Below are 71,249 nucleotides of genomic sequence, written 5' to 3' on the forward strand. Positions count from 1 at the left end.
GGAAGTAGATGCTGCGCATTCCCAGCTGGGAGAATACCCGCTGAAAAATCCAACCAAGAAGGCCTTTAGTGAGAATATATGTCACTTGCTCACTTGATGGAACATGTTAGAGGCAAATAAGGTGGCTATCAATTTTCTGGTGTACGAAGTGCCTTTGGAGGCAGATATGATTTGTATGATCATGTTGGATTGGGTTGTGTCCCATATCAATGGCCTACTTTCTATCACAACCAATCATAGTTGCTGACTGTTGTGATATATGTAGGTCTTCAAGAATGCCTTGAATTCATAATACTTCACAACCACCCTTCAAAAGAGCTAAAAACTTGGCTTTTGCACTATATAGCGACACATCAAGAAGCTTCTCACTATACCAAGCAATGAGGCTTCCAAGAAAGAAAGTACAGTATCCAGTAGTAGAGTGACTATCAACTGCAGAACCACCGTGATTGGAGTTGATATATGCTTCCAAGACTGGTTCTCCACCATGCCGAAAGAGTAGGCCATGGCCTGCCATCCCTTTCAAGTATGCTAACAACTTGTAGGCTGCCTGCATATGGGCCTCCCTCGGACTGTGCATGAATTGACTTTGGATGTTGATGGTGAAGGCAACATCAGGCTAAATGATGTCGGACGTCGTCCGGTCGACACCGAATATGATGGTTCGGTCCTGGTAAGAGATGATGGTATCGGACGTCTACAGTGTCGTCGTCCGACGGATGAAATCCTAACTGGTTATGTGACTATGATGCTCTATATGCCCTACGTGTCGTACGTGCAGGCTCCGACTCGAGGGAGGCGCCGAGCTCCAAGCTTGGACGGGGTCGCCGGGTGACAGCGACGGTGGCCTCTCGAACCTCGTCAAAGAGACGAAGGCGTCTACGGCCGAATGGAATCTATCCGTAGGGCTCGCACGTAACGGACATACTCGTTCGTACCGGTAAGATACTCAGTTGATCGTAGTCCTCTCAATTCGTCCTCTCTCACCTACCTAGCCCGAGCGCGGTGGAGTCAAGATGACGATACACTGCAAGTGGTAAATAAACGAGCGACGGGAGAGGACGGTGTACCTCGTCGCTGGTGGCTCGTAGTGCAGTGTCGTCGACGGTCAGCAGCGATTCGGAGCGGGTGGGGCGGAGAGTTGCCGGAGAGATCACGGCGGCTCGACAAGCGGAGTAGCGCTGGAGCCCTTCATAAAGGTTGGCGGAAGACTCGTTGAGGACGTCCTGCGCTCGGGGTGACGACCTCTTTGGGGTGGTGAAGAATGGTGCCCCAAGGCGTCGTTCGTCGAGATGTCGAAGGTTGCAACGATTGCCGGGGCGCAGGGCGCGGTGGAGGAGCCCAGTGATGGCACCTAGTGAGGTGGCGGCATGGGGCAACGACGTGCTTGGTGGCTGCGTTTGCTGCTACGGCTGCTCCGATGGCTGCGATAGTGCTCAGCGCTTGCGGTAAGCTGGGGCGGCTGCGGCTGCTCCAGTGATTATGTCCGGTCCGTCGGCTCTAGCAGCACCCGCTGGTCGCAGCGGCGCCCGCGGCTGGTGGCGGCCCCCGCGGTTAGCAGCGGCGCCCGCGGCTGGGGGGGCGCTTGCTGGTCTCGACGGCGCTTGCGACTGCGGCTTGCGGTGGCGCCCAAGGCTGGGGCGGCGCCCGTGGGTCTTTGGCAGCCCAGCAGCGGCGTAGAAGCAGCGCGCCCACGGCGGCGGCCATCTAGGGATCCAAATGGAGCCCTAGAACGGGCACGCGGGCGGGACGGAACGGGCGCGAACCCGTCCCCATTCCGCTCCGCCCATTCTCTCTCCTCTTTCTTTTTCTTTTTTTCTTCCTTTCCTCCCTTTTTTTGTATTTTCTAAAGGTGAGACCAAGCTTGAACGAGAAACTCTCTGAAAATTAAACCTGGACTTAGGTTTAGGGAGCCCATCTCCTCCCTTATATAGGGTGGGAAAATAGGCCCCTAAATGGGCCATAAAGGGTCCTTTTGGGGAGCCCTTATAAATGGGCTCCCCCTTACAAGCAAAGAGGAAACTAAAAAAGATCAAGGGGGGGGGGGATTAGGGGGAAATAGGAAGAGAAACGGGGAACGGGCAAGGGGAGAGGGGGTCAAAGGAACGCCCCTCCCCCTTGATGGTAAACGGCGGACGAACGACATGTCGTGGATGTGACTACACGCGACGAAAACATAATGACGAGAACGAGAAAGAGACAAACATGTAGAAAAATGATGAAAACAAATGATAAGCGAGCGTCTATCACCCGATCTTCAACATCGAGGGGGGGGCGACACGGATGACGTCATCGATGAACTTCGATGGCGCGCACCATCACCAAGTATGATTCAAGCATATCAGCTTCCCAATCAGCCACCGATATCATTCTTAATCAACAAGTCAAACATCTTCACACAAGCCCAATTTAACATTCTGATCAATGGGCACACTTGATGGTTTACAGTCTGCCATCCCTGTCTCTTTCAAAATATCAAGAATATATTTCCATTGTGAGAGGAAGATACTGTCGGAAAGTAGGCATCTTCAATTCCCAAGAAATATCGCCGTAGTCCAAGGTCCTTGATATCAAACTGTTGACACAGCTTCTGGCTTAGATCCTGGCTATCCACATCATCTCCGTTAATGACAATATCATCCACATATACAAGAAGAATTAAAATCCTCACTTTGATAGTATCAAACCATGACCTTGGAGAACTTACCAAAACATGCACGACTACTTCATCCCATACAAAGATTTCTTTAACCTACAGATGCACCCCTTGGGACACTCGGAGCAATATCCTGGCGGAGGCTGTATATATATTTCTTTGCCAAGATCACCATGTAGGAATGCATTTTTAACATCAAAATGATGCAGTTTCCAATTGAAAGTGACCACTGCGCCAACCAATATACGAGATGTATTAAATTTTTTCACTAGAGCGAAGGTTTTTTCATAACCCTCACGTAGGTCTGAGCATATCCTTTGGCTACTACCCAAGCCTTGTACGGTTCAACTTATTTGTTCACCTCGTATTTCACAATGTATACCCACCGACATCCCGCTAGCATTTGCCTCTGGGTAAGGGCACTACCTCCCAAATGTCATTCTTTGACAATGCCTCCATTGCAACATTCATGGCTTGATGCCACTCATCATTTTGTTCTGCTTCAGTGAATGTTTGAGGAATTGTGACACTATTGACACCAGCAAGACAAGCTTGGTATGCCTGATTCAACTGTTGGTAGGTCACATAGTTGGCTAGTGGATACCGTGATTTTTGACTTCATGCTCGCTGTCTTTTACGGAGGGCAATAGGTCACTCCACATCCACATCAGAATCATCCTGCATTGCCCCATCAAAGTCTAGATCTACTGCATGTTCATTAGGTACCCCCTCCCCCCCAGAGGGATCCGATGAAGTAGGAGGAAAAGCTTTCTCATCTAGTTGGACCCCCATTCTTGCTTATAGAGGATCTTCAACAGAAATATCATAATCACTCATCAAAGGAATAGAGAATAATGGTTCACTACATTGATAGCTGATGCATCATAATTAGAATTCTTGTGTAACCAATATACGGAGGTTTCAGAGACATTAGAATAGCTTTATGCCTCACTAAAGGAAACATCAAGGGACACAAATAGCCGCCGAGTGGGCAGATGATGGCCACATGGCCTTTTGTGTAGAAGAACAGCCCAAAAATAGACACCTCAGTGCCTAAGGACTTAAGTTGTCTATTGCATTATGCAAATGTACATACACAATGCATCCAAAGGCCAGTCTAGAGCTGTACTGAAGAAAAGAAACGACCCATGAGGTCAAGAGAACTTTGATATTTTAGCCCTTTAGCTGGAAGACGATTAATAAGATGGACATATGTTGCCAATGCCTCTCCTGACATATATTTTGGCACAAACTGATGTAGTAGAAGAGCTCAAGTGATCTCTATCGCATGACCAATCTTTTGCTCTGACAGCCTATCCTACAAGGGTGTATAAACGTATGATGCCTCATGTATTACACCTTGACTCATGTAGAATGCTGACATATGGTCATTAAAGTAATCTCTTGTGTTGTCCAGCCTGAAAACCTTCACTTGAGTGTTGAATTGGGTTTGAACCATTATGCAAAAACTTTTAACCTCTATTACTTCTGACTTCTGCTTTAGTAAGTAGGCCCAAGTAAAATGAGTGCAATCATCCACAAAACTATAAACCACCATGCTCCCTTTAGGGACGCTGTAGGACTTGGACCCCACATCAATGTGCAATCTCTGAAAAGGCTCTAAACACTTTTCACTTTTATGCTTAAATGATGTTCGAAGATGTTTAAGAGTTGATATGCACCACACACAAACTTCGTAATGTTACAACTCTTAGAGAAATTAGGAAACATGTGTCCCAACACTTCAAGCGACGGATGTCCCAAATGGAAATGACAAAGTTTGAATTGTTGTAGGGGAGACATGATGGCTTCACTTTATTCCGGTTGGTCTAAACAGTCATTCTCACAGATGATCATCCTCAAAGTAAAGAAGACCATCTTGCTCCTCAAAGCATCCAATCCTTCCATTAAACTTTGGATCCCGTACAAAACAACCATCAAACCCCAATGTTAGGATGAAAGGAGTATCTTTAACATAGTGGTGCAAGGAAAATAGTTTTGCTTTGATTTTAGGGACATGCTGGACATTTTTCAATACACCCAGTCCTTTGATAAGGACTATACCAATACCAATCACTGGTAGTGGTTCCCCCCTTGCAATGAGCACTTCCTGGAAACTGGATTGGGGAAGATAGGTAGAAAATTTGGATTAATGGGGAGTCATATGACTTGACTCCCTAGAGTCCAAAAATCCACTCTAACGGTGTAAAAGAAGTAGAAGACCCAAGGAGTGCAGTAGTCTTACCAATATGGGCCATGGACGTACTTGGAGCAGCATTCTTTAGTTTCTCAAGTTCTTCTCTACGACGGAAGAAGTCTGTAAATGACACCTCAATCTCGATGGGTGATTCAGATGCTTTCCCCCCATCCGACTTCGATGTTGCATGTGCCTGAATGAGCTTCTTTGGCCTCCCATAGCTATATCAACATTTCTCCTTCTTATGTCCTCATTTGACGCAATGCAAGCAGGCCCAGACTTTCTAGGGCTGCCAACTCTTCCCCCTCTAACCCCTGTTATCAACTTTCTCTATCGGTGGGTGTTTCTATGATGTTTTTGTAATGGCCATGCCAACTCCAGAATTCGGTAGAGGAATCATTTTGATGCATGGGACATTCTTCCTCCAGCACACGTTGAACTGGCCGTCCCCCATACTACACAAATTTTCCCTATTAAACATTTGGCTTTTGAGAGCATCAAATGCCAAATTCAATCTCTTGAGGAACAATAGAGACGATCCTTCTTCGTATGTTGTTGACAAGGGCAGTTCTCTAGTGTTGCACCTATGTAATAGTCAAGTTCCTCGTAGAGTTCTGATGCATATGTATTAATAGTACGCTCACCTTGTTTGATTTGGGTGATGAAAATTGAGAGGTCATAGATGATGGATATTATGTGATTGTCAAGCCAATCACACTACCATGTTTATTTAAGTTCATTGAATAAAATATTTGTGTTCATTATTATTCCGTGTGATATTTATAATGAAGTCCATGAATACGTGCAATGACTTAGTGAATTATGATGAGATCATAATACAGTGATCACTAGTCTTTAAACATGTATTCTAAATATTCTTATTCAATGGATAATCGAGACGGAGATCGAATATCCAAATAGAATAACACTAGCTGATCCTACTTATACGATAAGTATAGCTGATCTTGTAGCTATTAGTGTGGCGACACTAAGGACAAATAGTGGGTGCTCCTTGGAGAAAGAGTTCATTGAATTGATCCGTACAAATCCTTGAATGGTATTATACCTAAACATCAATCAGGTTGATTCAAGTCACGGTTGTATAAATGATCCACTGACCTGAGACACCAAGGACATCTCAGAGTGGATGACTATGTTTTGACTATGACTTACGAGCCTCTAATCATGGGATTCAAATAAGTTATAGATCGGATGTAGTAAGAAGCTTACGGAGATGATTGAGTGGTCAAGATAGGATCATCCGCCCTCGTTATAAGAGGATATTGACTAGAGAAAGATGATGCAGAAAAATCCCTGGCCAGGGTAGTGAGGATATTGGAGAAGGCGTTCTCCAATGATCCCCCTTATGCATAAGTACTAATCGAACGACGGATTAGGATTTGACGATAAACCATACCCCAAGTCGTTCAAGAGTCTTATGCGGATAATGGATTATACATTTACACTATTCGATAATGGTAAAGGTTCCATGGGAGAGTTCAAGACTACTCGGTATCTTCTACAGCACGAGGTGTAGCTTGGCATCCCACTGACTGAAAATTTAACCTATTGATTGGGTTAAATCTATCCTTATTTAATTAATCTATATGTTGATATAATTAATTCATAAGTTTAGTCAATAAATGTTATTAGGCCATTAAAGTTATAAACTAGAACGATACATGGGCCTAGAGGGTCACACGCACAAGGTCATAAGGGCATTGGTTCATATATTTTACTTTGGAGGGTTTTTTGAGAAAAACCTTAAGTGAAATATAAAGAGGGAAAGGGGTCTCATTTTAAGCACCTATGCAAGCCTAATTTGAGAGCCTCTCCCCTTCTCCACTCTCTTCTCCACTCATCCAAGGAAGAGTGTCTTCATGGTGAGTAGATCTTCAAGATTTTCAAGAAGAGTTGAAGAAGCAGATGTGGAGATCCAAGCGCCGAGTGATCGCGTGGATACTTCTAGAGGCCGGATGCATGAATGGTTTCAAAACAATCTCAGAGCGACAAAGTCAAGGGTGGAACGAGTTCCCCAAAAGGTACCTTCAATTTTTGTTTTAAAGGTCGATTGATAATCAATCGATTACGCTTCCACATCCATTGAAACGTGTTTTCCATGGACGAACCAAGGCACCGAACAGAGCAATAGATACTCCGTTCATTGTTTTGCTCTAGGGAACCCTTGTGGACCTTTCCTCAGACCTTCATGGTGGTAAGAAGGAGATATTTGTTGAGATACTCATATTGGATGGAGCCCAAAACCATGATAAAAAAATAGAGTAAAAAACTTTGCATTATTGATAATTTGCTTCAAATGGGTTCATCTCCCTGTTGAGGTCATGTGTAAAACACTTGCCATCAAGAATCATCTCAACGTATTTACTCCATTGGAGTAAATTGAACCTTGTGTATTTCACTCCTTCAAGGACCTGCGGAATGACCAATTGTTGAGGAGTCACCTCCATTTTTGTCTATGAAGAATCTTGAGGTCCCTTTCCTTTTTGAATTTTTGGAATATAAGATGCAGATCCCACCTTGTTCATAAACAAAGGCAGTAACAGACTTCTTCAATGATCTGCATAACCCCTGCCTTTAATCTAAGATACTAGCAACACAACCATGACCTGAGAATTTCAGAACTCCTAAACATCCACAAGCACCACTTTTCCTGGAAGTTTCAGAACTCCCACACCTCCAAGCACTCGACATACAAAAAAGGGGATTTAATAGACTCCTGCAGCAGATCAGGACTGTTCCTCGGTGGATTGACGCTTTGATACAATGGGAAACACTGATGAACCCTAATCCTAGGGTTAGGAGGAACAACTTGTAGAAGAAGAAGCTCAAGAAGATAAAGAAACAAGAATATCTACTGTCATTTGATAGAGTTGTGCCCTAGGGTTAAGTAACCTGGGCTATAACATCAAAGATGGGTCTAGGCCATCGTGGACCCGATAGCCTAGATCCATTTACTTATGTCTGATAAGGACATAACATAAGATAAGGGATTCCAGTCTATCGTAGAACCGATAGCCTAGATCCGTGTCCTTATGTCTAATAAGGACATAACCCAATAACAAAGGTCCAATATACAATATATCATCTGAAGTGACTAAGAAGTGCTGGATGGCACTTTGTAATGAACTTTATTCTCTTTTAAGTTAATGTTTTACATTTTCAAGTCTCGAGTAGAATAAAAAAAATAATTTTTTTTTAAGGGGCTCAAAGCCACAAGCAGGGGAGCCAAGCACAGATAGTGCTCAAGCCAGTTGCGAGTTGGCCACCGCAGCACACTCAATCCTGCCAGTGAACAGTGCCATGCAAGGAGTCGCATATGGAGACCTTTAAAATGACATTTGTATCGAAGCACATATTTCTAATTCTTTAGATGGGGAATTATCAATAATAGTCTTATTAACTTTTGCACCGCCGCGTGCCTGCGCCCGCTGTCGTCACACGGCTGTCGCGCGCCCATGCAATTGCTGAATGCTCGTGCCGGTGCCATCGCTCACCCACCGCCACTAATTGCCCGCACTCGTTGTGTAGTGCCCTTTCACCCTTCCGCGAGATGCCGCCCCTATAGCAAACATGTGCCCCACGCGAACCCACAATGTTGTGCGAGCCTACACCACCGCACCACTGCAAACGTTGCCACTCACGCTCTGAGCTTTGATGTTGATGCCACTCACCAACGTTGTGACTAGCTGTCGACGTCCCTCTGCATTGCACCACCCTGACATGTGTTGCCGCACCACCGTGCCACGCCATCTATGCTCGCCTCGTCATTGTGCGTACATGTTGTCTAATGCAACCGCCACGCATGTCGTGTTGTTGCAGCCGCTGCCCGTGCACCTCCTACCAAGATTGTTGTAGCCGCTTGAATGTTGCCCACACCAGTTGATGATGGGTGTCATCAATGATGTCGTCCGGTCGGGTATCGAGACGATGCTCAAATACCTAGATGATGTCGGATGTCATCAGTGACGTCGCGCGATGTAACTACGTAATGCGATGAACCCTATACGGATCTACGTGCAGACTGCGAGTCGTGGGGTTTGCCGAACTCCGAGCTCTAGGATGGGCAACTGGTGATGGTGAGGGTGACCTTCTGACCCTTGTCAAAGTGAAGATGGCGACTACGGCGTCAAGCGGAAAAAAATTGTTGGCGCTCGCACGTAATGTACTGGCTCGGCCCGTACCTAGGGAATCACTCGAGACATACTTTTCATGATATAATCTCTCACCTAAACTAACCCGAGCACGGTAGAGTGCAGCCGAGAATATGGTGAAAGAAGTAATATAACAGACGAACATGGGGATCGACGTACCTTGCTAGCAATGTCGATCATCGTCAGAGTCTTCGTCGGTGCAAAGGGGTTAGTGCGGGCATGTCGGTGGACGCGTGTTGAAGGCGAGCACGGCATTGCTCAATTGGGTGGCGATGGAGCGCGCTGGAGTAGTAGCCGGAGGAAGAAGTGATGACGAGGAGAGGGACATGCGACAGCTCAATGGCTCGAGCGAACGATCGAGTCTCGCGGCATGGCCCTTTGTGGGATCAACGCGGTGGAATCAAATGGCAGATGCGAGCGATCGCAGGCGGTACAAAGGTGGAGCGCATGTCAATAATGTTGTAGGTGGGGTGGAGCAGCACGATGGCATCGAGGGAGTGATGACGCTATGAGTAGAGGAGGCGCACACAAGCAGACCAACCTTGTCGTGGGATCCGCGTGGGACCTCGACTGGCGATAATCGATTTGGCATCCATGCCGTATGCGACTAACACAGTTAGCAACGGCAGTCTACGGTGCTTGTCAGATATGATGAGTCGCCTCTTGATCATTGGTGCAATCCCTTGGTCGGCGGCAGCGGAGAAGCTAACGGCGAGTTCACGACCGGACAATGGACAAGCAACAGGTTAAGGCCATATTGTCCAGAATTTTCTAGGGGGGGGTGGGGCATAGCCGTAGACCTGAGAGACCGACTGATCGCCCGCGCACGTTGCAGGTCGTCGGTTGACTAGGGGACGTCGCAGGAAGCAAACGAGATCCAAACGAGCAGCGAACCGTTGTCTACCCGGTGGCTGGTCAGTGTTGCAACTTCTGCGGAAGCTGTTGGTAGTGCAATGCACACAATGGATTCTGTCTTGTGGTGGTGGCAAGGATGTAGATGCGGGAAAAGGGCAGACCGATGGAGTAGGTCCACCCGATGGTAGGTCAGTGCTGTAACTTATGCAGAAGCTGGAGGTCGAGCAGCATGCACGACGGACTCTGTCATGCAGTGGGTTGACAAGTCCGTAGACGTGGGGGAAAGGGCAGTACGATGGAGCAAGTCCACTTGCCCAAACCTCTAGTCTCCCTTGTGGCTTCTTTCCTCTTCTTCCCTCTCTATCCTTTCCGTCTTCTTCTCCATCTTCCTCTTCTCCTCCTCCTTTTCTTTACGATGAGACCAGATGGTAAAAATACACTTCAACAACAAAATTCTGGTCTAACAAACCTAGGGCGCCCCCTTATCCCCCTTATATAGGGGGTCAAGATGGGCCCCTAGGAAACCAAAGATAAAAAGATGAAAGTCCAAGGAAGCAAAAGACGAGAAAACATACAATAACACGACAAACAAAACGACAAATGATGACAAACTTGACTCGTTAATCATCGACACAATGATGACGTGAATGATGAGACATACGAAGAAACAAAAACGATGAAACAAACACATGAATGGGATTAAAAACTAACCGAAGGAGCATGGGCATGATTTCACCCTGGGTAAATAAACTCAGGCATCTTCACTATCGCCTTGGCGTGCCGATTGGGCTGAATGTGAAGCGACAGGGGAATTGATGATGGTGCTGGCGTCTGTGACGATGTCTCCGAGGGAGTGGGCTGGCGCACTCCATCACTAGTTGTGTAGTCCTCAATGTCGCACACATTTACCTATGTGCCTCATGCACTGTCGCCGCCTGCTCTGTCCCTATCCACGTCATCGGTGGGTCGCACGCCATCCCGAGCTACCATTGTCGCGATGAATGGGTCATACATAGTCTAGTACGCTCACGCTTCTCCCTAATTACACATTCCATTATGCCTTTTAGTAGCTCCTAAGTGCGTCTGCACCGCTTGGGTTAGGTTAGAGGTAGGTCGAATAATCGTTCTAAGTGATTGGATTTTTGTCGGTACATAATTAGTTGAACATGTCTAGGGTGTATACACTAGCGGCAATAGTCGTGCTCACACCGTCGAGCTCCAATCCAACGTTTTGGTCATTGGGAGCCTCGTGGCATTCTCATGTGTCTCGTGCCGTGACTTTGTGATCATCAATGTCCTTCGAAGACCTGATTGTACTTCACATGGATTTTCTCGATACCTTACCACTGCCATCCACCTACATTACTCACCCAATTGTCCCTGGAATGGACGATCGATCATGTCCTTTCGTTTCGCATCGTAGAGATATTAATGCTTAGTATATATATAAAAAACTTTGGACCTTCCACATTATACTAATATTGACTAGTCAAGGTCAAATTAAAAAAGTGAAAATACAAAATATGCAGTTGATAAATCAGAATTTGGCTTAAATAAGTCATTTTGAGGCTCTGATTCATCCAACAATATTAATAAAAAATTTCTTAGAATTGTGTAAGGGTTAAACGCACAAGGACCAATTAATGAGAGAGTAAATTGAATTTTAAATATATTTCAAAATAATTATTTTGGTGATTTATATTTTTTATGAATTTTAAATATTTTTTAAATAGGAAAATCAATTAAATAAATGAAATTGAGTCAAAACTATTTTACATAAATAAAATACATATTTATTTTGTTTTAGATAAGTTCTAATAATTAAATGTGATTTTTAAGGAATTTTGGGGGAATTATTAGGGCAAGAAATAAGATTTAACATTAAATAAAATCTTCGGCCCAATTTGAGGGCAGCGGCGCTCTATTGGGTGTGTAATAAACTGAAAATACTGTAACTTTTGCTACAAGAGGAACTTTTTAGTGTCTTTTGATGTGTTGGAAAGCTCAAAGTCTTTTCTTTCCTCTTTGACACGGCTTGGGGTTTGCTAGCTAAAGTCGGATCAGCATCTAAAGGTGGTAGAGTTATAAGGCCTTGGGGTGGTAAACTATTCTTAGATAAGGAGGGCACCTCATATGGCATAAGCCAGAAAGCTTCTTAGAGATGTAATTAAGCTCATTATATGAGAGGGGGCTGGATAATAAATTATCCAAGCAGGGGAGGAAGGGAGGGTTGGGCCTTCCCCCTATTTTTTAGTCAGCTCATTCCAAGGAGGCTTCGCCGATTGAGAACTCCTCAGCTCAGTCCAAGGAGGCTTCGCCGATTGAGAACTCCTTAGCTCAGTCCAAGGAGGCTTCGCCGATTGAGAACTCCTTAGCTCAGTCCAAGGAGGCTTTGCCGATTGAGAAAACCTGAGCCAAAAGGCAATGGAGGCTTCGCCGATTGCGAACACCTTAGAGGCTTCGCCGATTGAGAACACCTAGAGGCATCGCCGATTGAGATCACCTCAGGCTTTAGAGGCTTCGCCGATTGAGAACACCTCATTTACTCGTGGTTAAGCAAAACCCTTATTTTTACAAGGGCAAGTTTCTACATAATAAACCTATAACAATTTTATATATTAAAACAAACACATGAACGTGTCATTTTTTACAATTAATCGCATCAACCTCCGAGCGATCAACAAAAGAGGAAGCTATCGCTATGCACTCCGAGCAATTAACAAATGCGGAGGGATTCACTGTCCGAGAGAAAGTATTCACAATATTTTTAGAACGTTGTGTTGTAAGGGATATTCATTCATAGGAATAGGGCTGAGAAAGGAGTTGATTGACTTGAAGTTGCAAAGAAAGTGCATGACATTAAATCAAAATAGAAAGAATTTTAGAAGGGCATATTCGTTTATCCAACATTAAACATTCAAGAGATCACACAAACCTTGTAATCACTTTCCCCAAGGGCCAAGTGGTGCTCTTTCTACAAGAATCTTGATCATCCTTGAACCCTCTCTCCCACACTATTGTAAAACAAGAATGGATCAAACAAATCTGTTGCACTAGGCCTCCAAGAACAAGTTGGGAGAATAAATCCAAGACAAGTTACAAATAGAGGGGATGCGAGAATAAAAAGAAGTGATCTAACTCTTCCATCCATTTGATTTAATCCTAAGGGATTGGAGGGCTATGATATCTTGATTTCCAACCAGGACCCTAGTGCCTTCCTTCACAGTTTGTAAAACAGGCTTTCAAATTCAAATTGTGGGTTGGTTCCACAATTCTTGGCCCTGGTTGACCTGGTCTTTTAATAGGTTTGAAAAAGAGTCTAGAATGGGCTTCTTGTGTATTGAGCCTCCTTTTATTATATATTAGATGGCTTAGGTTTCTAATTTCCTCCCATTTCTATCTCAACTTCACCATAGTATTTTCCTGTTATTCAAATAAAACTCCAACAAGATGTGAGAAATCCAATTGATTCTAAGGAGTCAAGTGGGGTAAGTATCAAAAGTTAATAAAATATAGAAAAATAGAGCTTAGGAAAAAACATCATAAATTTATCATTTTATCCTTAAATGGTGAATAATGCAAGTGGAAACCTAAAAATATATGGTAAAGGAGAAGTATAAAAGCATAATATATATTGATCTAATTTGATGTTATTAAATGTACACTTTCATTGCAAAGTAATCTATAAATTACATCTTTGAAAATAAAAGCTCATGTGATATGCTGCTTTCTATCATGGACTTTCCATGTTCAATCATAGCACCACATCTAATGTAGCATTGCTTAGGTCTCACCTCACAGTTAAAATAAGAATAGACATGTGTCATGATTAAAGATACTGAATGTATGAACAAAATCTTGAAAACAAGTCTTTGATAAGTTAAGTGAGACCCATTATTAAGATCATTTTTAATTGATATAATAATTTACAGAGAGACACATGGTGGCAGAGTGATACAATTTTGTATATTTTCTTGGAGAAGGACATGAAAACCAGGATCTTAGGAGGGAGAGAGAGAGAGAGAGGAAGGTACTTTAGGCTTTCTTGAAGAGACAATATAATACCAAGATGTTTGGAGAGCGAAGATACACAATCAATAAGAGAGACTAGAAAACATTTTTTTTAATGAAGGACCTTAGTTTGGTTTTCCACCTTAATTTGGGAGAGCCCATGGCTCACATTTGTCAAGATCAATCTTCGTGATATTGACTATGAAAAATCATGCACAGTTGAGAATTTTTGTGGCATGGTGGAATTTCACAGGGTCCTCATCCATTGAACTGTGTAAGGAACTCCAGACAAATCCCGCCCATTAGAAGTGAAGGAACAAAATTTATGAGGTAGACATACATAATGCGAAGCAGGGTTAGGATAAATAAAGTGAGACCATCCAAAAGGAACGAGAGGAGACATCTACTAAAATGGATGAGTGGGAAATAGGAGCAGTCGAATGGGGTGGGGAGTAGAAGCAGTGAGCAGGGAGGGGGAGCAAGAATAAGGGATGGGGAGTGGCCTAACAAGGGCAGGAAACAAATGAGCGGGGTGCTAACAAGGATAAAGAAAAAACCCTAAAAAAGGACATGACGACACTAACGATGGCAAGGAGAGAGATATCTTTAAATTAAATCAATGGCTAGGAAGCGTCTAACTTCTAGCTTTATATCTAGTAACCCTAAGGTCGATCGAGCTAAATTTTGAGAGTAGCTTTGCCTTTCTCTATTTTATCCATCCACATGTTGGATCTATAAGTTAAACCCCAGATATTTTTAAAAAACATCATAAACCCTCTTCCTCGTAGGGAGGCAGACTGAAAGGGTTTTATTGGAGTCTCGAGTGCTTAGAGAGGGTCAAAAGAGGGGTAGGAGGCTGATATACATCAGAGAAATGCCTTGACGCTGGCAGAACGTTGGAATCTAAGGTTAGTCTCGTGCCTTACATTGATCCGTCTTCAACATATTCGATTTGGTACATCATATCCAATTCATCATCACTATCACCATCATCCATTCCCCTCCATCATCATCTACTACTTACATCACATATCATTAACGCCATCACAATCTCTTTCCATGTTTTCTTCTCTATTTACCTAATAAACCCTAAACCAGTCTCTTCCTCTATGCCATTACTCATCACATCCACCACCTTCATCACTACATCTCATGTCATCGCCTCTTCACATCTTCCTCTATCTCATCCCCTCATTTTTACTCGTTTCGTTCACATTCCACTATCTACCACTCGTGGTAATATTTGTCTTGTTCTTATGAAACATTTCTTATCTCCATCTCTTCTCACTGTCTTCTCTACCTCTTATCCTATACGTACCCTTATCGTCCTCTTAACATCATCATATCGAGAAAATTATTACTCTAAGATCTGTTCTCTGTGGAGATGACTCATACGCATCCACTATATGATAAATTCATGTAAGTGTTTGTTATAAATTTTATTGATTAAAATAAAATAAAAAATGAGATATCTTAGCCTGCAATCATTTTGACCATTTGGTAAACAAAAAATTAGGGTTGAATATGTCATTTATGGCTTCTGGTTTATGCAACAATATTTGAAATTTCCTTAATAACATAGAGAGAGAGAGAGTAAGAGTCCAATCCATAAAGGGCGGGTATTGAAAAGTGAACTTTTACTCTATATATTCAGGATTTAGTATTTATCATTAAGAATTAAATATATTTAATTAAATCATAATAGTTACATAAATTAAATATACTTATAAACTAGTTTTGTTTGACTTAATTTATCCAAAATTTATAGAATAATTTTAGGATTTTATGGATTTTCTAGTGATAAATAATGATTAATTCTAATTAAAGCACCTTAAAATTAGAGAGTAATTATAATACATTTAACTTGAGCTTCAGTAGCACTGGTAGATGGGGAATCATGGCGACCGTACGCTGTACTTCAAGTGTGAGCAAAATTCTTTTATTGTAATGGATTGTGGTTTATGATTTCATAAAACATTACCTTTCCAAGGATTGTATTATTGATTTCTTGATTATTTGAATGAGTATCTTCAAGCCGTTCAGATATTTGGCCTCTAGACTTATTCATATGATATACTCTTCTTTCTATCAAATCTACCAATGTAAATCATTCAAGGTAGATTAAAAGAATAACGAGGTTGGCCACCAAATTGAATTGCATGGGTATCAATTGAGGGAGTCTGCTTCTATTTATATTTAGTAGAAAAAAGTCATAAAAGTCCTTGAGAAATTTCCATAAATGTCCTTGAGAAAATTTCATAGAAGTCTTTGTATATGGGAACATTTAATAAAAGTCACAAACTTAAAGTATCCATCAACATCCAAAAGATCCAAAAAATTTATTGAGGATATAGATAAATTTATTGAAGATTGATTTAACATAATCAGTTGGTTCAGTTGCGAGTCCATGAGGGTTCCTTAGAATATACAAAGGAGTATGTGAATACTCTCATGGAACCTTTACATTCATCATCCGTACGAGACTCTCAATGACAATCACTTTGAGTCAAATTTATCAAGGCAGACCATCCCATCTCAACTACGTAATCACCTCGTGGACTTGTTACAGTATATGACCTAAGACGGTTTGGGATCCCTTGATTAGAAGCTCATAGGTCATAGTCAAAACACAATAGTCCATGCATAAGGATTCCTTATAAATGTGACAATAACCCCTCAAACAAAAAGTGAGAAGAACCAACCTTATTGACAATAGGTTTAATACCATTTAGGGATTCAAAAAAAAAATAGTAAACTCTCTCTACCCTATCTATCATTAATCTCTCTACACTAATGACTCAAAATATGCCATGATCATCATATGAGTGGGACTAGACATTGCTACTCTTTTTAGATATTTCAATGTCCTTCACAAGTATATTCTGAATCGGAATATTTGGAACACATATTCGAATACTAATGATCACCATATTATGACCTCATGTCGATTATTATGAATATTATTGTATCAACGAATATGTAATGAGATGCAGAATGTGCAATTGGCTTGCATGCCTCATACATTTCCAACAGGCTTGTCCCGAGTCAATTCCTCCTTCCTATGCTCGACCTCTTCTCTGATCATTCCCATTCTTCTATCCATCCAATAAACTCTTACACACAACTCCCTCTTGACCCCGTCCTATCTTTTTTGAATCTATATCTATATGATTCAATGCATCTAAGACAATGCAACTTGTGGATAGTTATCGCGATGTGCAATGATAAAAGGCATTAGTGTGCTAATCTTGTATCTATATGATTCAATTTTTGGAGAGTGAGCAATAAGAGGTTGGTCCCACTGGATGGGTTATTTCTATGTTTTGGCATGGGTGTGCCAAATCTGCATAAAAATCATCCGTGTTATAATCATCAGTAGTTAAAACAAAATTTCAAGAATCATGTTAACACCATAAAATACTGGTTGACAGCTTAGTGAGATATTTTCTTAAACAACTGTACTCACTTTCCTTATCGTGATACTTTTTAAACCAAACGGGGTTCTCAACAGAATCTGCACGAGACCTTAGAAATTACACCCTTCTCCACAAAGGTTTTAGTTCTTCAACCTGGAAAGTTTAAGCCGCTCACCTCCTAAAACACAGCGATAATATTTGAGCCAAGTTGTCTACACAGTAAATCGGAATCTCACAGTTTCCACGTCGTTATCGATCATTCCTCGGACTGCTACCATTTCCCAGGTTTAGTTCCCTCAAAACTCTGGAGCACAGACGCAACAAAGTAGAGAGGAGAAGAGGAGAATTCCTCCAAAGACTTTGAGAAACGATGCAGACATGATTTATAAGCCGAGTACAAGCATATTTACAGAAGCTCCGCCGGCGGCGGCGATCAGGAGGCGCAAGAAGCAGCTCGCGGCGGCGCCGCCGCGAAGACGGCCTCCAAGTCCGGCGGCTGAAAGAAGCCTCTCTTCGGCGACTCTCTTCTCTTCGCGCTCGTCGCTGGCCTCTTCCTCGGCGGCGGCGGCGGGCAAACTCTCACTTCTGGTATTCTGTTCTCCTCCCTCTTCGGCGTCTCCCACCCTTCCTCTTCTCCACACCATCCTTCCATCTCTCTCTCTTCTCTCATCTCTCTCTCTACCCCTCTCTCTATCTCTCTCTATCTCTATCTCTATCTATATATCCATCTTTCTATATCTTCTTCTGCACTGTTTATCTCGGATAGATGGCTGTAATATCTTCCTGGAGAAGGCAGTGGAAGTCCCAGTTATATCTTGTTTCTGATGGTAGGATAGTCCACGTGTCGATAGGAGAAGGCAGATGGCGCCACGTGTAAAAAAAGGGGAGAAGTACAGGCTAAATCTAAGGGGCAACTGACCACCCTAGATATAGCCTGACGTGGACTTTGCTATGTGGTAGAAAATGAGAAGGGGGTCCTATTTTTTATTTGTTTTATTACGTTGAATATTTTCTGGAACCCAATATAAATAACATTTTTCAGACATTTGGCAGCATTCAAAAAATCTGGTTTTTTTCTCTTGGAAGGGTTTATCTAGAAAAATGTTTTCCACTATATGTGGACCTAATCTTTCTATTAGATCTCTTTTTGTTAGTACTTACCATCATTTTTTTCGCTGAATTAAAAAGGCTTGTGTACTCATTTTTCTACAGAAGACTCTGGAACGGAGAATGAAGTTCACTGAAAACTATGTTCTACAAAAAATGCACAAGCCATAATCTGTATTTCAAGCTCCATTTTAAAGATCTGAAAGTGGAGTCATTTCGATTGATTACGCGAAAATTTTACAAGATTCTGACGATTTATAAGAGCCCAAATAGCCAAAATCTTTGTTTGGATGGACTATAAGTCTCTTTCGAGCAGAGGATTTGAAGAAAGAGTTGATGGGTCTGCTACTCTGTTGATTCGGCGGAGCGCAATTGGTTTGGGTTTGCTTGGAGTGATGGTCGGGTGGAGACGAGGGTATTGATCACATTCAAACGAAAGGTTAGTCCACAACGAACTAACAATCGGGGGCGCTCGTTAGGTAAGTCTATCTCGTCCCCTGTGGATGCGTGAATTGTTGGTTTTCTGGCTCAGAAACTTGTGCTTCCAGCTTGTAGACATCAAAGAATTAATAGAAAGGTCTTGGATGTGGGGTCAAACATGATTATCCCTCGATTTTTCTATCAATTTGTATTTAATTTTCCTTCGTCCCTCTTTCTGCAGCCGTTTTTTGGGGTGGTTATGGGAGCAAGTCCGTCGGTTTTCATTAGGTCAAATTTGAGTTGGAAATTGTTAAGTTGCGGTTAAACATCATCTGCACTGTGATGTCCCTTCAATTTTCATCAATAATGATCTGCCTTTTGCTCGATTAGCTCCGGTAATTTTTCTGAATTATCGCGTTTTTCTCATTAGGTCAACTTTTTCCTCTTGCAGAATTCTTTATTTGGTGAAAAATGGGAGATATCATAGATTTGAGCGGAGATGGAGGTGTGTTGAAGCAGATTTTAAGAAGAGCAAAACCTGATGCTGCCCGCCCTTCGGACAGCCTTCCTCTTGTTGATGGTCTGTGCGATTTTTTATGATTCCACCCATTCTTTTATTCTGAAGGTTTGGTTTATGCCTTGTTTCTGTGCATGTATGATTTGACAACGTTACCCACCACCTTTTACAAATGCGAGAATTGAAGAAAATTCTTTCAGAGAAACAGAACGCAGAATGGATTTTTGGTTCGAGTGGGATATCGTTCAAAAGGATAATGGTCTTCTCATGAAATCAAACACCCTTGAAATGAGATAGAGAACTCCTACTTATGAACGATAATACAAATTATCCTTTTTTGAAAATTTTGAACAGATAAGAATAAATTTCTTGGTTTTTTTGTCATCCTGAACAGTTCATTATGAAGGGACTCTGGCAGAAAGTGGCGAAGTATTTGATACAACAAATGAGGACAACACTGTGTTCTCCTTTGAGGTTGGGCAGGGCTCTGTGATCAAAGCCTGGGATATTGCCCTGAAAACCATGATGGTGCACTGCAATTCTTCTGAACTAAAACTTTCATCTCAGCTTTCAATTTTTTTGATAAAAACTGTTGAGATGGATTTTTTAAAACTTTTTCAAGGTCGGCGAAGTGGCAAAAATCACCTGCAAGGCTGAGTACGCCTATGGAAGTGCGGGTTCTCCACCAGATATCCCTCCAAAGTAACTTCCTTTTCTTCTCACAAAGGGTTCCATGCTTTGTTACAATGGCCAAACCATGTCAACTTTATTTTTGTCATTTGCCACTAGGAAAGTTTACCTTTTTATAGATGTAACCCTCCCCTATGAAGGGCAGACAAGGCAAAGTCAACAAGAGAGGCCTTGGAAAGGGGCTGATTGGGCGCACGTTTGGTATTGTTGTTACGATTCCAGTGGAGATCTAATGAAAATCAAGAAAAAGATGAAGATAGGAGGACGAAGGAAGCGAGAAGAAGATGATGAGAAATTAGAATGGCCTAGGCCTAAATAACTTCCAAATGGAAGTTCTTGCCCGCATGACGGCAGGGCACAGCTACCTGTGCTAAGAAACCACAAAATGATCATTCATCAAAAGGTGTGTATACTGACCTAACAAGGGGATATTATAAACCTTAGATTTTCAAGAATCGGTTATTTTTTCTCCCAAGACTCAGTCGTAGAGTGAGCCTTGTGGACTGGGTCTTCCGGGATGAGTCCTTATCAGGACTTGAACAATTGGTATCCGTCAAAGTTAAACATCGTCATTGATGTTGATGATGACATTGACATTGGCACTTCTGGGGGTAGTTAATGATGATGGGTTGCCACGGACAGTTGACCTTGAAGAGTCTAGATTCTCAAAAAAAGTAATTAATTTAAAGTTACAGTATTTATGAACTAGTCAATTGCCCATCAAGTCAACATCAATCGCCATAGTTGATGAGGACAATTACAGAATTTTTCGGGACTGTGGACAGTTGGTGTCGACTTTGACTTTGACGCTCGTAGACATGGATGAATGATTGTCAAATTGTCAACATAATCGGTCAGCATCGATGGGACGGGCCAAACCTTGAGAGAGGATGATTTGACCCTGTAGCCCCCTCTGTTCCTCTATAAATTCTTCTTATTTTCTCCGTCTATCAATTCTTTTGTTCCCTATCTTCCCCTCAAAATCCTTTCCTCAATTATAGACAACTACATGAAGGTCTCTATCTTTATCCCCTTTGCTTTTGTTCCTCAATAATTTGGGGGATCTGATTCTGTACGCAGTGCAACTCTCGTCTTTGAAGTAGAGCTGGTGGCATGCAGACCAAGGAAGGGCTCTACCCTCAGCAGCGCTTCTAATGAGAAGGCAAGATTAGAGTGAGTAATTCAACCCTGAAGACACAATTAGGTCGAGTGTTTTCTTAGGCATTGTTGAAAATTCTTTTTTTTTTTTTACTTTAAATTAAATTTTCTTGAGCTTTTACCAGAGAATTGAAGAAAGAGAGAGATATGGCTGCCTTGAAGAAAGAAGAGGAGAAGAAGAAGAGAGAGGAGGCAAAGGCTGCAGCTGCTGCCAGAGTCCAGGCGAAGCTTGATGCCAAGAAGAATCAAGGAAAGGGCAAAGCTAAAGGTAAGTAGGTCGCATCCAATCTCTAGAAAACAGCTGAACGCTGATTTTGTCACCCTAAAATGGATTTTGTGAAATAAAGAATTATCAGAACATTGTTTTCTTGGGGAAATTTCATGTTCGGTACTTTCGGAAGTTTTTTAGTAGTGTACTATCCATTTTGACTTCACAGTAACACATTCAAGAACCAAATAACATATGTTTACTAAAAAGCTCACTTTTCATATCAACAGGTTCATTCATTTTACAAAAGTCAATACTCGTACACTTTTCTCTACGTAAAGATACATTGGGATGATACGAACTACTTTGCATGATTGTATTTATGTATAACTTGAATATGAAACTCGCTTTATTAATTTTAAAACAATCAGTCCATGTAGCGGGTATTTCTTTGTGAATTGGTCATTGTGATTACAATTATTTTTAAATGCAGACATTACATATCAATTGTTGAAATTTCTTCCAAATACATTATTATACATTTAAAAATAAAACTTAAGAAAATACCGAAATTTTATTTTAATCGGATCGGTCAAGTGTTGAAACAATCGAGTCCACTACGACTGCACATAATAATATCTCTCATCTTTTGCAATTTTAATGTAAAATTTTATTTCATCTCCAATTATGTTGTGTACCGTTATGGCAAGTTTTCTGAACTGCTTTGAGGCCTCTCTAAAACCAACATCCCAAAAATGTTTTGGCATTGTAAGGAGTGATAGCATGAATTTCAGTAGCTACGTACACGTGCTTGGTACTTTTAATGCATGCCATCGTTAGTTTCCTCGCATTAATGAATTATCCATACTTCAATACGGACTAAAATCTTTGAATTTGTTGAATTCGTAAGGCTTCATTGATAATTGACCCACATCTGTCGGCAGGAATTATCTCACTTACCAATTTGAGTTGATCACCTATTTCTTGTTAGGATTTGAACTTTAAACCTGAATGGAAGATAGCTCATCTCTATTCTTGCACTTTGGGGTTTTAATCAGCAAGGCTATGGAAGGGTTGATCTTTTGCCACAACACGCGGACGAATTAAGCAAGCTGTAAAGATAGACTTCATTTGTAGTATAACTGCACAAAGAAGGAAGAAAAAAACTTTTAATTTGTCGCCTCATAAATTTAGTTCTCGCGCGAGATGTCTCCTTATGGTTATTGTGTTCCATTCAATATATCACGTGCATTTAAAACGCACTTGAAAAGTTCAAATTAACGTATAAAGTGACCGTAAAAATGAAATAAATTTATTTGGCCCAGGTATCAAGTCAAATTCCTTCATTTGTCTCAGTTAACTGTCCCCCGCCATGCATGTCGAATTTTACACATTGATTGGCAGACTCTGTACTCAGAAGTAACTGTAACATACATTCCAAAAAAAATCCCATCATAAAATCATTATAACACACGTGCTGTGCTACTTGTCAAATTATAAATGGCCTAATGCTGATGCATGGTCAGTGCACACACAGCTTCGTCCCAGAAGTGGGACGGGACGAGAATGTCTTGGACGGGACGATTTTGGGATGGGATGATTTGGACTAACCTCTATAAATTGGGCCGTAAGACTATCTTCCCCTCCTGAATTATCTTGCAGTATATTATGAATAAAATGATAGTAGCAAATAGCATTCCTTATTAATTACAGATGAAATGGCCATCGGATGAAACTGGATAATCCCTTGGACAAAGTCACCAAGCGAGTGGAAATCCTTTGATAAAGACACTTAATGGTGATGTTTGAAGGAAAAACTAAAACTTCACATCACACCGTCAGACGTGGGATAGACCAGCGGTATTGATTCTTACATAGGCCAGCGACGGACTTAACCGCTCCACGTGGCAAGCCGCGGCGGGCGTCCCATCTCTCTCATCACATACTCAGAGAGAGAAAATAGGGGGGAGAGAGAAGAGAGAGGGGAGAGTTACAAGAGAGAGAGAGCAGATGGAGAGGAGAGAGAGACGAGCAGAGAGAGAAAATAAGAGAGAGAAAAGAAGAGAGAGAGGAATGAGAAGAAAGAAGAGAGGAGAGAGAGAAGAGAGAAATGATAAGGAAGAAGAGAGATGAGAGAGAAGAGAAGAAAAAAGAGAGAGAAGAGAGAAATGAGAGAGAAATGAGAAGAAAGAAGAGAGAAGTGAGAGGGAAGAGAGAGGAAAGAGAAATGAGAAGAAAGAAGAGAGGAGATAGAAGAGAGAGAAAAGAGAAATGAGAAGAAAGAAGAGAGGAGATAGAAGAGAGAGAAAAGAGAGAAGAGACAAGGAAGAGAGAAGAAATAGAAGAGAGAAGGAAGAGAGTGAAGAGAGAAGAACGAGAAGGAAGAGAGTGAGTAAAGACAAGATGATTGTTTGGATCGAATGTTTGAGTATGATCCGATTCGATCACGTTGTTCGAACCGGATCGAATGTTTGAATCCAACGGCACCAGCGGCCAGCAGCGGCGCCCAGCAGCGGCCAGCGGCCGCCAGCGGTCTCCAGAGAGAAAGTCGCTGGCGGTCGCCGGCGCCGCTGGCGATTTGTTCGAACAAATGGCAATCGAACACGAACATACCAAATTGTTCGTTCGAATCTTTCGATCGAACACGAACAAAGGCTCTGTTCGATCGAAAGATTCGAAAAGACTGTTCGATCCCCGATGCCTACAAGAGAGAAGAAAGAAGATAGAAGAGAGAGAGAAGAAAGAAGAGAGAAGAGAGGGAAAAAAGAGAGGAGGACGAAGAGAGAGAAGAAAGAAGAGAGGGAGACGAGAGAGAAGAAAGAAGAGAGAAGAGAAGGAAAAAAGCCAGGAGAAAGAAGAGAGAGAAGAAAGAAGAGAAGAGAGGGAAAAAAGCCAGGAGAAAGAAGATAGAGAAGAAAGAAGAGAGAAGAGAGGGAAAAAGAGAGGAGAAAGAAGAGAGAGAAGAGAAGAGATAAGAGAGGGAGAAGAGAGAGAAGAGAGAAGAGAGAGACGAGAAGAGACAAGAGAGGGAGATAAGGAGAGGTAGGGGAAGCTTCGCTATCAAGTATCAAAGCAAAGGAGCGAGACGATAAAACGCTACTACACCACTCAACCGCATTTATTAAGAGGAGAGAGTTCTCAGCACAGCTCCCTCTTCCCCCAGCTCGCCCATCGCGAAGATGGACTAGCTAGGAAGGAGAGAGCCCCGACCAGCCAGCGAAGATGTCCTCCAACGGCGACTGCGGAAGAACAACCACGACGGAGCTCAGGCGGCGCCGCCCATCTCCGCCGCCGCCCATCTCCGCCGCCGGGCTGCGCCCCTTCAACCCGATCATCGTCCTCCGCCGCCGCGCCGGCGGCCACGGCGGGCGGTTCGAGTTCTTCTACGACGGCGGCAACGGGTCCGGCCTATTTCCCCTGCCGAACGCCATATCCGAATTCCTGCTCGGCTCGGGCGCGGACCGCCTGCTCGAGCGGCTCGCGCAGATCCACCTCGCCGGCGGCGGAGAGCGGGGCAACCCGCCGGCGCTGAAGGCGGCGGTGGACTCCATGCCGACGGTGGAGATCGCCGCGGCGCACATCGCCGTCGACTCTCACTGCGCGGTGTGCAAAGAGCCGTTTCTTCTGGGCTTGTGCGCGCGGGAGATGCCCTGCGAGCACATCTACCACCAAGACTGCATCTTGCCGTGGCTGGCGCTGAGAAACTCTTGCCCCGTCTGCCGCCGCGAGCTGCCGGCGGAGGAGGCGGCACCGCCGCCGGACTTGGGCGTGGAAGGGGACGAGGTGGGTCTGACGATTTGGCGGCTCCCCGCCGGTGGGTTCGCCGTTGGGCGGTTCTCCGGCCGGAGGAGCGGCGGCGACGCCGGCCTTCCTTTGGTTTTCACCGAGGTCGACGGCGGCTTCGCGGCGGCCGGTGGCGGCGCTGGCGGCCGGCGGCCTCCCGCATGGCGAAGCCGGCCGTCGCGCGCCGGCAGAGGGATCGGGAGCGCGTTTCGCAAGATCTTGCTCCTCCTCGGGCTTCGCCGGAACAGAGCCATCTCCCTGGTTTGATCCGTAGCGATCTCCGCTGTAAATTCAGGTCCGTTTTCCTATCTCGTCGACATGAAGAAACGCAACAGGGATAAAGTTTATTGGAGCGATATGCCGAGAGCTTTCGGACCGGCCTCTGAGTTATCTGACGGCTATTAAATTCCTGGTTGTCTGGTTCTAGCTTCGGCCCTATCGAGGTTCATGTGTTGGGGTCGATGCCTGCCAGCTGGGGGGGGATATTCGTAGGGGTACTGAGGTTTGCTCAAGGTAGAGGATGATGACGTGTAGCGCTCGCAGATCTATCCGAATCGAATCGATCGGTTCTTTTGTCTTGCAAGTTGCAAATCGAACGATCAGTACTCAATCATATCGATCAGAATGAAAGAAAGTGTAATATCAACTATAGCAAAGTGCTCCTCTTTCGTAAAATTCTAAAGTGGGTGTTTGTCTCGTTAACAGACCTGCGGGGATAAAAACTGCAGAGTTAATTATCTGTAAAGGAATGAATCGTGTAATTTACTCCTGCATATTTACTCGAAAAAATAGAGAGGAAAACATTTCCTCGACTTCCCGTTTTTGTAAAAACTCTAAGCTCAGTTGTCAGTAATGATGCGTTGACGCCATGATGTTGATTGAATGATCTTCTGTAAAGGAAATTATATATGAAGTGCCTCACCAGTACAAAAAATACGTTTTCTTCAGTAAGTCGTCGAACTAGCTTTACTCTGGTTTTCTCTCGCTAGACTCCCGGGCCTTCGGCCTTAAAAATGAAATAATGGGTTCCCCTCTTTCTCCTCTTTCTCTCTTCCCCTCTTTCTCATTCTCTCTCCCTCTCTTTCTTCTATCTTCCTCTCTCTCTTTCTCGCTCCCTCAGTCCCTCTCTTTCTTCTATCTTACCCTCTCTCTCTCTTTCTCTCTCCCTCAGCCCCTCTCTTTCTTCTATCTTCCCCTCTCTCTCTTTCGCTCTCCCTCAGTCTCTCTCTTTCTTTTATCTTCCCCTCTCTCTCGTTCTCTCTCCCTCTCTTTCTTCTATCTTCCCCTCTCTCTCTTTCTCTCTCCCTCAGTCCCTCTCTTTCTTCTACCTTCCCCTCTCTCTCTTTCTCTCTCCCTCTCTTTCTTGAGTTTCTTCTATCTTCCCCTCTCTCTTTCTCTCTCTCTCTCTTCCCCTCACTCTCTTTCTCTTTCTCTCTTCCCCTCCCTCTCTTTCTCTCTCCCTCTCTTTCTTGAGTTTCTTCTATCTTCCCCTCTCTCTTTCTCTCTCTCTCTCTTCCCTTCACTCTCTTTCTCTTTCTCTCTTCCCCTCTCTCTTTCTCTCTCTTCCACTCTCTCGCCCTATATTTCTTCTCTCTTCTACTCTCTCTCCCTCTATTTCTTCTCTCTTCCTCTCGCTATCTTTCTGTCTTCCTCTATTTCTTCTCTTCCACTCTCTCTCCCTCTATCTCTTCTCTCTTCCCCCTCTCTCCTATCTCTCTTCTCTCTTCCACTCTCTCACTCTCTTTCTTCTCTCTTCTGTCAAGGATGAAGGCGTACGTGACACATGTGCCACGTGTGATGACACACAAGGCACAACACAACGGGTGTCTCAGAATGTTCCAGAAGCACAAGAGCACCGCTGTACACGGATCCCAACCCACACGGAGCTGTCTACTCAGAAGAAACACAAGCAGGAGATGGCATCTCCTGTAAATCGAACCCCTGTGTAACCCTTAGACTGAATCATCGAACAACATCAACAAGCCTTTCTTCTTTCAGTTATTTCATCTTTTCCTTCTTCCTCGATCACTCTCTACATTCTAGTTCAGCTCTTTCGACATGGTATCAGAGCCGAAGCAGGAGCCTACGGCAGAAGAACTGCTTCAGAGCGAAGGAGCAACGGATTATTCATCGTCTTTGGATGATTCATCGACAACCCCACGGGGAAGAACCTCCGACAAGGGTCCTATCAGAGTGGCAGCTACCATGGCACCACCAATCAAGCTCACAAGGGAGAACTACATTGTCTGGAAGACGCAGGTCGTGCCCACACTTACCTCCCATCGCTTAATGTCACACGTTCTGGAAGATCCGCCATCAAAAGCCGATGATCCACGCGGCCGATGGTGGTATCAAGACCAGTATGTGATGTCGTTTCTACTCACATCCATGACTGAAGAAGTTATTGGAAGTGTAACTAAAGCCGAGACGGCAAAAGTCATCTGGGACACACTGGCGACAGATTTCGCCTCAACCGCAAAGGTTGCACACTCAGGTCAAGGGAAACTTGAGTTTAGAAGACTATATTACTCAATGTCGGGCAGGACCAAGATCGCGGATGGCGTAAGTGTGAAGGAGAGAGTTGAGTAAAGAGGTTACCCCCGGCGATCCGAGCCGATGACTAGAAAATCGTCGACGTAAATCAGGAGGTAGAGACGAGATTGAGTAATCTTAAAAAACAAAGAGGGGTCGGTATGGAAGCCAGAAAAACCAAGACGGAGAAGATGAGAAGAAAGCTTTAAGAACCAGGCCCGAGGGGATTGTTTAAGACCATAAATAGATTTTCGAAGAAGACACAGATGAGATGGAAAGTGAGGATGAATAAAATCCTGGAGGCTGGCGCATGTAGACTGTTTCCTGAAGGTCGCCATGAAGAGAAGCGTCGGTGACGTCCAACTGGTGGATGCACCATTGGCGCAAAACAGCGTTGGCAAGCAGCAATCGGATGGAAGTGATTTTGACGACCGGACTGAAGGATTCGGCGAAGTCCACCCCGAGCATTTGGCGGTATCCTTGGGCAACAAGACGGGCTTTGTGGCAATGAACAGAGTCGTCTGGGTGGAGCTTGAGGCGAAATATCCACTTACAGCCGAGAACACGGGCGGAGGGAGGTGGTGGTACGAGAACCCATGTCTTGTTGCAGACAAGGGCTTGAAATTCGTCGAGCATGGCTTGGCCCCATGGAGGCTGAGAGGCAGCAATGGTGTAGGTGGTAGGTTCGACAGGGTGACATGTGGAGTGCAGACAATGAGGAGGAGGGGAGATGGGTTGGGTGCAATCATAAAAATCACGAAGGAGTCGTGTGGGGCGAATAGCTGAGGACGTAGGTGAAGCGGATTCGATTGGGGGTGAATCAGCTGGTGTTGGAGGCGTAGAGACGGAGGATAGAGGTAGAGGTGAAACAGGTAGTGGAGTTGAGATAGATCCTCTTGGTGACGTGGGAGATGGAGACGTGCCGTGATCGGCCGGAAGTGGCGAGGTTGGAACAACTGGTAAGGGAAGAGTAGTAGGATGGGGTGAAGGCCCGAGGATGCCACGAGATGTGTTAGGCGGCGATGGTAATGCGAGACTTGGGAAGGTAGTTTCGTCAAAAATGACATCACGATAAATGTATACCTTTCCCGTTTGGAGTGAGAGGCAGCGGAACCCCATATGGTGTGTGCTGTAGCCCAGAAACATGCAGCACTCAGACCTGGGTGATAATTTGTGTGGGGCATAAGCCTGAAGATGTGGGAAACATAAACAACCGAAGGACTTAAGCATAGAGAAGTTTGGCTTATCTTTGTGGAGGAGCTCGAAAGGTGATTTGTGTTGGAGCAGTGGCGACGGTAGACGATTGATGAGGTAAGTGGTGGTGGCGGTGGCCGCCGCTTCGTCCCAGAGTGTTGGCGGAAGATTGGCGTGATGGAGCAAGGTGAGAGCCGTTTCCACAATGTGCTGATGCTTTCTTTCGGCGGTGCCGTTTTGTTGAGGGGTGTGAGGACACGAGACCCGGTGATGAATTCCACAATTGCGAAGGTGGGAGTGTAGTGCTTGGAACTCGCCTCCCCAGTCGGTTTTAAAAGCCCCTATTTTGGATGCGAACTGGCGTTCGACCAATGCTTGAAAGCTTTCTTCTCATCTTCTCCGTCTTGGTTTTTCCGGCTCCCGTACCGACCCCTCTTTGTTTTTTAAGATTACTCCTCAATCTCGTCTCTACCTCCTGATTTACGTCAACGATTTTCTGGTCATCGGCACAGATCGCCAGGGGGTAATCTCTTTACTCAACTCTCTCCTTCACACTTTCGCCATCCGCGATCTTAGTCCTGCCCGACATTTTCTCGGTATTCAACTCAGTCCTCATCCGCAAAGTCTCATCCTATCTCAATCCCACTATCTAACTACAATCCTTCGCTGTGCCCACATGAACGATTGCAACCCAACGGTCACACCCACTTCAACCTCTCAAGGAAAGGCCGTCGATAGCTCATGTGACGCCAAGCTTTATCGCCAAGTAGTTGGCGCTCTACAATATCTTACGCTCACCAGGCCGGACATTTGCCACGCCGTCAACAAAGCATGCCAATATATGCACAACCCAAGACCGGAGCACTGGAAGAACATGAAGCATCTTCTTCGATATTTAAAGGGAACTACTAACCTCTCTCTTATCTACTACAAGGATCCCGATTCACATTTAAACGTGTTTAGTGACGCTGATTGGGCAGGTGATTCCGAAGATAGACGATCAACAAGTGGGTATCTCATATACCTTGGTTGCAATCTAATCTCGTGGAACTCCAAGAAGCAAACGACCGTTTCCCGATCAAGCACGGAAGCAGAATATAAATCAATGGCCAATGCCACGTCAGAACTCATATGGATCAACTCACTCATGAAGGAACTACAGATCACAACCACCGACACTCCCACATTGTGGTGCGACAATCTCGGCGCAACTTACCTTGCTCGAAATCCCGTGTTCCATGCACGCATGAAACACGTGGAAATTGATTTTCATTTCATCCGAGAAAGAGTCGCAGCAAACCAGTTAACAATCAGATTTACATCCAGCCAGAGTCAACCTGCCGATATTCTAACTAAAAGTCTGCCGAAGCAGCCCTTTCTCCGCCTACATCCGAAGCTCAACCTCGTGCCCTCACTGAGCTCCCAGGGGCGTGTCAAGGATGAAGGCGTACGTGACACAGAATGTTCCAGAATGTTCCAGAAGCACAAGAGCACCGCTGTACACGGATCCCAACCCACACGGAGCTGTCTACTCAGAAGAAACACAAGCAGGAGATGGCATCTCCTGTAAATTGAACCCCTGTGTAACCCTTAGACTGAATCATCAAACAACATCAACAAGCCTTTCTTCTTTCAGTTATTTCATCTTTTCCTTCTTCCTCGATCACTCTCTACATTCTAGTTCAGCTTTTTCGACATCTTCCCCCTCTCTCCTATCTCTCTTCTCTCTTCCCCCTCTCTCCTATCTCTCTTCTCTCTTCCCCTCTCTTCTATCTCTCTTCTCTCTTCCCCTCTCTCCCTCTATTTCTTCTCTCTTCCACTCTCTCTCCCTCTCTTCTCTCTTCCGCTCTCTCCCTTTCTCTCTCCCTCTCCCTCACTTCTTTCTTCCTCCGTCATTTTCTTCTCTCTCTCTCCCTTCCTTCCTCCCTTTCTCTCCCCCCCTCCCACGCCCCTTCACCCAGCCTCTCTCTCTCCCCATCTCTTTTTTCTCCATCTCTCAACCTCTCTTTCTCTTTCTTTCTTTCTCCTTCCGCTCTCTCTCTTCCTTTCTCAACCTCTCCTCCTCCCTCCCTTCCTCCCTCCCTCCCTCCATTTCCCCTCTCTCTCTCTCTGAGTTTTGTTCGTTGTATCCGTACCTTCATTGTGTTTTTAATCACTTCTTAAATAACTTAAATAATTAATATTCATCCCCAGCCAGCTTATATCACATATATCCGTCATATTTAAAATCGTAGAAATAAAATTTTAGAATGATCTGCAGTTTATCTGCGGTGTATATTAAAATATTGTAATCTAAATATTATAGTTTACGGATGGTATTAATTGTTCTTGCCATCCCGATGACTAATTTACTGCCCCTCCTTCAGATTAACTAAATATTTTAAATATCAATTATGAAGTTCAGGGCAGATATTAATTGCTATAGTCACAACACAAGACTCATGCACCACTAATTTTCAAGTCAATTAAATATACCCCAACTGTGGCTGGCTGGGGGGGCAGCATCAGCCTTGTCAAATTGTACATGTTTAATCCTATACTTATTATCAGAAATGTTATTAAACAATACAACTTACAATAAACAAACTCACGAATGCCGGGTACATACAGAAAAAAACCCATCTTCGTTAATTTCATTCCTTAATCAAGGTTCAATAGGCAAAAAAAAATTCTTACAAATTATGGCTATCTCGGTCCACAAATAATTAATAATATAGTAATAAAATTGCTCCAAGAAATACAGAACGTGGAAAAATCTGTAGGCAGAAAACATTTTATACATTTCAATCATTGACTTCATGATTGAACATAGAAAAAAAAAAGGAAAAAAGAAACCGAGATATCTTGGGGGTGTATCATCTGACTTGAAGGTATGCCCGGGCCGACCGCCAAACCTTAAGATGGTCCATCCAACGAACCATTTGTCACGGCTTGGGCGAGGGGGGGCCGGTCAACGAACGTACCTACCTTCCATCGCGCTGACCAAATCCTCTCTGACCCCAGTCAAAGCTTCAAACGTGGCAATCCCTCACAGGCCCACGTGGAGACGGGAGATCCACCCTTATCTGGAAGCCTATTCAACGGTGGATGTCGTCCCATCCGCGGTTATCTGTCGAGGTCGACTGCCGGGGAAAGGCCTCGTCTAAACGGGTAGAGGGTCAGCCAATCGCCTTCTCTCTCTAGAGCTATCGTCGTCTGGCCAAGCTTATCCATCTCGAAGGCGGCAGACGAAGCCAAAGAGACGCGTTGGGTACAGTTCATGGGAAAGGGAAAGCTTACTGAACTCAAGAAGAGGGCCAAGAGAGAACGCGCTCTTGCCAGCTATCTCCCTGTATCTGTTGGCACTTTGACGATAATCTACAATACTTCTCTCCGATACCCCCCAAACTCCCCCTTGTCTCCTCGGGCGATTACTCTAATCGGCTGCATGGGAGAGAGCTGTACGCGCCTCGTCGTTTCCTCTTTGAATACTCGCGAGGAATCTAGCAGGAGCTTCTTGCACAGAGAGTACGGCGGAGGGGAAGCGGGCTCTGGGGGAGGGGTGGCGTTAGCCATTTATTGGTTATCTTAATTTCCGGGGAAGCCAGCCATCAATTCTTACTCTGCCTCGCAGGTGAAGGAGTTATCTTACCGCCGGGGAAGGTTTACTGTGGTGAAGTTGAGCGTCCCCACCCTTCTCTGCCTTCTTTTAAGCCCACGCTGGTTTTTAGAGCCCCTCATTCAAGGCTCCTCGCATTCACAATCAAATCATAGACGTTCAGTCCGCTCTCTCTTTGCGGGGGTGTATGCGACTGTGTGCCTCTGTGGGATGGGGGGGCTTCTGATACTGCCGTGGCTGCTTCTGCTGGCGGAGCTCGGCGGAGCGGAGGCGGGGGGGGGCACGGCGATGGCGATGGCGCTGCGGGCGGAGAAGACAGCGGCGGGGGCGGCGCCGAGCAAACTCTTCTTCAAGCGGGACGTGACGCTGACGGTGTCGGTCACGGTCGGGTCCCCCCCGCAGAACCTGTCCATGGTGCTGGACACGGGCAGCGAGCTCTCATGGCTGCAGTGCCCGGGCCCGGCGTTCCGGCCGAACCTCTCCGCGACCTACCTCGCCATCCCCTTCGCCAACCCGGCGTGCCGCGACCGCACCCGCGACCTCCCCTCGCCGCCCTTCCCGAACCCGTCGAACCGGCTCTGCCGCGTGTCCGTCTCCTACGCCGACGGGTCCTCCGCCGACGGCGACCTCTCCTCGGACGTGCTCCGGCTCGGGCAGGCCCCGGCGGTGCGCGCGCTGTTCAGCTGCGTGCAGACCCCGCCGAGCTCGCCCGGCGCCGCCGGGCTCCTGGGGCTGAACCAGGGCTCCCTCTCCTTCATATCCCAGATGGGCGCCAAGAAATTCTCCTACTGCATCTCCGCCGGGAGCTCCGACGGGGTCCTCCTCCTCGGCGGCGTCGCGCCGCTCGTCCCCTTGAACTACACGCCGCTGGTTCGGATCTCGCTGCCGCTCCCCTATTTCGACCGAGTCGCCTACTCGGTGCAGCTCGAGGGGATCCGGGTCGGCGCGGCGGTTCTCCCCATCCCCAAGGCCGTGCTCGAGCCGGACCACACCGGTGCGGGCCAGACCATCGTCGACTCGGGGACCCAGTTCAGCTTCCTCCTCGGCCCGGCCTACGCCGTGCTGAAGACCGAGTTCCTGCGCCAGACCCGGGGCCTTCTGGCCGAGCTCGGCGAGCCCGGGTTCGCCTTCCAGGGGGCTTTCGATACCTGCTTCCGGTTGCCGGCGGCGGCGGCGCCGCCGCGGGAGAAGCTGCCGACGGTGGCGCTGATGCTCCGCGGCGGCGCGGAGGTGGCCGTGGCGGCGGAGCTCCTGCTCTATCCCGCCGCCGGCCAGCTCCGCCGCGGCGGGAAGGAGGCGGTCTGGTGCCTCACCTTCGGCAACTCCGAGCTCGTTCCTCTCGAGTCGTACATCATCGGCCACCACCACCAGCAGAACCTCTGGGTCGAGTACGACCTTCAGCTCGCTCGCCTCGGGTTCGGACCGGTCCGCTGCGACGTCGCCGCCCAGCGCCTCGCCCGGCTCGTCTGATGGCTCGCTCTCTCTCGAGACACGCCCGCGCCCATCCTGGCCCTCCGTTTTTTCGGGGTCCACCGAATAGAGGGTCTCGATGGCCGCGGCTCGCGTGCCTCCTTGTATATCCAGCCCATTGTGAATTTACCGGGCTTTGGCCGGTTTAGCCCAGTTCTTCGATTATTTTTTGAAGAATAAAATACCATCTGTGGAATGGGAGAGAGGGAGGGCGTTCGTGCTCCGAGAAGCCCGCCTGCGACGTTGAATTCTTAAGTTTTTTGCTCCGCTGATTGACGCGAGGATTGAGGGTTGACGATCTTCTTCTGGGTTCCGAGGCGCAGGTTGTTTTTTCCTTTTGATTTCTAGGGTTTTCCTGTTTTTCTCTTGCGTCCGCGGTTTGCGATGTCTAGGGTTGAACGATTGCGTTGTTTTCGCCCGCCGCGGCTGTGAATTGTTCGCGCGTTGCGTCGCGTTGCTGCTTGTTTCGATAATTTTGATTCGGTTTTGCGTTTTCCTAGCATTGGGGATCTGGAATTCCTTTCCTGTGTCGGCGCCCATGAGCTTCGTCTTCCGTGGAACGCGAGGAGATCTGGAGGATGGGCTGGGGGAGTTTATCCCGGAGAGGCGCGCTTTGGTAGATTTTCTGTTCATCCATGCTTGGCGTTATTGCCTCAGGTTTTCTCTTGCCATTCCTTTGATTACATTCTCTTGCGGGTTTTCTCAGCGCGCGCACAACGTTGGACGCCCGGCCGGCGCCAATTCGATGGTTTTCCTCTTCACAGGTTCTTTCTTCCTCTGATTCTCTTCTGTCCCGCGCACGTCGAATTATAACCCGTCCTTGCATGAACGATTCCTTGCAGTTCTTCTGCTGTTCATGATACTAAACTCCCATCAAATGTCACCAAATTTCCTGGTGAGTCTTGGAAGAATCATTTTTTTTTGTTATACGACCGCTGATTCCTCCATTTTTTGGGTTCTGATCTCCAGATATGGATGGTGCTCGCCGTTTTCTTCATGGCGACAGCTTTTCGGATGTACGCAGCTTGCCAACAGCTTCATGCCCAGGCTCAAACTCGGGCCCTTGCCGCTGCTGCTGGCTTGCTTGGGCACTCCGAGCTTCGACTTCAGATGCCCCCATCCGTTGCAATTGCTGCCCGAGGCAGGCTTCAAGGTTTTAGGCTTCAGCTGGCCCTTCTCGACAGGGAACTTGACGATCTCGGTAGAGTTTTCGTTTTTCATCTAGAAAAATTAAAGGGTCTGCTTTATTTTCTTCAAAAATTAGAAAAATTAACAGAAAATTATGCTTCCTTGCTCTCAGATTATGATGCATTGAGGTCACTGGACGCTGAAGATAGCTTAAGCATCCCTTCCATGACTGAGGAAGAGATCAATGCACTCCCCATTCACCAGTACAAAGCCCAACCAAAGCAGCCTCGTCCTGTGTTAACTAAGTAAGTCGGGTTTAGATTGAATTGCTCATGGACCCTGGTCGTAATTGGATTGGCCGGATTTAGATTGAATTAATCTGATAAAATATCCAATCAAATCACAGAGCGCTATCATGTTCAGGGTTCAGTAATTAGATAATTTGATGGAATGATTCCGTTGGTACATCTGGCCTGATTATCACCAACCTTGAGTGGATCGATTGTTATACCCAATCCATTAACAGTCCGATCAGCAATCTAGTTGGCTGATCAATCGTCCCGATCAGTAGGACCCAAATTTTGCAGCGATTAGAACATCTCTTTTTTGCAGTGGTTTGGGGCCAGCAGCAACACCCAAGCAAACATCGTCTTCAACCTCTGATTTAGCGACAGAGGTGAGATTTTCAATGTTTTCCCAGCTATTTTCTCCCCTCAAATTTATCTTTAATGCGCTTATGCTCGCGTCAACGGTGCAGAAGGGAAGAGTCAACGCAGTTTCAGAAGCGAACTCAAGAAGCTCAGATGATGAACTCTTGTGCAGCGTCTGCTTGGAGCAGGTCAACGCTGGTGATCTGATCAGGACTTTACCTTGCTTGCACCAGGTTCTTCCTCTTATTCACTATTATTATTTCCTGTTTATAAATAAAAAGCTGTTTTTCTTGCAGAAAAATTAATAAAAAAGTGGTTTTTGTTGTTCGGTCAGTTCCACGTCAGCTGCATCGACCCGTGGCTGCGTCAGCAAGGGACGTGTCCGATATGTAAGCACCGCGCCGGCCACGCTTGGGTGCCGGGTGCTGACGTGGAGCTCGACGGCGCTTACGTGGACTGATCCGACGTGGCTCTCCCGCCGGTTGAAGAAAATAGCCTTGTAATTAATTAACCGGGGAAATGGAATTTTTTTGTAACTAATTGTTAACGGGCTGGGCCCTAAGCGGGCCTCGAAGGAATCCGAACTTTCAAAAATTTTGATTCCTGAGCCCAAAATTTTAGGTAATTGCATTTCCACTCTCTTCGTTCCAGACTCTCCAAATTCAGACAGCGATTTCGAGCTGGAACAGTCGCCGACGGGGCGGAGAGGATGAGGCAGCCGGGGTATATCACGCTTCCGATCGTTGCTGTTCTTGCGCTGATCGGTTATTTGTACTACGCTACGGTGTTTGTAGTGATTGATGGTTGGTTAGGGTTGGGGACAGCAGCGGGGATCGCGAACGCGGCGATCTTCTCCGGCCTGGCGATTTTGTGCCTCTTTACATACGTGACGGCCGTGCGACGCGATCCCGGCGGAGTACCTTCGTCTTTTACCCCGGATATCGAGGACCCTGCGGTGTCCATCCATGAAGTGAAGAGAAAGGTGGCGATTCTTCGATTTCCTCTGTTTGGTCAGCATTCTTCAATTCGTGATGGTTTTTTATCTGGACGAGCGGTTTAATCTTGGCCACCGGTTGTTTTCCTTCGAATAAGGATGCCGTGAGATGTACGGTGCCGGTATTTTCGCCTGGATCTACGCTGTAGCGGTGTTCTGAGAAAATCACTTGTTTATGAAATTTCGAACTCTGCAAGAATGAATGATTTACTTATCGAATCCATCATTCAGACATTTGTAATGCTTGTCAGTTGTTTGTAACTGTCTCGGAGAAAACGCTACATCTTGGGATTGATCCAAATTTTTATTTTGATGTCAAACTGGAGAGCTTTGTGGCCAACTCTTGATAGCATTTTTGGATTTTCTAGGATTGCAGCTTCTCACAAGCTTTTTTTTATATCTATTTCATGAACAGAGTGGGGATTTGAGATATTGTCAGAAGTGCTGCCACTATAAACCTCCCAGGGCTCATCATTGTCGGGTTTGCAAGAGATGCATCTTGAAAATGGCATGTCCAGCCACGCCAGCTACCGATATTTCTTCTTCTTAAAGCTTGCGGCAATCATAAGAGTTGGGCAATTTCTTGCAGGATCATCACTGTATATGGATAAACAACTGTGTCGGCCATGGGAATTACAAGATTTTCTTCGTCTTTGTACTCCATGCAGTGATTACATGCATGTATTCCTTGGTATCAGATCATCGCCCTCTTCTGTCCTTTGCATGGTTATCTAAGAAGTTACAAACTCTAACCTGCAGAAAGGTATTATCAGATCTTGCTGGTGGGCAGTGCCACGCACAATACGCATGGTGATCAAGGACAAGCCGAAGATTCTTTCAGATTTTCACTTGTTAGTATAATGATTGACTTAACCTCGTCGGATTTTTTTTTTTCTGATTGATGTTTTGATCAGATAATCTGCGGGCTGCTGCTATTTCCGTTGACTTTGGCTCTTCTTGTACTTCTGGGATGGCACGTGTATCTAGTCTCGCAGAATAAGACCACTATTGAGGTTGTAGTTTCTATTGGTAGCCATCTCAAAATTTTCTTGATTACTCTTCTGATTTTTCCTTGACTCATGCAGTACTATGAGGGTGTTAGAGCAATGGGACTAGCCGAGGATAACGCATATGCAATCCGGCACCCATATGATCTCGGCGTCTACGAGAACCTGGTTTCGGTGCGGTTTATTTGTTAGCCTTCATATACGTAGGAAAATATATTACGTAGAAACATCATCAGTGGTGTCTGAAATGGTTTTTTTTATATTGATTGCAGATATTGGGACCGAGCATTTGTTCCTGGGCTTGTCCAGTCTCTGGCTACATTGGGCCTGGGCTCCATTTCCGCACTTTTCAAGATATTAACGTTTCCACAACACCACTCAAGTGAGGATTTGAGTAGGGAACATATGAGGTGTTCTGCTCCCCGTGTGAAGCTCTTGAATATGGAAGCAGAGCTTCCAGCCATGCTAACCATTCTACGAAGAGGAAATTCTGGGTAAGCTACCTTTATGTACAGTTAACCTGCTCTTCGGTGGCCATAGAGATGAATGAAGGCTTTTTACTGTAGATAAACGAGTGAACCAGATCTTTTCTGATAAAATTTTGCATTGTGAAATTGTCATGATGGTAAAACTTTCAGCAAAAGGATGTGGGAGCTCATTTAATAAGCTGTAAGAACATTTTTCCCAGAAAGCACTAGGTCAACGTGAAATATTTTATCATTTTTCTATGACTCAGATGTTGGTCCAGCAGCTAAGATGATATGTTGATAAACAATTTTATTTTGTCTGTGCTGGAAGTTGGAAGGAGTCACTTGATGTGAGGAAATCAAGCGATCAAGTCCTGCTGGGACTCTAGTCTTTGGAAGAGAAGTGCTATATACCTCCTGGAAGATTGAGAATGGACACGTGATATTGGTCAAAGAGAATGATAATGTTTGTATCACTTGTTGATGACCAACCTTGGGCGATCTTCCTCTCTTTTCTTTAAAGAAAAAAAAATCACTTGTTGAGCCTTATCAGTGGTTCTGCAAGATCCAAAGTAGATGTGACTCGACCCCTGGTAGACCTGACCCCTAGGTTCACTCAATTTGGCTGGGTTGATGGTCTTAAAATTCAATTAGTTATACATTTTTAATGTCACTAATACTACTATTATCTTACTATCATTAGCAATTTTGGGTAACCTGATCCACTACGTTGATCCAGATGAAAAAATGAAACTTAGTGTGTCAAATTAATTGCGTTATCCGACCCAACCTACCAAACTGCCTTCTTGGTTGGGTTTGCAAACACTGAACCATACTTATCAGCATGCCAGTTTTGGAGGAGAATTTGAAACATAGAAATATTTTATTTGCATCCATGGTACCATGTGAGACTCATATAATGATACTTAGTAACCTGCATGCGAGAAGTATCCGTTAGTAACTGTTAACTTGATTAATAACCAAATTGTGCTGATTACTTAGGGTGACACAATAAATATAAATTTAGACTTAATGGTGGGTATGGATGGCATTCAATCTCAACTAACTAATGAGATGTTTGAACTGCTTCTCTGGGAGTTCCTTATCAGAGTAAAGTCATCATATGGACAAGGCAGCTGGATATAAGTGCAGATAAACATAAAATTCATTTTCCAGTATCAACTGTTTCTCAAACATCAATGTATTACCGTGTATTGGAATGCATGACATGTAGGTGGGATCTTCATTGTCATTATGAAGTTGCCGTTGTTTGCTGAACTTTAAGACGCTGCCAGTCTTTTACATGAATTGATCGATCACCTAGTTTATATGTATCAGTGCATTTTAAAGTACTACGATGAGCGTCTATAAGCAGCTTCTTAAGACAGAGCACTTCAGACTCATTGGCCTAACTTGTTCGTAGTAAGTTCATCTAGTTCCACGTTTTGACTCATTTAATGGCAACAAAAAACATTATAGAATATTGATTTTGTGACCTAAGAAATGAGGTAAAGGAGAAGTATGATCTAATGTATTTTTTATCCATATTTAAACTATTCATTAGTCCAGTCCAGAGAGGTATTTTTCAACACATTTTTTTCTTATGGTGATCATAATCCGTTATTCTCTCAACGTAGGCTTTTCCCTGGGAAATTATACTCTTTGACACAAACATAAATACATTCACTTATACATACATGCCTTCTCAGCTCAAAAAATCCCAATTTCCAAATAGGCATGCCATGCATGCCATATGGAATTCTGGTTGATTCTATACACCAAACACCAGGAGAATCAGTCATCCCAGGGGCTGTGACGGATAATGGGGGTTGGCTTTTATTTTCTCATGAATTCCCTTTTTCATCTAGAAGGACCAGAGTGTAAATTAATTTTAACGGTATTCTGATAGTAATCTCACTAGTTACCCAAGCAATAGCAGTAACGAGTTAGTGGCAAGTAAGATTCTGCAAAAAGAGAGAGGATTAGTATTTAGTATTAAAGTTGCTTAAAAAATGTTATCCTGTCATATTTAAAATTTGCAACTAATAGATTCTCAAAATGCAACCAGATGGCTCCAAATGGAAACTAATGGATTCTCCAAAATTTTAGGTTATTCCTTTGGCTACGCTCACACCAATATAAAATTGGCTATAGATGCACCTTAATGAATTTTAAATTAATCACCTATAATAAATGTTTTGAAAATATCCCTAAAATTCTAAATATATTAACGTGCGAATAGTTAAGACAACCTCCGGGTTTAAATTTATGTATTCACGAAAAGTTATTTTATATTAGACATGGTCGTGCGGTGAGGTGCGAAAATTCGCACCAAGTGTGCGCATTTTTGCACGCACAAAATGGCCTGTGTAGTGTGCGGTGCGCTTTTGTGCGGAAAATTCACACGTTTTGAAGTATTTTAAAGAATTTTTTAAATGCGAGTTGGAAAATAAATAACTATGTTTAATTCTTAATATGTGGTAAAATTACAATGTTTAATTATTAATATAATTATTAATTAATAATGAAAATTACTATGACGCGGTGGCGCCGCCGCATCGCCCAGACGGCAGCGCCGGAGAAGTTGGTGCTGGGGAGGAGGCGGAAAGGGGGCGGCGGGCGAAGGAGGGCAGCGGGGAGGGGAGGGGATGTGGGCAGAGGAGGGCGGCGGGAGGGGAGGGGTGGGGAGCGGCGGGCAGAGGAGGTGGGGAGAGTGGCGGGAGGGGGAAGGGGTGGGGAGCGGCGGGAGGGGCGGCGCGGCCGGAGGTGGAAGGGGGCACGGGCGGAGGGGGAGGGGACGTGGGCAGAGGAGTGCGGGCGGGGAGGGGAGGGGAGGGGAGGGGGGGGGGGGAGCGGCGGGCAGAGGAGGGGGTGGGGGGCGCGGCGGGGAAGGGGGGAAGGCGGCGGGGGGTCGGAGAGAGATTGACGGCCGGGGCGTGGAGGGTGGAGAGAGAGTGACGGCCGGGGGGGGGGGCAGCGGGGAGGGGGCGGGCGGCGGGGGGGGGGGGGGGGGGGGGGGGGCGCGGCGGCCAGGGGGTTGCGGGGTGTGGGGGGCGGCGGCGGGGGGGCGGAGGGTGGGGAGAGAGCAGCGGCCAAGGGAGGAGGGCGGGGGGTGGAGGCGGGCGGGGAGGGGGGCATGCAGCGACGGGGGTGTGGGCGGCGGTGGGGTGGGAGGCCGGGGTGTGTAGGGGCTGGCAGCTGGGGGTGGAAGGCGGAGAGAGAATGGCGACCGGGGGAGGGTGTGGCGGGGAGGGGGGCGGGTGCCGGAGGAAGGGGAGGGGGGGGTGCGACACCTTCAAATTTTCGCACATTCGCACCGCACCGACCCCTGCGCGGTGTGTGGTGCGGTGTGCGAAAATCGTGTGCGATTTACCACACAACCGCACCTTCGCCCAACCGCACGAGCGGGATTCGCTCGCATGGTTTGGACCATGTCTATTTTATATAGACCTTGCTAGACCCATCCATGCTAATAAGAAAATGGATCACCAATAAATACCAAGGCTTTACCAAGTATAAAAATGAGGTGTTATTGCATATATTTCTTAAGCCTATGTGATGTCCAGTTGATCATTTATAGTGATCAAAATATAATCCATATATTCTTCATACCCCACATCAGTTAGAGTCTATTTTTGGAAGATGACGGAATATAGAATGTGATGGACATATATGTGGTAGGCAAGACAATCATACATTCCAGATCTTATTCATTGTTCATTAGAGCAATGTATTCATTATAGTGGATGTGTGGTTCTTATAATGAAGTCAATGAATACATTATCATACTTAGTGAATGATGATAAGATCATAATATGGAGATTACTAGTCTTTAAGCATGTGTTCCAAATATTCTTATTCGAAGGATAATTGAGAATGATGTCAAAGTAAGCGGATAAAATAACATTATCTAGTCTCAATCATATAATGCGTATGAGCAGTCCCGTAGCCATTAGTGTGGAGATATTAGGGTGTTTTTTGTGTTACAGAGTTCACAATTGCTCCATGAATGGTATTGTACCAAAATGTTAATCAAGTTAGTTCACGTCATAGTTGTGTAAGTGGTCCTTAGACATGAGACACCAAAGACGTCTTGTCGATATATTGTTGTACTTTGACTATGGCCTAAGAGTTCCTAATTATGGAATGGTAAATAGTCTTAGTCTGTGTTCTGCTATAATGACACAAATACGATTGAGTAGTTGAAAGGGGATTGTCCACCCTCGATATAAGAGGAGACAACTCAAGGAAGATGATGCTATGAAGTCCTTGGACAATCACAATTTCTTTGATGATTTTTGAGTGCATGAATACTAATTTGATGAAAAACTAGGGTTTGATAGTTTTCTATACCTTATGTCATCTAGGAGCATCAAGTGGATGAGGGACTATATTAACTAAGTAACTAATGACTTACTAGTTCGATATACACTCTTTTGTATCTTCTAAAGCATGAGGTGTAGCATGGCACCCCATTGGCTAGAGAGTTGAACGATCAATTGGGTTAAATCTATTCATCATTAATTGATGGTTAAGACATAAATGTCATGTTTGAGGACTTAAATTTTGGGAGGAATGTTTGATAACTATGCTTTAGGACATAAATGTCATGTTTGAGACAACATGGCTTCAATGTCTCCCCTTAAGCAATATACCTCAATGGCTACTCCATAACAACACTTGGCAAGGTACCCTTAATAAATAAATTAGAGGCAAAATGGTAAATAGTTGGGCACTATGTATATAATACTTAGTACAGAAGAATGCTGAGTGATTCAAACAAAACCACACGAGAAATAGTCTTAGAATAGTCTCCCCATAGGTCTACTAACGTTAAGCTACCAGACATGTTGTATGGGGTTTAATCGTTTTGTGTGTATTGTGATTGAAGGCGAAGACTCATTTTCATAACCATATGGATGACAAACTAATTCCCACAATTCCAAGTCCATGGAAGCCTTCCAATCAGATACCTTTAGAGCCTTAGTATGAAATTCGAGCAATAACTTTGTAGCAAGAAAGAAAATGCATGATAGGTTGGATTACAGATAATAGCAATAAATGGAAAACATAAGACAGAAAATATAAGAGGAATTACCTATGGGAAGAGCAATAGGTAGGTGAGGATCATTGAAAGATAACGATGGGTGTTAGATCTTTTGGGTTCTACATGCCTTGAAATGGATGAATAAAGTAAAACGATCCACAATGAATGACTTAAACGAATCAAAACAACATCATTAAAACATTGAAATGAGGAACACGTCCCCATATCACATCTGTGATTTCTTGGATCTAGGAGCAAGACGAGTTGAGCGTCTCAAGTGTGCAAACTTTAGATGTATCAACACAATCCTCAACATGTCTTATCTCCTCCTTCGCCCTTGCAAACTCTGTTCACCCTCCATCGCCATCATTACGTTATTCCGATCTCATCAGGAGTGGAGAGGACATGTAAGGAGAAGGGAGAAGAGGAAGGCCCCTGAACAATTCTGGCCTAAGTGAATTTAGTTTAGGGCCTTCCCCTATTTATACGAAGTGGGTATTTTTTGTAAAACTTCTAGCATCCAAAAAACCTTTGCGAGTGACCCAATAGGCCCATGTATCACTCTAGTAGACGACGTGAGCATCCCAATAATATTTATTGGCCATCCAAATTAATTAACTATAGCAATATATAGATTAATTAATATCAGGTCAATTTAACCCAATTGATAGGTTGAGTTTCCAACATGTGGGGTGCGAAGCTACGCCTCATGCTCTAGAAGATAAAATGGAGGGTGTACTGACTCCCTCATGGAACATGTTCATCATCAGGTATCGTGTATGTATAGTCCCTCATTTATTCGATGCTCCTAGGATGACTTAGGGTATGATTAGTTGTCAAACCCCAATCATTCATCAGAGTTAGTACTGATGCATTCCGAAATCATCGAAAAACTCCTCTTTGATATTTTACTACCTTGGCTAATGACTTTATCGCATTGTCTTCCTTGAGTTGTCAGCTCTTATACTAAGGGTAGACAATTGATAAGCCGAAAATAGGGGTGAAAATTATGGATTTTTAGCCCTTGTCGTTGTGAATTCTAGCTTATGCAATAAAATTTATAAAACTCTACTTAACATGTATAGTGATAAGTGTGAGTGTCGTCCAAGGGAAGCAAGTAGGAAGTTCAATGTGATTATCTTTTAGGTGTTTTAATCCTAATTAGAGTGAATTTGATCTTCAACGAGGATCAAGTCACCCTAATTAGATGAGAATTGAGAAAGGGGGGTAGAAGAGGTGAGAAGAATGGAAGAAATGTGGGCTCTAGATTGAATTAATTGATCCAATTGGATGGATCAAAGAATTCAATTAGAGAGGTTGGTAGGAATTTTTAATTTGGGTTTGGTTGATTTTTGCAAGTTGATAATTCAGAACTAAAATGGGGTAATTGAGTATCCTAAGAATTAAAACTAAATTTTTTAGAGTTTTCTTTTGGAATGCAATTGAATGCCCAGGTGAATCCCTCAATTTCTCCTCTTAATCCTAATCAGGGCTTGTACATGCCGCTCAAGCCAAGCGATTTAGAAGTTCAGATCAGAATAGAGATGAAGAAACAAACAACTTAACCTATTTCATTCAAAATGCATAAAAGTTTAAATACAATGAAAGGAAAAAGTACCAAAACTGTTGATCCAGGCTGGGGCTCCTCTCTGTCTTGCAGCTATGATAGAGAACCATCAAGAATAAACTCCCCCTCTCGAAATTTAGCTTTTATACTTAGGTTATATGGTCAAAATCACCATTTTACCCCCGTTTAGTACTTAATATTTATCTATCAATGTAGGCTGTATCTGAATGCTCCAACCGTACAGATAGAAAGAGGGGATCAAGACGAACAAATCCATAAACAAATCATCTCAATCGGACTTCAGGATCAAAAGTTATTAATAAATCAATTTTAAACCAATTTAATCCATTGGATTTAAAATTGATTTATTTATTAATTTCGTTTTTAAACACGCAATGACGTGTCGCTCTCTCATTGGCTGGCGCATTTTGAATCCTCCTTTTTGCAGAAAAGTCCTTAAAAAGCCTGGAATTGCTTTTGGACGCCGCCCAAAAGTAATTGCTTATATGCCCCTGGCACACTCTCTCTCCTCCGATCTCACCTAAAAACATCAAAAATATATATTAAAAATTGTAAGAAAACCCTGTAAAATTTTAAATTGGATCTTTACGCCTGCAGTGGCGACCGAGAGCTGTTTTCAGGGTCTTTTTGCAATGAAAGTTCGCAAAAAGACCCTTGAAAGTTTGAAAATAATAAAAATACTTTTTTCTATTATAAATATACTTTTTTCTTAGAATAAATGCATTTCCTCTTGAAATAAATCCCAGAAAAATCCTAAAAATTCGTAAAAATTCTAGAAAATTCCCTGATTCATTCCCATGCAGATAAATGTTGAAATAAAATATTAAATATGCCATTTTCATTCAAAAATAATTATTTTGAGCTTCAATAAATCCTTAAAAATTCATATAATTAACAGAAAATTATGGAAAAATCAGAGATTACTTGAAAACATTATTTTCATGTAAATATATGAGAAAAGCCCAATTTTAAGATCTTTAAATGCATAAAATCATGCTAAAATCATGAAATAAAGACAGAAATTAGGGTGTTATCAACAATCCCATCATGACCACTCAATCGTCTTAGTGAACTTCATGATTCACCCTAACTTAGACTGTCTGTCCACAAGATGCCTTTGGTGTCTCAGGCCTAGACCACTTACACAACCGTGACGTGAATCAACCTAATTGACAGTGCGCTATAATATTATTTAAGAATTCGTATGGATCAATTTAGTGAAATCTTCCCATTAAAGAGCAACCGATATCTATCCTTTGTGTCTCCACACTTATAGGTACGGGAACGACCATGCTCTGTAGATGAGTTAAGCTAGATAGTGTTATTCTATCCAGATTCTTCGTTGTCCTTCTCAAGTATCCTTTGAACGTGAATATTTAGAACCCACGTGATGCAGGACAGACGACGTCATCTACATCCTGCGGCGGAAGTCGTGGTCCGTTCGTCCTTCTCTGAGGAGGTGTGATCTTGGACGGCACGTCCCGCTCTAGGCGGGGTGTCCCGGGATGGTCCTGCGCGAGGTCCTCAATTTGTTGGGGCCAAAGGGTGTCTCTATCTTCACGGGGTCGACGCTCCACGGATAGTCGTCGAGGCGCTGGTGGGCCCGACTACCGGTGGGCGGGGCGGTTCAATCGGCCAGATGGCAAGAATGGCGACGAACAGAGTAGTGACAGCGGCGACAGTGTCGGCGACGGCGAGCGACGACAAGTAGCGGCGGCGGCGACAGTGTCGGCGACGGCGAGCGACGACAAGTAGCGGCGGCGGCGGCAGCGGCATCGAGCGAAGACGGCGGGGGTGGCGTCGAGTGGCAGCGGCGGCAGCAGCGGCATCGAGCGAAGACGGCGACGGTGGCACCAGCGATGGTGGCGGCTTCGTCGAGCAGCAGCGTCGAACAGCGACGGCGGCGGCGGCGGCCTCGAAGCGGCGCGGCCTCGAAGCGGCGGCCTCGAAGCGGCGGCCTCGAGCGGCGGTAAGCGGCGGCGACGAGCGACGGTAGCAAGCGGCGGCGGCGTCGAGCAGCGGCGCGAGTGGCATCAGCGGTAGTGGCGGTTGGAGATAGCGGCGGCGGTTGCAAGTGGCGACAGCAGCGGCAGAGCGGCAATGGAGGTAGCGGCGGCGCTGGCGACGGGCGCAGCGGCCGCGGCGGTGACCGGAGGCGCGGCGCCGGCGGCGCGGCCGGAGGCAGCGGTGGCCGGAGGTAGCAGCCGAGGCGGTGACGGCCGAGGTGGCGGCGGCTGAGGCGGCGGTGGCCGGAGGTGGCGGCCGGAGGCGACGATGGCGGCCGGAGTTGGCAGCGGCGGCCGGAGGAGGAGGCAGCGGCGGCGGCGGCAGCAGCGGCGGCGGCGGCGGCAGCAGCGGCGGCGGCCGTAGTGGGCCACTGCTGGGCTGTGGTTGGGCTGCGGTCTGGGCCGCATGCTGGGCCATGGTCTGGACCGTAGGCAGGGCCGCGGCTGGGCCGTGGCTTGGGCCGCGGGTGACCCGGTCTGGGCCACAGGATGGGCCGTGGCGTTGGGCCATGGTCTGTGGGCCATGGCCCTGTATGGTGGCTGCAACAGGCCATATGGGCTGGCGGCAGCCCAATAGTAGTGGCCCAGGAAGGGCTAGGGCTGACTTGACAGCCTCGGGAAGCGCGAATGGGTGGCTAAGGATAAACGGCGCCTCGGGGCGCGGATTTGTGGCGCCTCGGGGCGCGGTTTGGGCGGTTGGGCCTGATGGGCCTGATGGGCCTGGCCGGCAAGCGCCGGCCCATTAGGCCAAATGGCCCATTGGATCGGCAGGCTGAGCCTTGGTGCGCGCAAGCGCGGTCTGGCTCAACGTCTGGGTGCGGCGCGGCTGGGCGCAACGCGGGGCAGCGCGGCGAGGCGCGGCGCGGCTGGGGCACGGCGAGCGCGGGCGGCTGGGGATCGCGGCGGCGTGGGCGCGGGCGCGACGCTTTGGAGCGCGACGGCTTGAGCGCGACGCGACAGGCAGCGCTGGCGGCGCGGCGACGCAGCGACGCCGGCGACGCACTGGTTGTGTAGGCGACGCAGGTGATGAGCGGGTCGCGTAGGTGCCGCGGGCGATGCACGGGTCGTGCAGGCGACGCAGGCGAGGCGCGGGTCGCGCAGGCGGCGTGCCGGCGGCGCGGGCGCGTGCGCGCAGCGGGCGGCGCGGGCAGCCGAAAGGAGCCGGCGGCGGCGGCGGAGCCGCCTTCTTCTAGGTCTCTCGGAGCTCTCTCTTTCTCTATCTCCAAAAATATTTTTTTCTCAAAGGAAAATTCTAGTACATAGGGGTTCATTATATAGGACCCATGAGGAAAATTAAAGGAAAATTCTAACCTAAAAATGAAAAAGTTAACTATACCTAAGGAAAAAATAGACGTAGATAGCTTGAGGGTTTCGCCATCACCACGCCTAAAGACTAGTAATCTACATATTTTAATCTCATCATAACTCACCAATTCTGATAATGTATTCATGGACTTCAATATAAGCGTCACACGTGCATTATAATGAGTATGTTCTATTAATGAACATGGAATGAGATATGGAATGTGTTATTGGCTTACCAGACACATATATTTCCGACCGAGTCTGAGGGTGAGGTCAATGAATTAACTGGTGGGGCCAGAGATGTGTGATCTAGAAATTTTGAAATGAAGTATCTAGTGATGGGCCATTAGAAAGGTTGATGTCTCCTCAAAAGAGGGTTTTTCTTTGTTGGAAGTTGAAGCAATCCTAGCCTTTAATTTCTTCTCTCTCCTCATCAATGTCATCAGTTTTATGCTTGTTAAGAAGTCAAAGCACTAGGTATTCTGTGGCTTTTCGTATTCTGTGGCGTTTTGTATTCCGTGGCTTTTCATATTCCGTGGCTTTTCGTATTTCGTGGCTTTTCATATTCCATGGCTTTTCGCATTCCGTGCCATATGTACACGACAAAAGGAAAAAAAACAATGGATCTTTCTCGACGTTGATGTGGCGGCGCATCGGCGTGCCACATCACCCTATGCCATAAAAAAAACCAAAATACTTAAAATTTCATACTAAATAAAATAAAAACCCAAAATACTTATAAATATATATTTTGACTCATAAAAATCATATCTTTCCAAATTTAACATCAAACAATTCCAGAAAAATCATATTCTCTCTCAAAAGTTGTATTCTTTTAGAATATATTGTTAGAAAATCCTAAAAATACATAAAATTCAGAAATTTGTTCTAAAAATAGATTTAATCATTTTAAGCTTGATAACATGCAAAAATGAGTAATTTAATGCATAAAAGCACATAAATATGACAATATAAGGCACTAGAAATGCATGTTATCAGGTATATTGGGAATGGCAGTGCATGGTGGTAATGTAGAGGTGAATTAAATAAATCACCAAAGAATTCTATGTTGGCTCATACACCATTTTTTTCTGATTTGGAAGATATGGATTATATCTTACATTAGTTTAGAGGAGCCAATAAACGCAAGAATGAGGACTGAAGGACAAAACTTATCATGGTTAGGTACGTGATTTTTGATAAAGGTAAAACATCCAAACACATGAGGCAGCAGGAAAAGGCAAAAGTTTGGATGGTACAGAGAGAGAGTGAATTCACAAACACAGGGATAATGGAGTTTCCAACTGAGAAGGTTGATGGAGGTGAGGAGATTCTTAGAACAAATAGAATTTAGCACACCAATGTGCTAAATTAAGAGAAAAAAATCAAGAAAAATAGATGCCAATAATGCCTGTAGATTCCACTATATTTGCAAGTTTGGGGACACAAAATCTAAAATCTGTAAAGACGTACAATGGTTATTATATGGTATTTGTAAAACTTTTAAGGCATTTTTAAATTAAAAAAATATTGTGTTGGTTGAATATTTTTGATAAATATATTAAAGCAGCCAAAAAACAAAGGAAAAAAAATGTTAATCAGGTCCTTGAGAAGATAGAACCACAATATGCAGAACTTATTGTCAAGAAAAGAAACTTAATGGAAAAGTCAAAAGTGGAAGTTGAAAGATAGAAATCTTAGTGAATCAACTCTACAGATATGTTTAGGTTAGATAATACAGCTTACCTAGATTATACAACTCACACCCTTAGCCCAATGAATGGTAGATGGAGCTTAAAGAGATGCCAATGTCTCTTAAAAATATATAACAAATTAAGGATACTTCTTATTATATTCAATGAAACAATAATGATAGTATCATGGTGTTAGAATATCTCATAAATCCTACTACCATTCTAATGATGAAAAAAATTCTCTTATCCATCCTGAATTATAAATGTAAGTGAAACAAGTAAAAATATAGAACATAAAGATTATTTGAAAAAACATTAAGAGGTGGTTAGATTGTATGTGCATTTTACCATGGTAGGTTATCCAGATTCATCCATTATTATGCAAGAAGAATTGGCAGGCCAACAAAAAAATATAACAAAGCAGGTGTATCTCACTTTTGGATCAATGATAAGTCCACATTATAAGTACTTCAACTCATCTTTTAATGCGATTTGTCCCACAATATTTATATGAGTTAAACCTTAACTAACTTGAAATACATGTTGAGAAAAGATGTCGATACACATGGATAAAGCAACTTAATTATTTAAATTTATCTATATTTGATATCATAATAGACATACTTTGGATTTAAATATATTTTTACTGTTTACTCTAATTTATATAATTATGATAAGATAAAATAAGATATAATATCTATATCATAATTTAATATCTTTAAGATATTCAACTTTTTTATTTATATGAAAAGTTAGCAGATACTTTTGCATAAGGTTATAAACACTCTAGCACCAGTCAAGTCATTTAGCTTGTGGAGATCGTTCTGTGACCAAGTCCTCATGTAGAAGGCTAGTTCATTTTGTACATAATGATCCCAAATGTTTTGGTTAATTGGTGCATAGAGATCAACCATGGATAATATTGCAGTCATGATGTTCCTAATCTGCACAATGGATAATGCAAAATATAGACATGGAGGAGCCTACTTTATTTGACACAAGTTTTGGTTTTAAATCTGATTGGTATCATATGTTCTGAATGATTTTGGCATAATGCAGAGGAGATCATTTGTTTATTTATTTTTTGACCATATAATTTATTAATCAAGCTTCCATAGCTTTCAAATTTTGAACTGTCATCTTAAGTTATTGGATTCTCCTACATATGTCTCAACTTTCAATTATCATTTTGGATCCATCCAGATTTGAGGTTCTCTTATGGGTTCTAGACCTTATCAGAAAGGATGCTCACATCGAAGGGGAGCTATTGTTTAATAGAAGCTTATATGCAGGCGATAAATCTTTGTAGTTTTTGCTCATTTTCTAAAAGGGAATGAAAAATTAAAAATTATCACTAGGGGAGATAAAAGAATAAGGCCTAGTACATTTTACTGAAAAAGTGTGCATACATATTTTGATTAATGTTTAAAGTGGATTATGCTAAGGAAATATGTAGTCCCAGGGTTTGGTATCATTGAGTATGAAAAACTTCAGGTGGTTGAATTATGTATCTTAGATATGCATTGGATGAAATCATCGTAAAAATTCCAATACGATTGGTCATTCATAAGTATCTCAATAAGACATCATTTCACCAGTGAAATGTGATAACAATATCGAATATCTACCTTAGACATTTATGTCAAAATTAATTAATTATTTTAGACATATTAATACAGTAATATAAAAGTATTTATAAATGATGGAAGATATCTCCCAGACTTCTTCACTAATATTTAAGGGAAATTTAGAGAAAATGCAACTATTGGCTCTATCTTTTATGATTTTTCAAAGTAACGGTAAAGTCATAACTGTGAAAGCTTGAAATCAAATCAGTAATCCCTGTCCTCCTTCATCTCTCTAATTGCATCCTCATTAATTTTCTCTACATTCTTGAGACCTAATATATTATAACCCAATCTCTAACTCTCTCTCTCTCTCTCTCTCTTATTTTAAAATTTTCTCTACAATGAGAAAGAGCTACCTCATATTGTGAATGAAGCTGTATAGATTATTTCGAGATTTTTTCCTCAAAACTTAAATTGTGTATAAGATAGTCCAAATCAATAAGATACAGAATTGTGTTATTTTAAGCATCTTTTGTAAAGTTTTAGGGAGAATAAACTTATTCATTAGTGACATTTGTGACCACATAATCTCATAAATATTTTTCAAACATTTTCTGAGATTTTATTCTACACAAAGGTTTTCCAAGGTAAAAAAACACAGAATCTAGAATTGTGTCATGTAAAGGGAGATTGTTGAGGAGACAACCTCTACTATGAGAGGATTGTGTACCCTTTTTTATGTTAATAGAAGCACCAGGCATCAAAGTTGGATTAAAAGAACATATCCTAAGTTCTAAATCCTTGACAGAACATATCCTAATTTTTCACCATTGCCATGTCATGACATTAAGTCATAATTTTTATGTTAATTATATATTTATTCATGTTTGACCTTTCTCAAGGTCAAACCATTTGAAATGAACCACATCTTTTGAGTTTATTTCATTCATGACTTATGTGGATGAACAAGGCAGCAAGATGCGAAGGAGAATATTAGAAGAATCAAAGTTATTATAATTTGACTAATTTTTTTCACGTTAACTAATCATTTTTCTATCTAAATATTTATTTCAGGTGGCATGGGTTTGAATAAAATAAAATTTAAAAACCAATGGAGAAAAAATCATTCAAATGCCTTATAAATTAAAAGGTAATTTTTTTATAAGTTATATTATTTATTTCAGCATTTTAAGTAAAAAGAATTATAGCTATGGGCCCATGACAGCAGGTGACATTGGACGTGCAAATGTGGAGGCATTTTAAACAGACATCACATCTACATGGGACACCACATTGGCTATGAGGCACAATGAAAACCATAAGAGCCCAAGAGGATTTATTTCATACTAAAGTTGAGAAATAATGTTTTATACTCTTCCAAGAATTAAATTGTTTCCATACTGGATTACTATGTTGAAGTTATATGCAGGTACACTGGTAAATGCTGAGTTGATGATTGATTTTTAATCCGGTTTTCATCTATTTTGATTTACTTGGATATGAATTCTTGTTAGATGTAATCAGATAAATGCTATCTTAATTCTTACCTCTCTATTTATCTAATTCAATCTAGTTTGATTGAGCCAACCGTTTGAAGAAAGTTGACCCTTGCTCTTTGTAGTTTCAACTCATTCTGATCATCATACTTATTGTATACAACCTTGAGTGAGTTTGGAATTTTTAGATTTTTTGATTTATGAATCATGTGCAAAAACAAGCAACAATTTGTTTCCATCAGTCATCACCCCATGACCTGAAGACTACATCTTTGAATCATGTCCCGACCTAATCACATCATATATTTTTTTCTAGAAACAGGTAAGAGAAGAGAAAAATATGTAGAAATAATGGATAACAAGAACACGAATCGAATAAGAAACCATAAAGACAAGGAACAAAAGTGCCTGAAGGAGTGAGACACGAGGAGAAATCACTGCTCTAGGAGTGGATGTAAGTATATGAGTGAGTTATGAGTATAAAATTACTTCTTCGTGCGGCCAATATTCTCTGTCTTTGTGTTGCATACACATATCTGGTTCCTCTTCATGCTCTAGAGTTGTATCAATAACTTAGTAGCATACAACGGTAGAGAGGTTATCAAATTAAGTATCATGTATGCCTTTGTCTATAATTTTATATGTTCCTATGTCATATGATATCTATTTAGATAGTATCGATCTCTAGGGAGGGTCTGAGAAGTGAGAGCAGGAGGGAGAAAGGTGTAAATGTTTCTTTCATCTTATATGCTTTTTGCTTCGTCGATTTTTCTCCTCTCCTAAAATTATGCTTTAAACAAAGAAGCCATACTACAATCAATCCATCTAGGACTACTTATACTTCATAAGAGAGGATTGAAAGATAGGAAGGTTTGGTAATATCACCAAAAAATGCTTAAAAACAGCACATCGTTGAACTCACATTATATTAGTGTGCTAAACCTTGATTCGGTTCCTGAAATCCTTCTTCTTAAATTTGAACCTGGTTGTATCAAGCTCTGAAAATATTTTATTATTTTTATTAATCTTATTTTTAAATTGTTTGATAAGGATAAATGATGCTCAACCAAACTCTTTCAATACATGAGATAATTTTATTAAGGGATTACGAGTAGGATGCAGAGCTTTCTTTATCTAACTCAGAGTTTCCTATTGGGAATTCCTTGCATGTGTGAAAGATACCTACAATACTTCCCACACGTATACCTATATAATGCATATATCCGGGAGAGACAACTATCAATTTGATAACATTGAATTAATGAATCATTGAAAGTGAAGCATTGTACAGTTAAACTAAACTGAGGTGAAAGTTTACGAATGGGTTCAACTTCATAACTTTTGGGAGCTGAATATGTAGGTAGTTTTTTTGCTTGAAAAAGATCACAAGTTGACTGCTTGAAAGAATTTAGTTCTTACAATTTCTTTCAGAACTATTTTTTTCTAAAATCATTCTTGGCAGATCAGTTTATACATAGATATCTTTGAAACTATCTTTTAAACATAGATAGGTGATGCTAATCGCTGAGGTTATTCAGAAGATAAATGAAGGTGTTGCTTATAACTGATTCCTCAAAATAAAATTTCTTAGTTTATATCAGAAGAAGATATCAATAGATTAAGTATTTCATCTATAATAGATATAGATACAGTCTCTTAAGAAAGAAGAATAAGATGCTAGTAAATAATGTGATCTCACATGCTATACGTCAACAAGGTCACAAAGTGAATTGATTAAACAGAGTGGAAAGCGACATGTTGTTATCACCATTGGCCACTTGTGATGGAACATAAGCCATTTTAAAATCTTCCATCACATATTGTGGATCTACTTTGCTTTATCTCTCACTCATACACTCACCCATCATTACATGCTGCTAAGACAAGAGTTTAATATTAATAAGAATTGAAGAGGTTATTAACAATGTAGAAATAGTAATGGAGCCCAGTTATGAAGTAGACTATGTAATCCAGTATTCTCCATTTACATGATCTTCATTCACTCCTGAACTCATGCCTGGTATATGTGCTACGCAACCTTGATATCCTACATCAAAGCAAAAAAATTTATTAAAGAAATAAATGTGAGGTATCATGTCTTTTATTAATCAGAAAAGAGACATGGGTTGAAGTCTACTCCACAAGTTAAGAATGGATGATGTAGAAAAATGATATAAACAATATAGAGCAGCAAAATAGTATTCACTCTTGAAATATCAAAAAATTAAGATAAATATCCATAAATGCTTTGGCTACCTAATGTACTTGCAAGATACACTTAGCTTTTTGAGTTGTTACTTTGTTCCCACTCCTAAAGTCATAACATCATACCAAATTCAAATCAACAACATTAAGTTTATACTTTTTTATCCCCACATTTCAGATTATTAAATCATCAGCTCTTAAATATAAATAGCAGAACTGGATTGGATTCGATAAGCTACCTCCATTGGAGACCTTTTGATCTTTTGCTCTCCTTGATCAACATCTACATGAAGTAACAAAGTTATGTTCAAGAATCAAAGTTTTTTTCAGTTAAGATAAAAACATCCAGCACTTCTTGTTACCTTGGGAGGGCTGTTTTGTTGATGCTTTCTTTTTGGATGAAGAAGAACAAAGCTTGTATGATGTTAGATAGATATATTTCATCACATTAGTTACTCCTTTCATACTTAATGATCTTAGAGAGTTTTCTTCTATAAAAAAATGAACCCCTAAAAAAAATTAGACAAAGAAGAAAGGGGAGAAAGTCAAGTCTTTGCATTACATGTTGTCAAAATGAATTTCTATTTCAGTAATAGTTTGATTTTGTGCACCTTGGGTGGTGCATTTGAGCTGTAGACTTAGTAGTCTGCCAATGTATCATACTACTCTTGTGGGAACTTGATTAGTTCCATGAATCTTACTAAACTCAACCTAGGAAATGCCCCTTCCAATTACCAAAATGGAGGTCTTATTCGAATGGCCAATTCTAACATATTAATGATCAAGTAAAATCGTATATAAATGAGTTTTGGCTGGAAAAACCTTATGTGTTTCCACTTCGAAAAACCCAACTATGAATCATCTTATAGAATTATTTAATTGTCAAAAGATAGAGATTGTTATAGTACAAAAATCTCTCTCAAAGACTGTTACACCCTGGAAAAGGTATTAAAGTAAGGGTCACATGCACAAAGTGGGAGTGGCCATACCTATTTAGTTTTATTGGCAACACATGTTGTTGTATAAGACTAACCCTGTGGTTGTGCTTAGAAACTACTCCTCTTGACCTAGATGCTAGGATTTTCTATATGTTAAGTTTAGTATTTTAACATGGATACCACTTGTCCACATCCACAATAGAAAGAAATGGTATACGCCAGTCATATCTCAGTAGATCACTAAGTACACCTCAAATGTTTGAAGGGCATATGTGTCTCTCAAATTCATTGGTCCAAGTAGGAGAGGATGTGTCATCATTGTCATTGTTAGATGTCATCACAGGAGCTAGGCAGTATAGACAACACGTATGCAGGTTGTGAACACCCACCACCAATGAATCACAATATGTGCCACTCACGAGTGGTTCAAATAGCAGATTAACTTAGGCTCTCAACTCATTGGATGCCTCTTGCTTCCTTAAGTAGGTCTTGTAAAATGGATAAGATAGAGCAAATGCACGAACATATTACGTAGTTGGTAAGTGTGTCCCAGTTTTATATCCCCACATGTAGCTGGTGGCAGATATATGTATGTATTGTCCTATGGTGGACGACATCCTTCTGAATAATGCATACATGCCAATGGGTGCAAGAACCTGTATGGATCATACCAATAACGAGTCCATGTCTATGACAATAAGATGAACATTTTGCTCAACACAAAAGAGAAAGCCACCTCGTGTCACTACAGCCTATAATGTAGTGATAGAACAAATGCCATAAAGGTGAAAAAAGTGAATATGATGCTCCCTATGGAACCACGGAGGATGCCATCTCCACAGATGGGGCCTGGATTCTTGTAGGATGTACCGTCTACACATAGCTTGAGAGATTCCATCAGTGGCAGGTACCAATGTATAATATGCAGCCAGGTGGTGATGAGTGTCAAAGTAGTTGAGATGCTTAATATTCATAATGCCTCACATATATTGAATGAGCAATATATGAGAAGGGGGATTAAATCATGGGTTTGATGTAACTACAGTTTGACACCTCACTTGAACCCATTTTTGCTAACTTAGGTGGCATCATAAATTGCAAGCTAATAGGAAACATGTAAGTAGACCACCATTTCTAATCATAAATTTATTTCTTATAATTTGGTTTTCTTTTTTATTAGAACATTTTTTGTTCTTGAATCATGTCCTTTGCTCCTAAAATCATGTTGTCGCTTCCTTGCTCCAGTCCTGTTCATAAACTTTTGCCTTTTACAACTTGATCTCACCCACATCTTCATTCCACTTATAGAATGACTCTTTCTGGACCAACCAAGCACTTTATGGAATTAAAAAACTTCTAAAAAAACTGGTCTATAGAACTCAATTGAAGCAGGAGCAAAGATGATCTTTTTAGACTTGTTTTTGGTTGATTCCAATATATTTTGATCTCATGAATCTAATGTAACCTATTTAAGCTCCACTTAAGATCAAATAATAAGTTACAAGCTGAAAACCCAAAATCAGAAGAGCAAGGATTTTTTCTAGAAGAGAAGCCCTACCTACTTAAGTTAAGCTAGAGCAGAAAAGGCCTTGGTCTACACACATGAGACTCTAATAAAAGGTATGAGGCATGATTGTGCACTGCGTAAGGGGCTGAATGGTTGTCTTAGGAAGTTGTGGACCCCACAAATCATGAGCGATCCTTGACATATCTAGGGAAGCATTACATAAAGCTTGACGTAGAACTAAAGTTATCCACGCATAAAATGAATTAAAAATTTTAAATGCTTCATAGTCATTATTTTAAACGCACCACATTATATTATTACAATCTTCTTGTTTTCTCATAAAGTTGTGCCTTTTGCTCATTGCTTCGCTTTTGAAGTGTCTGGTAAACTTGTGCCATTTCACCCTTAATCATTGATGAATCATATTATTTATCATAAAATATATAATCTTTCATTACTCATAAACTTAACCTCTACTTTCCCATTTAATTTTCAGTTAAAAACCAAAATCCCTCCTACAAAGAAATGCACATTCTCTAAACTAACAATCCAAAAATCAAAAGAGTAAACATGTTAGTTTGGAGCTCATCATCCCAACTCAAAACCTTGATCACCTGCTCTTATGTTTGTGATAAGTCGATTTTTAAATGTTTATAATGTGTCGTCTTAGGCAAATCAAACTTATACAATAAATTTATAACTCCTCAATCACTAAATGACCTAATATAGAGTGATCAAGGGTTGATCCACAGGGAGGAGAGGTATCTAGATTTTAATTACATTTCTTTAAGAGTATGGAAAGATGCAAAGGATGATGGAATGGTCTTTATGCATTTATCTCCTCCTGAAGATCAAAACATAAAGATATAAGTGGTATTTGATTAGGTTTTTTTTCTAAACTAAAATTGATTCTAATAAAATTATTGAAATGAAATCTAATCCTAATCTAACCTTGATTTCACCTCTATGCAAATGAAGCTCTCTTCACGTTCATATCTTCATGGACCCGTACATTTCGCACCGTGCCTTGGCATCTTACTCAACACATGAATCAAATAATGAGAAGAGAAGGAATTTACTAACCTTTTAATGAAAACACAATTCTTCACATCTCCTTGGGCTTTGTTTCACTCCGGCTAGCCATTTGCTAGAAGCAACATGAAGAACCAAAGAACTGGATGCTTGGAAACTCTTTTCTTTCACAACTTTTCAAAATTTTGAGTAAAAAATAAAAAATAAAATTAAAATTACTTTGAGGCCTATTTCTAGGCGCACTGTGGGTCATAAAATAGGCAGTTATGAGAGGAAATCACCAAAACATTTTGAGTCAAAAAACCCTATGGATCAAAAGTTATGGCCATTTGAAAAATCCCCTTTTTAAGTTTTTTCTGATTTTTAAGCATTTATTTTATTTTTTCTGATTGTTTCTGAATTTATAACCATTTGATTTTGTTTTGATGATCTGAAAGCTCCTCAGCCGTTCGATCAGTCTTCATCAAGTGCGGAATCGTCGCTGGTCGTTGGATCGACTACAATGCTGGTCGTATGATTGAGTGGATCGTGGTCCACTCACTCCATATGATGCCACGTACCCCCGTCGATCTACAGAGAAAAGACAAAAAAAACCGTTAACCCCATAGTTATTTTCTCAGTCTGGCAGTGGCGCCAAGTCGTCTCTTTTTAATCCCATATTGCATAATTTTCGGAAAGTTTAACATACATATTTATAATGGGCACTCTAACTTAATGAAATTTGCCCATGTGCCAGACTCTCACTCTTCAAGCGCACATGCATGCAGATCTGATATCTGTTAACTCATGGGCATGCCACATGTGCTCACCTACCCTGTTGGCTTGCAACTTCAGGCCGTGAAAATGGGCCGTTTTTGGCCTTTTATCCTAAAAAATACTTAGAAATAGAATAAATTCTGGAAAAACTTCTAAAAATTATAAATTAAATATCTTTTGATTTATTGATAATTTTAACATGAAACTTTCACCGAATTTAATTTTAAAAATTCTATTTTCCATTAAAATAACTTTAAAGCTCAAATTATATTCAAATTAGTTCAAAATAATTTATTTTTATGGAATTTTATACTTTTTAGGTAAAATTAGATAATATAATGATAATATGCAATATAACCTACAAAAATGAAGACGAGCGAGCGGGACCTTTTCTCGAGCACAGAATAGGCAATTGAGAGATAGAGCTAGTGGGGAATCAATCGCCGGACCAAAGATTCCTCCGACACCTGGATTTCTCCGATGCATATTAGCTTAGCTGCGCTCAATAGGTTCTGAAAGAATTGTTTCTGATTAAAATAAGAACTGTTCTGATAAATTTATTCACCGCTTCGCGCCTTTTCCAAAAACTAAATTTATTATTTCATTTCAAGTTTTAACTTAATTTAACACTTCATATAGGCGGTTTCTTTTAGGTAAAGTGGAATTATTTCAGAACCTTAACCCTATCCTCTTTTTTAGGGCTTTCTTAAGACTATAAAAATATGGAATTGTCTCCCACGGAACTAACTACTCTATCAGAAAGAAGAATAACTAACTTTTACACTCATTTTCAAGTGGATGAGATCGGTCGAGTGGTCTCAGTTGGAGATGGGATTGCACGTGTTTATGGATTGAACGAGATTCAAGCTGGGGAAATGGTGGAATTTGCCAGTGGTGTCAAAGGAATAGCGTTAAATCTTGAGAATGAGAATGTAGGTATTGCTGTCTTTGGTAGTGATACCACTTTTAAAGAAGGATATCTTGTCAAGCGCATTGGATCTATTGTGGATGTCCCGTTTAGCCCAAAAATGCATGAATTTTCATGCATAAAATGTATAAATTGCACATTATCAGTTCGAAATGATTTTATTTGTTTTTTATTGCAAGTTACACTTTTATTTCAAATTTAAACTCAATAGGAAATATGAATTATTTGGTAAAATTCTATTTAAGTGGACCATTTGGGGGCATAGAGTGGGTAAAACTGTATGATCAACACCATTTGTAAAAAGGTATATAAGTGCAAGAAAGCTGAAAAATAAGATTGATTAGTGGGTGGTGGGTTAGGTGCACCTCTCCCCTAATGGGAAATCTTGAGGCTAGGCCCCCATTAAATGATTTAGTAGCCTTCTTCTTCACTCTTATAATACCACACCTAAACACCAACTGGGTTTTGCGAGTGATGGAGGGTATTGGAGTGCATGTCATGGTTGCTATCATATATCTCGAGGTAATAACTATCACATGTGCCTCACATGTTTTCAAAATGGAATGTGTAATACAAAAATTATTCAAGTCGACAGCTCAATTTTGAGTTCTCCATAGTGTCTAAAAGAATGTAGTGGTAAGAGACAACCACCAATACAAACAACCACATGGGAAGATGAACCTTCTAGAAAACACTGTCTACCAAAATACCACAGATGCATTGCAAGGTAGGCCTACGCTAGGGGAGCAGCACATAGGTTTCATAGGATAGCCTAGATGGCGGAAGAGCTGGGATTGCTGGAGACATAAAATGAGTGGCGATCCGTACGACTATACCCTTCAATGTGTGTCGAATTTCCAAATCGAGCGCACTAGAAGAAGCGAGAACTATCTTGTCCATGGAAAAGCATCTGCAACATAACTACATATGCACACATACTTTGGCAAGGGATATAAACATTCGATAGAACCAGTGGTATGTACTTGCTACCCACCCTTCCTCTACTTTGATAGCCATGTGAACGAAGAGTGGGCAGAACAAGATAAAAGGATATCCTCTTACAACTTTGCATACTTAACCTGTGAGAGATACTAATGAATGGGTGAAGTAAAATTCCTTGGGTCTCATAAAAGATGAAGTTTTTTGGTATTAGCTGCTTAACAAACTTAAATGCATGAATTTAGGAGTAGAAGGGTTTGGTTCAACACGAAATAACATATGTATGAGTTTACAAGGAGTAGATAAAATAAATAAGGGGGATAAAATGAGACACAATTAATAGCAAAAGAGAAAAGGTATAGAAAAAACCCTTCAATCTTTTCATTTTGAAACCAAATCTTGAGTGAGGCCTGGTGGCCTCCCATTTCCTTCTTATGCTTCTTCTTTTTGCCCTTGTTTTCTTGCTCTATTGCACCTAAAGCCACACATTTTTTTCTCTTGAGCTTGCCGCCACTTCTAAACTCATGAGTTTGGTTATCCTAAGTAACATAAGAACAACCAAAAATCCCAAACTCAATTTGAAAAATGTAACTTCAATTCAAGAAGAAAGAATCAAAGTACCCAATCATTTGTTGGATTATTTTTCTTAATTTTCATACTGTGAATTTATTCCATTGTTGAAAATGGCATAAATTTATTCTTCTTCATCTACTTTATCTAGGTCTCTACTCCTAAACTCATGGTTGAATCTGAGTTGAATTCAAATGTGAAGATGCATCTGAATTGACTATGTAACATTCCAATTTATCTTCATTGACTTCATTACCTTAAGTCAAAATCCTAAATTTTGAAATGATTTTACCATGTTTACTTCGCTCATCAACTCTTATCAACTCAAAACTCATACATTGTAACTACTTAGCCATGATATGGGTGACCTTATTCCACAATTCACTAAGCACTTGTCTGTGATGCAAGTGAACCTGCAAAAAATGTTGTCAAGTTTCGTATTTCATTCCATCATTAAATTTATCTATGTTTCTAGGATGTCACAAGAAAAAATGCATTTAGATGCACATAGAATTTTGAATTAAAAGGTACCATTACGAGCTCAATATATATCATTCACTCCTCAATAAATCAAATTTCAAATCACTCACTTGCGTCAATTATTCATGCTATTGATGAGGGAGCATCGCCTGCATTAGTTTGGGCTTATGATGAGTGAGACTTTTTTTATTCAATGAAATAGTCGTTGGAGCTTGGATGGATCCAAGTTTCATATGACCTGGCAAAGTGTCACAAAGTTTGCCTTTTGGCTCCTATCGAGATATTGATTCCTTTACAAAAACTTATCTTCACATATTGACTAAATAGAAAACATGAGTCGGTAATCGTATCTGGAAATTGGTACTAAAACTACACATCAATTGAGGGATTGTAGTTGTTGTGGTGTTGCGTAATGAGGTCGTGCGACCTGAAGACATTTATAGCTATATGGGGGAGCTCCCATCAAGAAACAACAGATCTAACTAAACCTACTAACAACATATGCATGTTTGAGCACAATCAATTACAAACATTTGTCCCCCTATTATCAGCCAAGTAAGAACATCCATTCACCTCTAACCCCCCATGTAAAATTCACTTCTGATGCGAATCTGGTACAAGTCTCAAATTTCTAGTGCTCCCACCACATTTTAAAAAAATTGAAATGTCCTGTTTCTCATGTTCAAAGTCTCACATGAAGAACTGTTTGCACATAAAATAGCATTGTAGAAACTGCACGAGTCAAAATTGTCAACATCCAGACACATGATAAAAATCCATGTGTTCACCAACTCTATAGCTTTAAACATGGGATATTGGACCTCACCTTCATTATTATTCTCCACCATTCTGATGTAAGCAAAAAATTATTCTCCACCTCTTGAATTAAATGTAACTAAGAATTTCCATCATCGAGGTGGTGAAGGCACAGTTTTATGGAAATGTCATGTCTTCCTCTCTATCTTTATAAGATGCTTGAGATATCAAAATATGTAAATATTGTTTTTCAAGCATTCACTCTTGACTTGGACCAAAATTTTATCCTTTCCTAACTTTCCCCTCTGATTCAAGCCACCTTTTTTTCCCACATTGAAATAACACTCACAAAAGTATCTTTGGATGTGAAAAAATAGATAAGATAATAAGGGATATCTAAGAAAAACCCAAGTAGAATACATGGGACGTCAAGAGATAATCATTCGCTCCTATGTAGAGAGGTAGAGAGAGAACATTATTTGCTCCACTATAGAGAGGTAGAGAGAGAGAGAGTAAGAGAGAACAGATGGAGAGACTCATTGTCTTATAAAAATGCTTCAAATAAATTTCTAAAACAATAGATGAAAAAAAAGGATAAGCAAGGCCATCTTATGGCCTAATAGAAATAACCTTTTTGGTCCCACAACCCCAAAAAAAAAACTACCTCAAACTGGTTTCTGTTGGGGTAGTTAGTTGGCCTAACGTCCTTTCATGCTTTACAGACCTAGGGGCTTTTACTCATTGAGAAACATATTTTTCTTTATCAAAGAGGATCCACCACTAGTCTTCAACTAGCTCAAGGTGATCATTAGGTTATAAATACCTTAAACTAAATAGGCAGATGCAAGAAAAGCACCAATTTGAATCAAGTGAGACCATCTTAGAGAGGTTTTATTCATTCACCAGAAATTAAAAAACTTTTGCTGCTCCTTGCCAAAATGTAAATCAAAATAATCATAGAAACTAAAAAAGATCATTAGAATGAGTGAAAAATAAGATCATCATGATTTTATAACAATTTGGAAAGATGTGCTTGCAAATAAAAAATAAAATACAAGAAAATGCTTGTTGTAATATTCTGTAGCTTTTAAGACTTCATTTTTTAAAGGTAAAAGAGCTATGACTTCTCATGAATAAATTAAAAATATTAGAGCATATGAAAGTTCATCTGATTTATAGTAGATCAGTTCTCCAAGATGGTTGATTTTTTTGCATGTCGTAAAGTGCTAGATGTTATGAAACTACTGAGAGTCCCGAAGATCATTATGTCAGATGATTCTGTCCCACACTTTATGAAATATGTTCGGATGGTGACCCTTTTGTGATTGTGTGCATACACCAAACAATGAAAACCTACTAACATTGAGCTTTGACACCACCAACTAGTCTTCATTCATAATAGTTGCTAGTACGATCATCCTATACAACCATATGTATAAAGCTTTGGCTGATGCACACTATTCTCCCACTGAATTTGATAAAAATAATCTGGTATCGATCAGTCTGTATTCAGTTACCCTCCCAGAGTCCAGAACAAACTCCAAAACTGAAGCAAAGGTCTTTTTAAGATCCCAAAGACTCTGAGTCCAAATTCATTTGTCATCAACATACTGATCCATTAGGGAATTTCGTCAACATTCAACAAACCTGATCTATCATATGATACCGAACAACCGACTACCCCACAAAGTCCACAAGATGAAGGGCCCTCTCTTCAGCCCCCTCTAGATTTGCTAAGTATACCATCAGGCCATCTAGTCCTGTGAGAGATCCTAAAGAAACTCATCATGCGTGCCAACCCAAGTAACCCTTCAGGCACATATATCCTTGTTAAATGGATGGAGAAATCACTATCAAACACTACCTAGATTTCACTATCTGATTTTTAAATCTCATCCTGTTAGCTTAAATGGCTAAGGAATAAATTAAAGGGGGGGTGAATTCGGTTTTCTATCTATATTATGTTTTATTTTGAATTAACCAATGATCTTTCTACCAAATAAATGATGTAGAGAAAATGGGAGACACAATTATCATTTTTTAATGTTGCTCGGGGGTATCCATCCTGAGGTGATGATGTGGCCTTACCATGTTTGTGTGAATGCCCCCTAGCAAATCACTTGGAAATAGGGCTGGACAATAGTACCAAGAAAAAAGAAAAAATCGATGAAGCTTTGTCGTCCTCAACCCCCAAAGGCTTCCAGGGAATGACATTGCTTGATCTACTTCAACTTGGCCCCAAAAGCCTTCTGCTTATGGTCCCCAAAGCCATAACCTGACTGACCACAAAGATATAGCAATAATAATATATTTCTGAACAATATCTTCTCCTCAACAACACTTAGTAAGACAACTCCTTAAATAATATTAAAGACGAGAACCAATTTCATGTATTTCAACAAGAATATTTTAGATCAAAAAATTATTAATTCAGAGATAAAAAATTCATAAATCTAACTATGACTTCCCTGTAGTAATATCTCCCTATTTTTAGTCATTCTTTCTTCAAGTCCTCTTCTCCTCCACATTTTTCTTTGGATGAAACTCCTTGATTTGTGTTTGATGTTTGGTGCTTAAAACTTAAATATCATTTTCATTCCTGCACCAAATATGATGAATTCCACTAGGACAGTTTTTAAACACAATTTCACACAACTTTTATCTTGCACAAAGTGTCCCAAATCAAATCAGATAAATCTTCAGAGATCAATCTTTCCACGGTCTTAGTTTACTTCATGATTCCTCCGTGTCCAACTTCAAGCCCCTGTAACACTTTCATAACTCAACCAAATGATGTAATTTTAAGTTTTTTGGTTTGTAAGGTTGTTAGAAACTATTCATATCTTTAAAAAAAATCTCAAAATCAGTAAAAACGTTATGTTAAAGATTGTAAACTTATCACAAGGTCGAGGACGTGTGATTTTTGGAGGCCGGCCTTCTTTCCTTTGAATCTTGAAACACCTCGTAGACAAAACCACGATTCTAAGTCATATGGACTTGTACTGTGATTGAAAATGATCATGTCAAAGAATACAAAAAAACTACTTGAAAATTGCTCGAGGGAATGAAATATCTCTCTAGCTTTTGGACTGTGATTTTGAAAGGCAAAGAAGAAGGGGATTTGAAATTAGGGCCCAAACTGTATATATAGACTTAGAAATCTGAAAGGGCATAATGGTAATTTATCAGAAGTCTAACAGTCATATGTATTGATTATGATTAAGCAATATAAAAGAATAATCATTTTAATTTTGAATATTTTTATTTAAAACTTTCCATAAGTTCAAAAATACCTTTCAAAAGTTAAGAGCAAGAACTAGCAGTTATGCAAAGGATTTCAGCTTTAAAATAATCTTAAAATTTTAGGTATTTTTAGCACATCATTTTAATCAAGATATCACCATTGGGTAGTGATATATTCATGTAATTAATTTTCATTAAATCTACTTTTGAGTGACATCATATTGTTTCTTTATTTTTCTTATTGAATAGAATTCTATGACATGATATTCATAAAGAAAGTAATCTTACAAGTTAGAATATCGATTGATAACTGAATGATTTATATTTTTCTAGCATAATAATAAGAGAGATGTTGTTTTTTGTGTCAGAGAGTACATTTAATATTTAGGATTTGATATATATGTGGAATTATTAAGAGATTTTATGAGTTTTTCAGGTTTCTTAAAATGTCGTGCACTACCAGTTTGGCATGTGGATCAATGAGGAGGGATAAAATATGATGGATGAGAACTGTTCAACTTCAAATTTCAATATCTAAAAATCATGCAGTTTCATGCTGAAATTTTGAGAGTGTAATTGTGTATATCTCTCTCTCCTTTATCCATCCATGCTCATTGATCTATAATAGAACCTTCTATCCAAGTAAACCCTTCTTTTAGTTTCCTTAATTGAGTAGTTTGAGTGAAAGCAAGTAATTTGAGTTCCATCAAGTCTTTTTGGTGACCCTGATTGATCAAAGTTGGAAGGTGAAAAAGAAGTGTAAAGGCTCTTTGGCTGACAACAATTCTGCTGACTTCATCATCCTCGTGGAATATAAGTATCTATGATTAGTCTTTTTGTGATGACTTCATCGTCTTCTTCTACATATCCATTTATTCTTATCCATCTGTGTCAATATATCCACATCCATCCATCAGGGTCAATCAATTCACATATATCCATTGTATCTGTATTCGCCATTCACCATGCCATCTTATTCCATTTCATAAATTATATGCATTGATAATAACATTTATATAAGATATTAATTTGAGGTAAAAATATGTTTCCAAGAGATATCATATGGATTAGCTAACTATTTTCCTGTTAGCCACAGAGAGACAAGTAGCAGATGAAACAAGACTATAGAGATACCTAAAAACAATTAAGATTCAGCAAAGTCAAAGAACTTTAAAGACAACAAACAAATCTTTGTTGCTTAATCTTTTGAGAATTCAAATTTTAGCTGCCCACATTTTGCGGGAAGCTGATGGGGGAGCTCTATAGGGGGTGACAACAGAGTACAATGGCCACAACAATGTGGGAGCCCTTTTTCCTTTTATTGGGGATGAAATGAGGATTTTGAGAAAATAAAATGCATTGTGGAAGAGAGAGAAATTTGTGATAATGGAACAGGTATTGATGCTTGTGTCCTAAGCCCTTAGTGTGTATTTTTTCAGCTCAAAACCTTGAATTCCACCTGCTAACATTGGATGTTTTTCTTTAGAAGGCAAGGGGTAAAGAAAGCGAAACCCCTTTTGAACAGTTGCATCATCTAGGTTTATTAGCCTATATCTTGGAGAAAACCTTTTGCTTCTAGCTAGCCTATATCTTGGAGAAATATCCTTCTATATGTTCCAAATATCTCCCTTTGTTAATTCTTCCTCTTTTCTTATTGGTTGAGAACTCTTGATTTTAAAATTGTTCTCTTCTTTTAGAAGGAAAGTTGAGGTGTTAATAGATGGATGTAAGCTTGGGTTCACCCCCCCCCCCATGAATTTTAGTAGATTAGATGTAGCCTAAGTCTGACTTTTCTCCTTTTTGGCTGCAATGGGTTTGTTTTAAGCTCCCATGGAATGATACATGCAATATGATATTTCTCCCATTTAAGACACGCGGATAAGAATTATTCATAAGTAGAAAAACTGCTCAATGCTCAAACTGTGAAAATGTTGGTATAAAAATGAAATGTAGGCTTATTCATGAAAAAATGTCCAAACGATTACGGATTTGTGATTTAAAAGCCTGAAATCATATAAAACACTTGAAATTATGAGCACATTAATCTTCGTATTGCCATTCTAAGTTACTATCTAATGCATTCACTCTGAGTTTTACAATAATTTTATAATAAAAGGTTGATACAATGAGAGCAATCCTACGTGTTGCCACTAGGTATCTTGTCATGCCATGCGATAAATTACAAAATTACCCTTTCCCATAGCAAATCTTCCTTCTCTATATTTTTTTAAGCACATACTCTATAGTTGATTAGGGTTATTAAACTACTTCATAAAATTAATTCTGAATGTATCCATCTGGTTTTTGTGAAAATATTAAACCCCCCATCCCTATGTTTCCAAATTGTGGAGGTCACCTTCACACATCCTTGAAAGTAGGATGACTTGGCACATCCTAGAAAACAGGATCATGCCTAATTTCTAGGATCATGCCTAGATTTTATGGGGGCAGTTAGGCCATGGGGTGTGCCTACAAAAAAGGCCCCCCATTCCTTTTGTTTTTCTCATCCGTTGATGTATTTTCCTTGTTTCCTTTGAGTTGAGTTTCTTGATGTGTGGGATGTGATGAGGCTATCAACTACGACTCAGTGTTTCTCCTCGTATGGGCTTGGTGATCATCCTCGACATCTTATGCATCTCTTCACATCCAAGTACGCTTCCATGAGTGTTTGTGATAAAAAAAGTGGTATCAGAGCTACATGTTTGAGGGGACATACTCATGCTTACGAAATGGAAACTTCCATTATTTCTCAATACAACATTGAGAAATTGAGAAGCTACATCAACTTCAGTTTGTGGCATCAAAAGGTGAAGGACACATTGATCGACAAGGATGTTATTGAGGCTTTTGATGATTATAAAGCTGAAGGTGTTAAGGAGGCTGATTAGAGATGGATGCAAATGAAGGCCACACCACTGTTCGTCAAGGTTTTTTGGATGGTGTGAGATATCAAGTTTTTGACCTTGAAGATCTTATCCAGATGTGGAAGACATTGTCTCATCAATATGCGGGGAACACATCTATGAGCAAAACTTTGCTGAGCGCAAAATTATTTGGGCTCTAGATAGCGTAAAGTACCAAGTTATGTGCTCATATTGATAATTTCCAAAGTCTTTGCATTGAATTGGAGAAGTTTGAGGATGGCTCGTCTAAGGAGAGCAAGATGATCACCTTTTTTATTTCTTTCCCAACAAGTACAAGAACCTTGTGACGATAATGCTTCATGGGATGAACTTGCCGAGTCTTGATGAGATAATTTCTACATTGATGGTGTTTGACCAGAGATGGTCTTCATCATATGCTGATTAGAGTCAAGGTTTATTCATGCAAGGCGAGCAATAAAGAGGTCGTACAAGGGAGAGAAGCAAGACTATGAAGAAGAAGAAGGATTGGTCCAAGTCCGGGGCCAACTAGTTGAAAAACCAGGAATGTCACAAGTGTCATGCCAAGGGGCACTTAAGGTAGGATTATTTGAAGTTGAATGGTGGTAAGGGAGCTAGCGGAGAGGCGAGTTTGGCCAATGTCACAAAGGTGGAGGATAGTGATGATGGTGAATTCCATTCTGCCCTAGTTTCGACTACGGACTTGGCGTACACGTGGATCCTTGATTCTGGAAGTTCTTATCATAATATGTGCATTCATGCTAATTGGTTGGCCCCTATAGGAGTTCAATGGGGACTATTTCTATGGGAAACAATGCTCCATGCGAGGTTATTGGTGTCGGGAATGTGAAGATTGGGATGTTTGATGGCTTGGTAAGAATGTTGGGAAATGTGCGGCATGTAACGACCTTGCATCAGAACTTGATTTCACTTGGTGTGCTAGAGGCGCATGAATGTTCTTATTGGCTTGAGAACAGGGTGCTCAAGGTTTGTAAATGTTCTATCGTCATTATGAAGGGGATTCGATAGTGAGCCAACATTTATAGACTTGAAGGGAACATTGTTGTAGGTGGAGCTTCTACGGCAACACTACATGAGCCGTCAACTAATGACAGCCTATCATGGCACTTCCAACTAGACCATATGAGTGAAAAAGGCATGTAGATGCTTCATGCACATGGACTGCTACCTGGAGTTAGATCTTGTAAACATGAACTTTGCAAGTATTGTGTTTTGGGAAGCAATGCAGGGTGAGCTTCAAGGTGACAAAGCACACTACCAGGAACATCCTTGACTACAATCATGTTGATGTGTGGGGTCTTATTAATGTGATGTCAAGATGAGGTGCTCGTTATTTCTTAATCTTTGTTGATAACTTCTATAGGATGGTTTGGGTTCATTTCGTGGTGCTCAAGTCCGATGTGTTTTCTGAGTTCAAGATATGGTGTGCTAAGGTTTAGAATCAAGGTCTTGCAAGCTAATGCCAGGACGGAGTTCTAGAACTCAAAGTTTGATCAGTTTTGTGATAACTAGGGGATCCAGTGTCAATTGATAGTGAAGAAGACTCAATAGAATGGTGTTGCTGAACGCATGAATCTCACAATTGTAGAGAGGGCACATCACTTGAGATTGAATGCGGGACTGCCCAAGGAGTTTTGGGGGGAGACAATTAATGTAGCATTTTATTTGATTAATAAATCACTCAATTTGGTTCTTGATGGCAAGGTAGCTAAAGAGGTATGGAGTGGAAATCTTGTTGACTATTCCATTCTATGTATTTTTGGATGTCCAGATTATGTGCTTCTTCTTGCTGATGAGAGATTGAAGCTTGATTCAAAGTCTAAAAGGTTCATTTTGTTGGGCTATGGAGGTGGAGTAAAGGGTTATCGGCTCTGGGATCATAAAGCAAAGAAGATAATGGTGAGTCTGGATGTGGTGTTTGATGGAGATCATAACTTGAAGGCAGTCTTTATTGAGTCATTGGCTTTGAAAATATGGGATACTCGTGTGGAGAAGACGACTTGGATGGAGTTGGAGGAAGTGAAAAGTACACTTAAGTTGATGGTTGAATGAATGAAG

The 71,249-nt window shown here is 41.9% G+C and overlaps 4 protein-coding genes and 1 pseudogene across 8 annotated transcripts; all 5 read left to right on the forward strand.

The window, feature by feature from the left end:
- The first annotated feature begins 18,523 nt into the window (after positions 1-18,523).
- Positions 18,524-21,599, forward strand: LOC144700710 (FKBP-like peptidyl-prolyl cis-trans isomerase family protein). Of its 3 annotated transcripts, none has more exons than XM_078572184.1 (6): positions 18,524-18,893; positions 19,286-19,414; positions 19,746-19,879; positions 19,974-20,053; positions 21,122-21,214; positions 21,325-21,599. In XM_078572184.1, the coding sequence occupies exons 2-6, from the start codon at positions 19,306-19,308 to the stop codon at positions 21,473-21,475; spliced, it is 567 nt and encodes a 188-aa protein (XP_078428310.1). In that variant the 5' UTR covers positions 18,524-18,893; positions 19,286-19,305; the 3' UTR covers positions 21,476-21,599. The 3 variants fall into 3 exon arrangements, with proteins under 3 accessions (XP_078428310.1, XP_078428318.1, XP_078428325.1); XM_078572192.1 differs by having other exon boundaries at positions 18,525-18,853; XM_078572199.1 differs by lacking the exon at positions 18,524-18,893 and adding an exon at positions 18,953-19,122.
- A 2,913-nt stretch (positions 21,600-24,512) lies between these two features.
- LOC144700699 (E3 ubiquitin-protein ligase RDUF2 pseudogene) lies at positions 24,513-25,768 on the forward strand (annotated as a pseudogene).
- Positions 25,769-32,112: 6,344 nt separating this feature from the next.
- Positions 32,113-34,166, forward strand: LOC144700735 (aspartic proteinase PCS1-like). Its single transcript, XM_078572223.1, has one exon. The coding sequence runs from the start codon at positions 32,725-32,727 to the stop codon at positions 33,982-33,984; it is 1,260 nt and encodes a 419-aa protein (XP_078428349.1). The 5' UTR covers positions 32,113-32,724; the 3' UTR covers positions 33,985-34,166.
- On the forward strand, positions 34,166-36,356 carry SDIR1 (RING/U-box superfamily protein). Its single transcript, XM_078572232.1, has 9 exons — positions 34,166-34,307; positions 34,485-34,600; positions 34,691-34,748; positions 34,827-34,879; positions 34,954-35,185; positions 35,285-35,417; positions 35,725-35,788; positions 35,870-35,995; positions 36,097-36,356. The coding sequence occupies exons 2-9, from the start codon at positions 34,523-34,525 to the stop codon at positions 36,220-36,222; spliced, it is 870 nt and encodes a 289-aa protein (XP_078428358.1). The 5' UTR covers positions 34,166-34,307; positions 34,485-34,522; the 3' UTR covers positions 36,223-36,356.
- Positions 36,357-36,452: 96 nt separating this feature from the next.
- LOC144700747 (DHHC-type zinc finger family protein) lies at positions 36,453-38,747 on the forward strand. 3 transcript variants are annotated; one of them, XR_013580844.1, is made up of 8 exons: positions 36,453-36,744; positions 37,172-37,264; positions 37,346-37,447; positions 37,530-37,607; positions 37,671-37,769; positions 37,842-37,937; positions 38,036-38,257; positions 38,562-38,747. XR_013580844.1 is itself a non-coding variant. In XM_078572257.1 (7 exons), the coding sequence occupies exons 1-7, from the start codon at positions 36,472-36,474 to the stop codon at positions 38,147-38,149; spliced, it is 828 nt and encodes a 275-aa protein (XP_078428383.1). In that variant the 5' UTR covers positions 36,453-36,471; the 3' UTR covers positions 38,150-38,383. The 3 variants fall into 3 exon arrangements, 2 of the variants coding, with proteins under 2 accessions (XP_078428383.1, XP_078428370.1); XM_078572257.1 differs by lacking the exon at positions 38,562-38,747 and having other exon boundaries at positions 37,516-37,566; positions 38,036-38,383; XM_078572244.1 differs by lacking the exon at positions 38,562-38,747 and having other exon boundaries at positions 38,036-38,383.
- The last annotated feature ends 32,502 nt before the right edge of the window (positions 38,748-71,249 follow it).

The sequence above is a fragment of the Wolffia australiana genome, chromosome 1 (assembly GCF_029677425.1).
Source record: "Wolffia australiana isolate 7733 chromosome 1, ASM2967742v1".
Taxonomy (NCBI): Eukaryota; Viridiplantae; Streptophyta; class Magnoliopsida; order Alismatales; family Araceae; genus Wolffia; species Wolffia australiana.

What these genes read in the sequence shown, in the direction of transcription:
- LOC144700710 (XM_078572184.1), top strand. Translation starts at nt 19,306, where the DNA reads ATGGGAGATATCATAGATTTGAGCGGAGATGGAGGTGTGTTGAAGCAG. An exon ending in CCACCAGATATCCCTCCAAA is followed by an intron (nt 20,054 to 21,121) that starts GTAACTTCCTTT and finishes TTCTGTACGCAG; the next exon opens with TGCAACTCTCGTCTTTGAAG. An exon ending in AATGAGAAGGCAAGATTAGA is followed by an intron (nt 21,215 to 21,324) that starts GTGAGTAATTCA and finishes AGCTTTTACCAG; the next exon opens with AGAATTGAAGAAAGAGAGAG.
- LOC144700735 (XM_078572223.1), top strand. Translation starts at nt 32,725, where the DNA reads ATGGGGGGGCTTCTGATACTGCCGTGGCTGCTTCTGCTGGCGGAGCTC.
- SDIR1 (XM_078572232.1), top strand. Translation starts at nt 34,523, where the DNA reads ATGAGCTTCGTCTTCCGTGGAACGCGAGGAGATCTGGAGGATGGGCTG. An exon ending in GATGGTTTTCCTCTTCACAG is followed by an intron (nt 34,749 to 34,826) that starts GTTCTTTCTTCC and finishes GATTCCTTGCAG; the next exon opens with TTCTTCTGCTGTTCATGATA. An exon ending in CTTTACCTTGCTTGCACCAG is followed by an intron (nt 35,996 to 36,096) that starts GTTCTTCCTCTT and finishes TTGTTCGGTCAG; the next exon opens with TTCCACGTCAGCTGCATCGA.
- LOC144700747 (XM_078572244.1), top strand. Translation starts at nt 36,472, where the DNA reads ATGAGGCAGCCGGGGTATATCACGCTTCCGATCGTTGCTGTTCTTGCG. An exon ending in AGAATAAGACCACTATTGAG is followed by an intron (nt 37,770 to 37,841) that starts GTTGTAGTTTCT and finishes TGACTCATGCAG; the next exon opens with TACTATGAGGGTGTTAGAGC. An exon ending in TCTACGAGAACCTGGTTTCG is followed by an intron (nt 37,938 to 38,035) that starts GTGCGGTTTATT and finishes TATTGATTGCAG; the next exon opens with ATATTGGGACCGAGCATTTG.